The following is a 54,795-nucleotide window of genomic DNA, read 5'->3' as shown; positions in this document are numbered from 1 at the left end:
AGCATTGTTCATTATCACTGAGGTTTATGTTAAGCCTTATTCTAGCTGGATTAGTGAAGTGATCACTGATGAGCTACATGATTTTAATTCAGTATGAATGTCCAATATTCATAGTTTTTACACATGTTTTTACACAAATAATAATGACCACAAATCTCACCAAACCTGGAGCTCCTTCAGTAATTTACTTTTGTTTGAGTTGACCTCAGGGTAATAACAAAAACATGACTGAAACTACGGCCCAGTCGCAGTTTAATGTGCGATTTTCAGAGTCATTTGTGGAGAAAAATGTGGAGAAAAAGTGGAGAATACCCAGTGCACTCTTAAGTTTGGGATTAGTTTTACACTGAAAAGTGGGGTAATGCAATTGTACCTCATGGGGTGGCAAAAATATCATATTACAATACATTTTGACACACAGAATAATGCACTAGTAGAGCCACATATAAAAACTGCTTTTAAAAACTGTGAATACAATTCATTTTATTTCATTTCACATATTGTACTGCACTACATCCAATTAAACAGGACTAATTATGCTCTCTCTCTAACGACACATGCAGTTGTTCAGCGTTCACATACTGGCGATACCCATGATGTGCTCAGAAAAGCATATTGTTTATAACAGGAACAAAATTTATCATGATAATGACTGAATATTGTCATTTTCAACATTGCTGCATAAAATAAACATTTTTTCTAGCAACTTTTAGTGTTTGGACAGCAAACAGAAGGTAGAATAAGATTTGATTTGGGCCAAAGAGAATACAAGTAAATGCTTCTTCTAGTCCTTCCATACTTAAAGCTGAACTTTGTACATTTTTGTTTGACTGAGTCAGGAGAAATATGTCTTTTAACATACACACGTCTCACGGACACGCTGAAAAAGAAAATCTGGCTCAATGTTTAGGTCTCAAATGCAAAATCAACATTACGCTGATGAAGACTGATAACATCAGAAGATAATGCACTCACATCCTCAGAACACAGGTCCTTCACCAAGTTTTGTCTGAGTTCTCTTTGAACGATCTTTCAATGCACTCGCATACATCAGATTCATCCGTATGGGGAAGGGATCCGAAGTATGTTCTTCCGTACACTGTGTGCAATTACACATTTCCACCAGAGAGGTCTCCAAATCCCTAAAACTTATGTAACATAACTTTAAGAAAAAACTCAAAAACTCATTTTGCTTGGGATTAATATAATGTAGAATTATTTCGGTGTTTCATTTTATAGCAGGTAAAAGCTGCCAGAATGTTCACTGCAGTGAGAGCATGCAGTCCATAAAAATCAACCACATCGCAGATTCGGACACCTATAATTACATTTCCCATCTCAGCAGGTAAAACTAATCCCTGTCTGAATAGTAGTTTACATCCCACAATGCACCGCAATAGATGGGCCCTTAATGGACTATGCTGTGTGAGATGGAAAGGGGCTACTGTTCTGGAGAGATAAGCAAACCTGTGTAATGTTAGCGTATGAAATTCTCCTTGAATCATGAATTCTATAATGAATGACTATAATAGTAATTGTATGTAGTGCTCCTGATTAAGGGACTGTTTCAAACACAGCGCTGGTCATTAGAGCTAAAAATATATGTCCAAACCTGACGGGACACAACTGCTCATGTCAGGTTTGGCTCAAATGTGTGTTGGGCTTGAATCAGGTTTAAACTTCAGCTTAAAGTTCTCACAGCCCGCCTGCCACTTTAAGCAGATTTAACCTCCATTTTCCCCCATTTTGTTTTCTACTTACTTCATTTTTCACTCTTTTAACTACCTTAAATCATTTTAATGTCACGCTGGAGTCACAAACTCCACTCCAATCTCCTCAAGGCCCACACTCATGGGACATGACCAATGAATCGAGTTTAAGTATTAAAAAAGGTGAAGATTAACCCTTCACTACATCTGCATTGAGCAGCGTGAGATCAGCCGAGTACGAAAAGCAGAATTTAAGCATAATTTTGGATAACTGATTATTTTATTATTGCATATTATTATATATTGTTTTATATTTCATTTATCCATGATCTAATGACGGCTATTTCTGCCACTACACAGTAACTGGCGCTGTCTTATCAGGTTGTATCCTGCACTTTGGGTGATGATGAATCAGTTCGGGTCACTTTTGGACAGAATTTTGTTATACTCGGGTCAGTTTCAGGCACAGAACATGATTATGTGGTTTAGGTTAGGTCCGGAGAGAATTATGTTGGGTTTGGGTCAGGTTCAGACAGGCATGTTGAGTCAGGTTGGGCTCGGATGGAAAATTCAGGCCCAGTTTAAGCTCTACTGGTCATGGACAGAACCGTGTGATGTGTTATTGTTATTAAGGGTGGTGCTTGTAGCACAGTGGTTAATATTGCTGCTCAATAACTTGGGCAAGACTCCTAATGCTACATTCACCTACCTCTGAATGCTCTGGATAAGAGCCTCTGTGAAATGTAAATGGTGCCTGTTGTGTAACATTTAGGTGTACATCCAGAATAGGATGTTTCAATCCGCGCTACCTATCAGCCAGACAAACCCCAATTACACGACAAAACCTCCTCTGGTAAACCTCATCAAGCTCAACTACTGCTTTATTCGCACTGGAGCGCAAACTCTTCAGACTCCCACACTCTGTGGGCATGAAGATTACGATGGCACTGACTCACTGGTGCCTGATATGGACCATGCTGTTAGAGGAATGGATAAAAAGAACTCACAGCACTAACTCAATCTGCAGGGCCAAATCAAATAAGCACACTTTCCATATTTTCTACCTGTACAAAAGGGCAAAAACATCTTATATTGTTTTTTTCATTAGTTCACATTACTTGTTTATCACTGCCTTAAGCAAACTAAACGAAAAAGAATTTTACTTATTTATTTGCTTCTAAATGACATCCACTTATCAATATCTGTGGGGAAGAGCAACAAGGCAGTCTGCAATGCTGCTTAAGGCGGAACTTTCATAGAGGATGTGGAAGAGTAATGGCATTCGGACCCCCACACTTAAAACCCTCATTTTTATTTAATGCTGTATGGTCTACTCCCGTCAACAGGCTTTATTAAAAACCACAAAGCAGATGCCATGCGGCTCAAGCAAAATTGCGGCCACTTTTCGGTTTCCTTTCATGCATGCCTTCAGTCACACGCACACACACACACTGCTCGTCTGCATACAGCAAAGGTAGACGGTGAGCTAGCCAGTCTTACGCAGCCAGACAAAGCTAAATGCGACAACAGAACTAATCTTCTCTGACAAAACTGATGTTATTATATTAACTCGATAAACAGGCTACTTAGAAATCGTTTTATCATCCTGCATTATGTGCAGCTAAAGAAATGACTTGGCAGCTATCTGACGCATATCTCCCGGACTAAACTAACACCCCTCAGGGCTGGTTTTCCAGACATAGGTTAAGCCTACGTCTGGAAACCCAGCCTTCAATGTTTTTAATTCATATTTCTACAAATGGATAAGTACAGCCTATGATTAGGGCTGTTACCTCTACAGGAGTAGCAGCAGAGTTCATAGATACAACAATACATCCCAAAACCAGGTACAGTTACTAGAAAGGAGGAGAGATCTGTAATTGTTAATGTTTCACAAAAGCTGTGATCCATTTAAAAAGCCAAATACTAGTTTGACGTAACTGGGTGATAACTACTGTGCAGCCACGCCCTGATCAATTCAAACAGAGAGTACAGAAGGGTAAACTGCGACGTTGAATGTGTATGTACTGTGTATTTGTACAGTGCAGTGTGAGATGTATACACAGATACTGCTGCAAAGCTGAAGCATGTAAGCCACTGTGGCACACAGTCATGTATTATACTAGTAAAACCAAATGTTACTGGCATACTCGACTATGCCAGTCACATTGAATGACAGAGAATTATTGTAATGATATGTATGTATGTAAGTCATGAGTTACTTATGTATTCGTTCATTTATTCAAGACAATGAATTGTAATGAAATCTGTAATGTTCTAGATAATACTACACTTGTTTGAGCACAATGCAATTGCAGGGGTTAACTATGGAAATAGCCTGAAACAACAACAGTAACTGTCTCCTGTTTAACTTTAAACAGTTTAAACATGTATATCACACATTAGTACAAGTCAGCTGTATAATATTATCATTATTACTGTAGTTTTAAATCAATGTTTTATTTTGAAGTATGTCTTTTACATTTTGTGACATGGATGAATTGGATTTTGTATCAAATTTAGATGGATATATTGATACATTATAAGCCAGTTAACATAGTAGTTAGGTAAACTAGCACTATGTCTACTATACTATGCTTTATAGTGATGCTCTAGCTCTATGGCTGACAAACGATGCTAAACTAACCATAATCTCTCATTGTTGGTGCTTTTATTGCTGTCAATGCAATTCTTTAATTCACATTTGTGTAGGGGTGAACAATATGGCAAAAATATAACATCATATACACAATATGCATCATGACATTTGTTTTTTCTGAGGTCTGAGAAGCTGGAACAGAAAAAAACTATAGCGCCACATTTACAAAATACTGTCAAAAACTATGAGTGCAATTAGTTTTTTTTCAGTGTTTCACACCCTTCACTAAATCCAATTAAACATGACTAACAATGCTGTCCTTGTGATAAAATATGCAGATACTCAGCACGCTCAAAAAACCATATGGTGATATAAATCACCCCCAAGAAACAATACATATAATCTAATTTGGCATTTATGAGACTCAAATTTCTAAATTTCAAATGAAACACATTTGCCCACATTGGCAGTGCCATATAAAAGAAGAATAAATATCATCTTATTGCCCACCCCTACACTTGTGTGCGGCATTGTTCATTCACTTTATACTAACATGACTGCACTGGTTTTTAACTGCTTTCTACACTAATACTTACACAGATTCTGTCCTTTAATAAAACATATTCCTATACTGTTGAAGGTGTGATAAGAATGGGCCTGAGATATTAAGGCGCATGACATATGTCTGATATGTCTTCAGACATTTAACAGAATGAAAGAGATTAGACATCCAGAGAAACCAAAAGTAATCTCCTAGTTCTCCTTTGTGCTCTTCTATTTAAGGAGAATTTCTCTTCACACCTTTATCACAGCTCCTCAACCTGGAATTGCTACACCTACATATGCCAGTTTTCCAATTATGGAGGAAACTGGTTAGCTGGCCTTGCAACAGTGGGGATGCTGAGCTTCTGTCTGCCTTAGAAATCAACACTGCCACATATCACAGGTATACAATCCCTATTTGCTCAGAAAACCTGTAATAATTACCAAGACAATTATGCACAATCCATCTCCATCACAGTGCTGCTCATCAGCAGGCCTGCATCCTATCTTGCGTATATAAGGCGAGAGGAATCAGACGCCAGTGTGTCTAGCCAGGACTCTGAATGAGCTGCAATGATGCAGCCATGCAGCAAGGTCAGAACAGCAGCAGGAGTCAAGGATCAGCTCCCTCTACCTGTGTGGCTGCAAAGAGACCATGGTGATCTCATCTTCAGCGATCGATACAAACAAGATCAGCGACAGTGTGAAAAATAGCACAGCCATCTTGTGCGTCCTTTTTGCTCATAAATCCGAAACCAAGGAATTCCCTTTTCTAACCTTTGGGGAGAGATATTCTGCTGTATGGGCTGAAGAAAATACTCATTGTGCTCTTGTGCATCTATACACCCAGACAAAGAAATAGGAAATATCTACTTATAAATCCCTGAGATGGAAATGGACGGTCCTTTTGTGACTTTCACTCACAAGGGAGATCCAATTTATCCTGTAAGTAATTTTGGGATAATAAAGAGACATTACACATCTATTTGACGGCATGTTTACTGTGAGCCTAGCCATTTCTGCTTTATCGTTATCACCCTCCTTACACCAGCCCTAGCGTGCCACCAATCCGGGAACAAATGGCAGCTGTTGCCATGGAAACGTTGTTGGAGCTTGAACCGGAGACGAGAGCTTCTCTAAGGCAACCCGGTCTCTAGGCGACTACAGGTGCGCGTCTTTTACAAGTCCCCTCCATTTGTGCAGACATGGAGGCACTAGAGTTCGTACTCGGAGCCTTCAAGCCTGGTGGATGATGAATGAGAACAGGGCCAGTGATTTTGTAAAGTGAGCCAGCAGAAGAGGTGAGGAGGCATTAGGCACATTGCAAGATATACTATACTGCTGCAGGACGAGGAAATGCCTGACAGGCTCAGGCCAGCAGGAATTTATCACAATATAAACAGACACCTTTGGCACAGAAACCTACCAGGGCAGCTGAGAACAACTGCTGAATCAGAAACTCCCCGCCCCCCCACAAAAGTGCTGGGCCCACTCGCTGTATGTGGATGCTAGAATCTACTTATGCTGATTCAATAGTAAAGTACAAGTCTTTCATAAAATCGACAATAGAATGTATTTCCACCCTTAAAAAACGGGGTTCTTCAAGGGTTCATTAGTAAAGACAGTGGTCACATGCAGAACCGTGACATCTCACAGAACCATATGAAGGCATTAAATGGTTCTTCACATGCTTCAATGGTCATCTTCTCTATGATGGAAAACCTATTGTATATGGTTCTTTAAAGAACCTTTTAGAAAATGGTCCAATATAGCTTCAAAAAGGGGTTCTGCTATTGTTACAAGTCACAGAACCTTTTTTGGTACTACATAAAATCTTTTTGCTAAGATTGACATTAGAATGTAGTTCCACCCTTCAAAAAGGGTTCTTGAAGGGTTCTTTAGTAAAGACAATGGTTATATACCGATCTGTGACAACTCACAGAACCATTTAAATGCATAAATGGTTCTTCGCATGGTTACATGGTAATCTTCTCTATGATGGAAAGCTGTTATTTATGGTTTCTTTAAAAAGCCTTTTAAAACATCACTTAAAAATAGGTTCTGCTATTGTTATAAGTCATAGAACCAATTTTTGGTGCTATACAGAAACCTTTTTACATTCCACCCCTAAAGAAAACATGGTTATATGGTCATCTTATCTATGAAGGAAACCTGTTGTATATGGTTCTTCAAATAATCTTTTATATCAATTGTTCAACATCTCTTCAAAAAGGGGTTCTGTTATTGTTACAAGTCACAGAACCTTTATTGGTACTACATAAAATCTTTTTACTAAGATTGACATTAGAATGTAGTTCCACCCTTCAAAAAGGGTTCTTCAAGGGTTCTTTAGTATATATACAGTATAGTTATATACAGTTCTGTGACAACTCAAAGAAACATAAATGGTTCTTTGCATGGTTCAATTGAAAATCTGCTGTATATGGTTCTTTAAAGAACCTTTTAAAAAATGGTCAATGATAAAACTATACAGATCTCTTTTTTCTAAGAATATATAAAGATGTTTTTTTTTTCTAATTTGGCATTTATGAGACTCAAATTTCAAAATTTCAAACGAAATAAATGTGTCCACACTGGCAGACCCATATGAAAGAAGACTAACCATTGAATATGTCCTCCAAACAACAGAATCAAATTTCTGACACACCTCTGAAATTGCAGGCCATGATGAAAATGACATCTAGATCAATCAAGCAAAGTCGCCCAGACTGACTGATGTACCTTATCTGTTTGAATAAGTTTGGGACGTCCACCAGTGTCACCTTTCAGCTCATATTTCTGAATGCAAGATGTGTGGAGAGCTTTAAACATGCAATCAAGCCTCGTCCATGACTTACATACTGCAGCTTAGTGGAAAATGTATTAATAACGTTTAATATCACGTTAACTGGTACAGTGTAATGCAAGAGGCCAGACTGTCTATTTAACAAAGCAGCAATTACAGGCAGTTATGCTTCAGATTTTAGGCAACTGGCCAGTGTTATCGTGGGCTTTTTATGACCGTCATATCACAGCGTGGTGTTGGTCAGGGATGAATGGAGTCACATTTTATGCAGTAGTGCACCTGTAGCCTGGACGCAGAAGTCACAGGCGATGACTGAATGACAATGTGTCGATTAAAATTCCAGTCACACGTCCCCTACGCACTGGCTAGCTCGGTCTCTAAGGGTGGGCCGCAGGAGTCTACTAGGGTCTGCTCGTCTACAGGTGTCTTGCTCCACATCCTACCTTTCAGCGCGTCCTCACTGAGGCTGGAGGCGCCTCCTTTGTCCGCGGAGCTCGGGGTGGGCTCGTCTCCCTCGAACAGCTGGTTGACCTCTCCCTGGATGTCAGCCCCGCCGCGCTCGCCGTCGCTCTTGGAGAACGCGGTCACCGTAAATCTCTGGCTCATGGTGCCTCACAGGGCCACGCTGCTCTCCGCGCTGCTGCGTTGGCGACGGTGGAGGAATTTCACCGGCGATGCAGATGTTGAGCAGCCACCTACAGCGGTGCACGCGCTGCCAGTGGCTTACAACTTATCTAGATCTACGGGAAGATGCTCATTCGCCGGACTAAGAGGATACAAACGGTCTCCGAGTCCCTCCTGCACGTCTCCAGCTCTGAGACGCGCTCTTATTGTCCGCTGTATGAGCTCTTGAATGAGTTGCAAGCAGCTCATCAACCGGTGTCTGGGAGCAGCTGTGCGCATCCGGGTCCTAGCGCCTTCAGACGCACAAACGCGCTGACTATGGTGTGTGGAGTGCCAGTGGGAAAAATAATATATATATATATATATATATATGTATAGAGAGAGAGAGAGAGAGAGAGAGAGAGAGAGATAGATAGATAGATAGATGTAGATATATCATCAGGCATAACATTATGACCGCCTCCTTGTTTCTATGCTCATTGTCCATTTTATCAGCTCCACTTACTATATAGGTGCACTTTGTAGTTCTACAATTACAGACTGTAGTCCATCTGTTTCTCTGCATACTTTGTAAGCCCACTTTTACCCTCTTTTTTCAGTGGTCAGGACCCCCATGGACCCTCTCAGAGCAGGGACTATTTGGGTGGTGGATCATTCTCAGCACTGCAGTAACATTGACGTGGTGGTGCTGTGTTAGTGTGTGTTGTGCTGGTACAAGTGCATCAGACACAGCAGTGCTGCTGGAGTTTTTAAACACTGTGTCCACTCACTGTCCACTCTATTAGACATTCTACCCTGTCAGTCCACCTTTTAGATGTAAAGTCAGAGACGATAGCTCATCTGCTGCTGCACAGTTTGTGATGGTCATCCTCTAGTCCTTCATCAGTGGTCACAGGACGCTGTTAGCTGGATGTTTTTGGTTGGTGGACTATTCTCAGTCCAGCAGTGACACTGAGGTGTTTAAAACAAAAATAATGCGTATGGTAAGGTGTGGGAACGAGATCCTAATATGTGGCCACAACTTAGTAAGGCATGGGAATGAGATGATTAAGCCTTGACCACAGCTTAATAAGGCATGATCTCGTTCCCATGCCTTACTAAGTCATGGCCATGCATTAGGATCTCATTCCCACACTGTTAGAAGCAGGTGAAACAATGGCTGTGACTAAATAAATGCAGCCCCTGATTCCTGGATGGTAAGGAGGGTGGGCAGCATGTTAGTTGGAGCTAAACTCTGCAGTGAGATCTCTAGAAGGAGGGTTGGTGGCCACTTGTGCACAGTTGTGTATGTTCCCTGTCCCTGCTAATATCATTAGCTCATAGATTCCTGACCTCTTAGAGTCCCCCAGTCCTGCACATCCCTCCTCAAACACACCTGATACAACTGATCATCTCATTAACAAGCCCTTCTTAAGTTGAAGTGGGTGTGCTCATTAAGTGGCTGCAGGTTAACTTGCTAATCGACTTGTAATTTGACAAACATACAGAGTAATGTAGGCCTTATCCACACGTACAGGGGTTTTCCTCCATCATATTTTTTTTGAAATCCCGTCCACTCATATACTGTTATTAAAAAGTCTCTATCCACAAATAAACGCAAAAAACACACTGTCAGGCCTTAAATGAGCAGGCGAAGCAGCTCACTCAACAACTATAGCGATGGTCTTGAAAAACAAAAATTCTCTCACCATTCTTCTGCAACAACCAAATCATTTTCAAAGTTGTCCCACCAACAAGTGGTCTGACCGGGTCTGAAACCAGTGATATTGGCAGCGGAGTCTGTGTCATGGGAGTGCTGGATATCACAGCAACCTCTGTAGCACATTCTGCACCTTTGTTCTTCAGTATCGTGTAAGAGTTACTGTACATTGATATGTAAACATGTAACAAGTCTTGCTAGCAATATTAAACAAACACTGTTTTGTCCACTGTTGAACAAACTTGCCTCATGTAAACAAAGGTGATGATGATACACTAGGACGTGAAATAAAGGAGAAAATGGTGCACACTCTTGATGTTACAATCCAAAAACTCAGTTTTCCCTGTCTACACCACAACAATGAAAAAGTTTCACATTGGAAGGAGTTTTGCAAAAAGTTTTCAGTGACTGTTTGCATGTCGATGAAACGCCAAAATGCATAGAAAAGGCTACATTTAAAAATATACCAGTGTACATGTGGACATGACCTTAATTTTAGGGAAACTAGTGCTAACTACCCCATTTTCCTGAGTATTGTTCTTTATTGGAATTCTGTATGAGCATCGCTTTGTTATCAATGGCACAGTGTCCACAAATGATCTTCCATCCATTGGTCCTCTCCTACTCTGGCTTTGCCCACTGACACTGTGTATTTTATGAAGTTTTGCTTGTTTCTTCTGGAATTTCCGAGTTTCCTGTGTAGTTTAACGTTGATCTCCTGTTTTTGATTCTGTCTGGTTCTCTGGATTTTGATAGTGGATCTGCCTGCTGATCTGTGTTTTGACCCCTGCTGTTGTTGTCTGCTATGATGCTGACCGCTGGATTGGTTGGGTAAAAATACACTTCAGTTGCTGGCTTGTGCTGAGTGTAAAAGTATAATTACAGCTCATCACCAACAGCTTGTCCTCTTATGACAGATACAAGCAGGTGACAAATTAAAGGAAAAGTCTGATTAAATGAGTGGAGAGACAAACTGGTGTACTGCATCATACAATCAGTGAACATCCTGCAATGCTCTGTGGCTTGTATAGAAATGCTGAGCAGGCCCAGCTGACCTCGATACTAGATCAAGATGGCAAGAAGAAAATGTCTAAGTGACTTTTAAAGAGGGTTCATTACTGTGGTACAGATAGCAGGAGCTTCAGTCACAATGATCGCTTAACTGGCTAGTGATTGAACAGGAACAGTGACTAAAGTGACATCTGCGTTTAGATCCATGGGGAAGACGTCAGTAAATATAAATTAAGGTTGAAAGCACACATTCAGTGACATTTAAGCTTGTGTATTAGTGTGATATGTAAGGACACACATGAGAGGAACTAAGAGAGAATGTTAATGCAGGATGTGATTAGACTATACTAGCAAGAACGGTCTGTCCACAGCTACAGTTGTATGCAAAAGTTTGGTCACCCTGCCCAAATTGCATGTTTTGTTGATTTGAAGTGAAAAGAAGTAAACACAACATCTGCAATAGGTGCAGTAGGGCTAATGATTAATTGCCGTGTAAATAACTGGGATTTTTGGCTTAATTGTTTTTTGTTGTTTTCACGTGCATCTATTAAAGTGTCCAAAGTGAATTATTAGCCACCATGTGTAGTCGAGCAGAGACTATAATTTTTCTTGAGAGTGAAACTATAAGCAAATTCTCATAATGCTAGAGTGCACTTTAACAACATTAGAATTGCCCCAGTTCAGAACTGGTCAACTGCATTCTGAACATTCATTAACAACAACAAAGGAAAAAACATTAGAATTAGCAACATAGCTAACAAATAAACAAACATTGCTGGCATGGCCCTCTAAACATGTCAGAGCACCAAGTTAAAAGTCGGAACATTTTTGTTTTCATGAGTCCCATGACGTGTATCAATAAATGTATTTACTTTTATTTACATTTATTCGCCTTAACCCACAGCAGTCGATTCACTTTGTTGTTTGCAGCTTAATATTTTTGTAAAATTTAACATGGAAAATAACTGCAGTCAGCTTAATCAATGGGGATCATCTACAATAACTGCAATTAGGTGATTATGTAATAATTTTGACTGGCCTACTCTGCAGCAAACTATGTTAAAAATTACAATTTCTACAAATGTTAGTGCAGAGTTAGTTATGTATTTGATTCAATAATTTTGGCATGGAGAGTTCCAGATAAATTCTCTGACTCTTCAAACCTTGTGTTAACACTTAACAACCACTGGCTCCTCTAAGCAGCTCACTAAGGATCTATACATTTTGGTATTTGATGCTATTTGAAGCTATTTAATGATATTTGATGAAAGGGTATAAAAACATCAAAGCACTTCCAGCTAACAACTGTCTAAAATGTCACTAAGTAATGGCTGTTAAGAGGGACTGTGAAAGCCAAGGCAATCTGGATTAGAATCCACAGGAAAACTCTCAGATAGAACTTCTCGTATGATGCCAAAAAGGCAAATGACAGTAAAAGACCTGAAGGACTGTTTAGCTGACACAGGAGTGGTGGTGCACCATTTTGCTATATAGCATTGCATGCATAAACCAGATCTGCACTGAAGAGTCACCAGAAGGAAACCTCATCTGCAACCTCGTTACAAAAGTCTCTGAAATATGTAAGTAAAACAACATTTAGATAACCCAGAGGCATTTTTGGAAACCAGTGCTGTGAACTGATGAGGTAAAAATTGAATGCTTTGGCCACAATCAAAGATATATTTGGAGTGCTTTTTATGTTTCAGTGTTCGCCAGGTGCAACTGGCCAGCACTGATTAGCACTTAGGCTTCTGGGAGTTGGAGTTTTTGGAGCGGCGCCTAGCAGCTCTCCTGGCACAATGTCCAGGCCCCCTACTTGTCAGCAAATTCTGGAAGAGAATGTAACACAGTCAGTCAACAAACTGAAGCTGAAAAGAGGTTGACAATGATCTAAAACACACATCAAAATCCACCATGAACTACTTAAGGAATGCAAGATATAGCATCTGCATGTAGATCTTAAACATGCTGTCCATGCAAGCCAGCCCAAGAATATCACAAAACTACAAGTGTTTTGCAAGGAAGGAGTGGGTGAAAATTCCTAAAAAAAGAACAGAAAGACTTCTAGCTGGTTAACATAAACAGGCATAGGGCTGTGACAATAAACGCATTACCACAATATTGCTGTCATGTGATGCCTACTGCAGGAGTGAGCTCATTATTGTCATCGATGCAATTTATTTATTCATTGATTGATTAATTGCATGTTTTGCATTTCATTTTTTTATTGCTTTAGTAGCCTGATAATTAAGTAAGGGAAGGGGAGAGATAGAAGAGAGAGAGAAGAGACTGAAACAGTGGGGGCAGTTAACAGTGACCAAATGAGAGACAGGAGGCAAGGAAGACAGAAAGTGCACAGAGAGAAAATGCTGCTTGTCATCCATCCATCCACAACAGAGCCAGGCCATAAAACCAATGGCTCTGGTGCTCAAATTAATTAGAATAAGTTTCTTTACAGCTATTGTGCATCACGCAAATCCTGCTGCCTCTGGAGGTGCTACAAGCTCATGATACAGCACAATGGTGGAGGAGATGAAGACCATCACTGGTGTTAATATCCTCATGGGGATACACCACATTCCATCCCTTGCAGAATACCAGAGCATTAACTAAAAGGGGGACTTTTATTCTCTTGTGTATCATTTGTGTTGCGGTGGCAGCCTTTGCATTTCTGTGGTAGCCTGTATGGCAGTCGGAAATGGTGAGAGTGTGTGCTCTATATTTAAACTGTTAAATGAGAGGTAAAGTTAATCCTTTGAGGCTTCAGTTAAGGGACTCGGGAACTAAATGTTTGGGAGAGTTATTACGAATGTAAATATGTCTTTTCACGAGCTGGCGGCAAGCAAGGCTACCGAGTGTAATGCTGTTTAACTGGTTAGTCACTGTTGTGCATATACACACATACTCAGTGCAAATGCATGTTACTGAGTGATTCTTCTTGGAAACTTCACAGTTTAGATGTTTATCACAAAGCAAAATGCATTAAGCATTAAATGCATTAAATCTCTGCATAGCAGCAACCTTTATGTTAGTTACTGCAGTTTATTAAGAGTACATATAAACGTGGCATTGATATGCATGTACCTTTTCTTTGTGTTTGTTTCAGAAATTGCTTCCATTATGTGTAAAAGTACATATATGTAAATGTTCAGCAGCAACCACTTGAAATGTTACAGTCCATTCTACACAGTAAACAAGAATCCATCTGATGACTTTGTACTGTCTGACCGGAGTCCTGTAGCAGCCAGTATCAATCTACAACCAGCTCGGTTGGTAAAACAGAACTAAGGTACTTTAAACCAGCTCATATTGGCTACTTCAGAAAATGTCAGAATCAGTGTTTTATGTTCATAATGAGGCTCAAGAGGGCCTTCAAAGTGTGGTCACTTCCCTAAGTATCTGGAAGATTATATCATTGACCACAGCCATCACTGAAATGTCTTTTCCTCCCACCATATTGAGAGAGAGTCGGGGAAACAGAGAAGAGCAGCAGTCGCAGCAAATGGTTGTCAAGCGGGTATGACTCCCTGCCTTGGGGAACAAACAGCCTCTCACAGCCCGGTTGAGGGATTCTTTGAGAAAACTGATCGAATCCATCTCTAAGAGTCAGAGGGAAGAGACTGCTGAAATGGCTCAGCTCACCAGCAAACCTAACCAGAATGAGCAGCATCAACACCGTCACCAGGAGGTGATGGAACACATTATGTCATTTCTGATGGGAGAAGAGGAAAATGGGAACCAGCTAAGAATGAAAGGAGCAGTACATCTAATGGGTATGTCACCTAAAATGCCGCCCAGTACACTCCCAAGGTTCCCCTCTGCTCTAAACTCTTCTCATACTCCACAAGTGAAACAATCTCACATTATAGAGTCTCATGCAGAGGCGCTAGCCACTGACTGCATGTCTGTGAGAGGTCAGACTCCTATTACAGATGCAGATCAATCCAAATCTGTATTTGTGCCTACCAGCTATCTCCTCAGAAACTTCCAGATTACCTGCATCCCCCCCATCTCATCTGGTATGGTAAACCCCGGGTCAGACCACCAGCAAAACTACAGTAATTCAAAGCCTCTGATAATGCAGTATTGTGAGCTATCTTACTCCCACAGTGCTTCTGACCGAGCTCTGCAGCACCAAGCACAATAACTTTTAGTAGCACAAACTCCTATAAACCAACACTACTGCTCAGTGGACAGCACCAGCAGATTTGGGCATGTCTCAGCATCTGCTATACCGTGTGCCATAAACTAAAATCCCTGATTTCTCCACTGATAGCGAGACAGAATTTGCAAACTTGAAACTGGCTTTAGACAGCTTGCTTGAGCCTCACCCGGAATTATCAGAGAGGTATAAATATCATGTACTGCTAGAGCACCTCAAGCTATCTGAAGCTTAGATGATTGGTCAGTCCTGCCGTCACCATCCATACCCATACTCAGACGCTATGCAAGCCCTTCAGCTGCAGTATGGACAGCTGCATCAGCTAGCTTAAAGTGAAATAGCAGCAATGCTCAATCCCTACAATCTACAGGACTTCGTTGGCTACAAGTCAAGGCACAACAACAGCGTTTTTCAATTTGATAAGTACAACACCAAACAGGAGAGGCTTCTGAGCAGTGGGAAGGAGAAGACCCCACCTAAACCAAGGGGTCAAAGCGCTGCAGTATACCATGGCATTGAACCTTGAGTATAAAGCTGTGTTTACCTCCACCCATCCCATGAAGAAGAAACAACCCACTGTGCCTTTTCTCCTCTGTGATAGCAAGGAACACTATATTAGCTGCTGCAAGAGCACTGTCAGTGGGAGATCTGATTGAGTGGTTTTCAGAGGGAAAGTGCAGCTGGAAGTGCACTTATTCACATACACATGCAATCTGAAGAAACTCTGCAGTGTCTGTGGCCTGTGGCAGCATTCGTCTCCAGGTTCTTTACGGCCCGCTCAATTGATCATCAGCCACACATCTCTAAGTGACTAAAGTGACACTCACCATCCACCAACACAACAGTGTTAGAGTGGCTTCAGTCAGACTCATGCAGATTTAAGGTGTTTGTTTGATCTTGTGTATCAGAGATACAAGAATTGACACACTCAAATGCTTGGCGTTATGTGAATACCCACAACAACCCAGCTGGGTAAAGCCCCTTCAAGCACTGACGGAGGAATACACAGACAGCTGCTGCAGGCCAAATCGTCCAAGCTATCTGCGCCAGATCCCATTGACCAGCGAATCACTGATTTCCTGACAAACAAGAGACAGCAGTGGGAAGAGTCTGCCTACAGAAAGAAAGAAAGTCGAGCAGATGGTCTCCTGGTGCAGCAGCACCAACCTGCTGCTAAACACACAAAAAAACTGTGGAGATGGTGGTGAACAGAGAACGTTCTTCCTGAGACAGCTGAAGAAATTCATCCTGCCACAGAGCCTGAGTATCCAGTTCTACAAAGCGATCATGGAGTCCCTCCTCAAGTCACGTCATCCATAATCTGGTTTGGTTCTTCCACCTCACAAGAACAAGCCAAAGTCTAGCGCATAATCAGGACAGCGGAGAGAGTTATTGGATGTAGTTTGCCAATGCTTCAGGACATCTGCAACAGCAGGATGAATCGCGACGGCAAAATGACAGCTGACCCCTCTCATCCTACACATCACCTCTTCCAGCCACTCCCCTCTGGTAGAAGATTCAGGGCCATCAAAACCAGCACAACCAGACTAACAGCTTTTTCTCCAGATCTATAGCACTCATCAACCACAGTGGACACCTTTCAACTTGAACTAAACCAACAAACCTCCTCACTTTATTACAATTACTCCTCTGTATTATAATGCTACTTGCACAACTGTACAGATGTAACATTTTTACAAATTTCTATAATATTCAGTATATAATAGTTTTTATAGGATATTTTATAGTGTATGTCCATCCAGACTTGCATATACAGACATTTATATCTGCATGCATACAGATATCCACACATCTCTTTAACTCCTTTCACATAGCTTTTTTATGGCTTATTTTATTCACTGTATTTTATTTTATTTGTCCCTTATTACCAAATACTTGTTAATAGTCTGTGCTGACTGGTCTGTTTAGTATGTTACATGTCATACATGTGTGCACTCACCAAAGCAAATTCCTTGGATGTGCAACATGCATGGTGAAATAAAGTGATTCTGATTCTGAATTGATATTTAAAAATAACACTGTAGAAACCAAAAAAAAAAAACACTAAATGGAACCGCATTAGGGTCAAATAGGGTTAAATACAACCACACATTAAAGTGTTAAATTTTCAAGACATAGTGGTAGCTGGGTAGATAATATAGATAATTTTGACCTACAACCTGTTTGCTGAAAAAGAGAACTAAAAAGAGTTAAGTGATCTTTTCGGTTGGCAGCTGAGACGGCAGAACAATTGAACAAACGGGAATTATCCAAAAATGAAAAGAGTGAAATTGCTTTAGGGTGAAACAATTTAACATTCAAATGAATCTGGTAAGTGCTAAAGTATTGGAAAAGCAGAGTTGTACCTGGTATTGTTGCAGGCTTATGGCTCTATCTGTAACAGCACAGTAAGGTTGGTCATTCGGTTGGATATTCAACTTTCTCTTCTTGATTTTTCATTAAGTAAAGGTTCAATAGGTTCAAACCTACGTTTTCCCAGTCGGACTCAGGGTCAGACTGTTGGCAGAGCTGCTAGAGAGGACTTATCACAAGAAAGAGGACCAAGAGCGTAAAAAAGTAAGTTTGATCCTCAATACAGCCAAATTTCATTTGGATTTTTTAACTACTATTATTCAGTTATGGTGACTCTAATTTGTAAGTTGAGTAGTTATGAGTGAGGAATTTAACTGTGGCTTTGCAGTTTCCTCTCTATCAAATACATCCAGGGTGAAGGCTGGGCATGTGAAGATCCAGGGCTGAGCCCAGTTCATTGTAGATGTGTTTTGGGAGACTGTTCCCCCGATTTTTAAATTAACCTGTAAAACGTGCAGTTGCCACTTTAATTTAATGTTAGGATTTACACATCAACATAATGTGTGTTGATTCAGCAGTGTTGAGTGGCATGTCTTATAAAAGAGAGTGAAGATAAAAAAATTGCATCAAAAAACAGAGACGTTTCTATAATGACATTGTCAAGTCCTTTGCACATTTCATCTCTCTCCACATAAACCAGTTTTTTTTACATGTCTCCTCTCTAATGTCCTGCTTACAGATAAATTATTTATGTTTAGTTTTTGTACATTTTAAAACACAAAGTAGTCATTCATTAAAACTCTTCTTGCCTAAAACCAAGCAAAAAGCAATGTTTAAAAAAACAAAGAGCATGCTAAGACACAATGTCCCGTCTTGGTAAATTTGTGACCTCTTAAACATTGCTAGGAATCTGCAACAAAATATCAGGTAAACATTAGGTATGTAACATCGGACTAGTGTCAGGCTTGATATCAAATGAGTGATTTTTTTTAAGTACTCTGTAAAAAAAAACCAAAAAAAAAACAAAAACTTTGGGCTTAAAAAGTATATAACCTGGCTGCCTTAAAATTTTAATGTTATTGCACTTCAAATAGTAAGTTAACAGAATGTAAAAGATAATAAGTGTTCTGTTAACTTACTATGTTCAGGGAACCTGAAATTGTAGTTATAATGATTGTTTTTGCTTTGTTTTTCACTCTCTGTGCCATGCGTCTCTCTCTCTCTCTCTCTCTCTCTCTCTCTGTGTCCCAGTGCATATAGTGATTAGGAAATTCCAGCCCTCAGACCGTGAGGCTGTGACAGCTATATTTCGAGATGGACTCCAGGAGCACATCATCCCGTCCTTCACTCATGCCATTTCTCAGCCACTCCACATCACTGTGACCCTGTGCTTTTTCACTGTGGGCTATATACTAGGTGGAGGATCAGTTGTCCTGGCCCTGCTGGCTGGAGGTTTCTGGATAGGTCTGCTGTACTACTGCTGCTATGAGCTCTATGCAGGTTTTGTCAGATTAAAGCTGAACACAGACATGCGGGACATTGCAGGCTTCTACCTCAGCAGTCCAGATAACTACTTCTGGGTCGCTGAGGCTGAGATCAATGGGCAACCACTGATCATGGGTATAGTGGCTGTGGAGGGCAAAGAACTTCCAGACAGCCGGCAAAAGTATGGAGAACTTTTCCGAATGAATGTGTTGTCCACATCTCGCCGCACTGGCCTCGGCTCACGACTTTGTAAAACAGTCATAGACTTTTGTAAAGAGCGAGGGTTCGTGAAGATTGTGCTTGAGACTACTTCTACACAGACAGCAGCTGTGGCTTTCTACAGTAAGATGGGCTTCACGCTTGTGCGGACTGATCAGCAAGCTGAAGCTCCTTGGTGGGGCCTCCGGCTGGCCAGAAATACTATGCTTAGGACGGAGAAAATCCTACAGCCATGACCTTCTATTTAAGGTTAATAACACCGTATTTAAACCTCTGTGGTGTCAGCAATTATATATCACGTCTGAAGTATGATTTTTCTGGTTCTGGTTTCTAATCAAAACAAACAAACAAACAAACTGATGAAGCAAAATGTTTTGGTGTACAAAGTAATTAACACATGTTAGAGGAATATCCTATTATGTAAATGAACATATTAATGCATTTTAAGGAATTTTCAATCATGAAAAATGGGAATACTTTATACTTCATCCTTTCAAATTATGTTATGTATGTGTAGCATAAATGTTATGATGATACTATTATTGTAAGTTTTTACTTCATATTAATGAATCCCTAATCAGATATCTTCACTAGAGTTCAAGTAACATATTGCTGTACTATCAGCAGCTTTAGCAAATTTAGCAACTTTGAAATGGAATTTTCAGGTTTCATGTTCATTTAAAAATCTTTTTCTCCTTCAGGTTCCAGGCATGAAATTATTAATGTCAATTAATAAGTATATGCACAGATGTAATCAACGCAATTACATGTTACTTGTTGTTACTTGTTGTTACATGTTACATGTTGAGATGTTTTTGTTGGGAACTTCACAGTTTAGATGTTTATCACTGTGAGTATTCTGATTAAGTCTTTGCATAGCAGCAACATTTATGTTAGTTACTGTAGTTTATTAAGAGTATATATAAACATGGTATTGTTGTGCATGTACCTTTTCTTTGTTTCAGAAATTGCCATCATGTATATATGTGCACATATATGCATGTAAATGTACAGTGGCAACCACTAGAAATGTTACAGTCCATTCTACACAGTAAACAAGTTGAATCCATCTGATGACTTTGTACTCTCTGACTGGAGTCCTGTAGTGGCCAATACCAATCTATAACCAGCTCAGTTGATAAAACAGAACATAGGTCCTTCGAGCCAGATACTATTGGCTACTTCAGAAAATGTCACCAGAAGACCAATCAGCATTTCATGCTCATATTGAGGCTCAAGAGGGCCCTTCAAAGCGTGGTCACGTCCCTAAGTATTTTGAAGATTATATCCTTGACTGACTACAGCCACCACTGACCTGCCCTTTCCTCCCATCCTACCGAGAGAGAGTGAGGGGAGCAGAGAGGAGCAGTAGCTGCAGGGAATAGTAGTCAAGCAGGTATGACTCCCTGCCTTGGGGAACAAACAGCCTCTCACAGCCCAAACTACACAGACCAGTTGAGTATGGATTCTTTGAGAAAACTGATCGAATCCATCTCTAAGAGTCAGAGGGAAGAGACTGCTGAAATGGCTCAGCTCACCAGCAAACTGAGGCAACACATTATGTCATTTCTGATGGGAGAAGAGCAAAATGAGAACCAGTTAAGAATGAAAGGAGCAGTACATCTAATGGGTATGTCACTTAAAATGCCGCCCAGCACACTCCCAAGGTTCCCCTCTGCTCTAAACTCTTCTCATACTCCACAAGTGAAACAATCTCACAGCATAGAGTCTCATGCAGAGGCGCTAGCCATTGACTGCATGACAAGGTCAGACTCCCATTACAGATGCAGAGTAATCCCAATCTGCACTTGTGCCTACCAGCTATCTCCTCAGAAACCTCCAGATTACCTGCATTTATCCCCTCACCTGACATGGTAACCCCAGGGTCAGACCACCAGCAACTATAGTAAGTCAAAGCCTCTGGCCAATGCTTGCTCTCATAGTGCTTCTGGCCAAGCTCTGCAGTACCAAGCACAACACCTGTTGGTAGATCCAGCACTTATAAACCAGAACTCTTCAGTGCCACATTCTCAGCCGCCACCAGCCCCAACAGCATTTGGTCCCAACCATGCTCCCCTACATTATGCCTCTACTGCTAAGTGGATAGCACCACCAGATTTGGGCATGATTCAGCGTCCACTGTACAGTGTGCCGAAACCGAAAATCCCTGATTTCTCCACTGATAGTGAGACCGAATGCGTTAACTTGAAACTGGCTTTAGACAAATTGCTTGAGCCTCACCCGGAGCTGTCAGAGAGCTTTTAATATTAATATCATGTACTGCTAGAGCTCAGATGATCAGTCCTGCCGTCACCATCCATACCCACACTCAGCAGCTATGCAAGCCCTTCAGCTGCATTTTGGACAGTCGCATCAGATAGCTCAAAGCGAAATAGCAGCAATCCTTACCAGACCTAATGTGAAACCCAATGATGCATGCAGTTTCCAGAGCTCTGCATTGGGTGTATACCTTTTAGTTAGCATGCTGATTTCCCTAGAGGGCCCCCATGGTACAGAGCTCAACTGTTGCTCAAATGTAGATTGCCTCTTTAGCAAACAACCTAAGTACCTTTGAGATGGATTTATTGAGTTACTTCATCTTCAGAGGAAGCTTAATGCCCTAAGCCTCAACCCCTACAGTCTCCAGGACTTTGCTGGATGGCTATAAATCAAGACACAACAACAGCATCTTTCAAGTTGATTAGTACAGTGCTAACAGGAGAGGCTTCTGAGCAGTGGGAAGGAGAAGACCCCACCTAAACCAAGAGGTCAAAGCATTGCAGTATACCATGGCATTGAACCTGCAGAGCCTAAGGCTATGTTTACCTCCACCCAGCCCGAGAAGAAGAAACAGCCCACTGTGATAAGAAGGAACACATTAGCAGCTGCAGTAGATTTAAAGAACTGCCAGTAGGAGATCTGATTAAGTGGGTTACACAGGGAAAGCACTGCTGGAAGAGCACTTGTTCTCATAAACCTGAAACATGCAATCTTAAGAAACCCTGCAGTGTCTGTGGCAACATTTACCTCCAGATTCTTCAAGGCCTGTCCCAAGGCCGCTTGATTAACCATCGGCCAGACACCTCAAAGAGTCGGATTTGCCTAAGACCCTCTGTTGCATCAGTTAAGGTTTTAAAAGTAGTACTAGTCCTGCTACATACCAAATCCAAGATGACAGACACTTTTGCTGTTCTACATGATGGAGCACAGCGAACTATCTTGCCTGCCACTGTCCAGTAGGTATAGTTAGAAGGTGAGTGTGAGACACTAACCCTCTGTGCTGTATGGTCTAACATTACTAACCTCATTGGGTCTAAAGTCACCTTTCAGATCTCTCCCAAGGCTAGTAATATGTCAATAGTGCTATAGAGTGCAAAGGGCATTCAGTGCCTCAGGCCTGGACCTGATGGAACAGTGCTACCCAGTCCAGAGCCTTCAGAGATGGCACCTCCACTTAGGAGGAGTTTCACTGCAGTCCTTCCATAATGTACGTCCACTAGCGTTGATTGGCTCGGATCATGTTCACCTCATCACCGCTGAGGGAACAAAGGTGGAGCAAAGGTACCTTCTCTGTAAGCTTGATCCACCCAAGCTTAAAGGTTCCATCCACTCTATCATAGTGAACTTGACAAAGATCCAGGAGACTTAAGTGAGACCCTGAGAAGGTAGTCACCTATTTGGTGGAAATAAAAAAGCTTGTTCAAGCAGGACACGTCATTAAGCTACAGCCTGAAGAGGTACAGCAGGTGAAAGAGAGGTCGTATCTCCCCATCATTCAGTGTGTCCCAACAACAAACCAAGACTAGCATTCAACTGCTCCTTCAAGTCTCAAGGTATGTCTCTAAACAAACAACTCCTGCAGTAACACTGATGTGGTGGTGGTGTATTAGTGTGTGTTGTGCTGGTCTGAGTGGATCAGACACAGCAGTGCTGCTGGAATTTTTAAACACCTCAGTGACTGAGAATAGTCCACCAACCAAAAATATCCAGTCAACAGTGCCTGTGACCACTGATGAAGGACTAGAGGATGACCAGCACAAACTGTGCAGCAGCAGATGAGCTATCGTCTCTGACTTTACATCTACAAGGTGGACTGACAAGGTAGGAATGTCTAATAGAGTGGACAGTGAGTGGACACAGTGTTTAAAAACTCCAGCAGCACTGCTGTGCTACTATGCAAAAGTTTCAACACCCCTGTTCTAATGTTTTATTGATTTTCTAAGTGAAAATAAGTCAACACATCTTCTACAGGGAACACACAAAATACCATATTTTCTGCAAATTTTAGTGCACAATATTTAACATTGGACAAAAATAAAACATTAAGTATAAAATGCGCAATAACTTTTGCACAATAAGTTTTTTTTATTAATTTTTTTTATTTACATGTTAAATTCAGCAGCTGAACAATGATCGTACCGTAAAACAGTAACAGAATCCAAAATCCAGAAAAGAAGATTAAACCAGAAATACCAACAATACTAAGAGGGCTAGGCAAAAGACAAGGTTAAAAGCAAACAAAGCAATGGTCATACATGGAAAAGCGAACTAACTGATTGGAAGGCTCAGTAAGGCTCTGTGTGACAATAGCAATACTTGGCAAAGTGCCGGGAAGTAGTAAAAGTGGGACCAAAGGGAAGTGTGACATGGTGATGTGGGACCAGGGACGATTAGGGACAGGAAGGGGCATGAGTTTCCCTGCGGGTAATGTCTTAGGGGTCTTACATTGTGCCCAAACAGAACAGGATGAAATAAATCTATGAACATTGATCTTAAGCGTTTCCCACCAGTACAGAATTGTAACAAGCTGTTGCATGAGTGTCTTGCCTGGGTGTCCTGATGTGAGAGAAGAGTGAACCCATGAAATGAGGCAATCTCTGAACTGTTTGGGGACATAAATTTTATCTGGAGGGCAATGGAAAGGTATGTTGATGTTTCTAAGAGCTCATTTGATCTCATCTAATTCCCAACAGATGGAAGCGATTTGAACTGATGTGGGAAGGATGGGTTCAGGTTCACAAACAGACTCTTCTTTGTCATTCTGATGTATGCGGGATAGGGCATCGACTTTGGAATTACAGGTACCGGGACGAAATGTGATGTTAAACTGGAAACATGAGATAAAGGGTGACCAATGAGCTTGGTGAGGATTAAGACGTTTGGCTGACTGTAGATATTCCAAATTCTTGAGATCTGTGAGAACCAAAAATAGATGCTGAGCTCCCTTCTACCAGTGCCGCCATTTCTCTAATGCTAGTTTTACTGCGAGTAGTTCTCCATCTCCTATACTGTAGTTCCATTCTGCAGGTGAGAGCCTGTGTAAGAAAAAAGCTGTAGGATGAAGTTTAGGGGGATCTCCACTATGCTAGAATAGAACTGCACTGACTCCTGATCTCCTGATTCTGATGCATCTACCTCTACTACAAAAGGCAAAGGTGGGTCTGGGTATTTGAGAATGGGGGCAGTAGTGAAAGCCATTTTCAGTGTATTGCATGCCTCCTCTGCACTGGGACTCCAAACTAACTTAGTTGCTCCCTTCAGAAGAGCAGTAAGGGGAGCGGCGATGGAACTCGAGTTCCTAATGAACCTTCTATAAAAATTAGTGAAACCTAAAAATCTCTGAAGTTCTTTCACGGATGTAGGGACAGGCTAGTTAACCACAACCTCAACTTTGTGGTCATCCATAATAACCTCTGTAGGGCTAAGTACATAACCATCTATGTAGGCTATAACAAACTTCCCTATCATGTCCTGTAAAATGTTGTTTATGAAGGACTGAAAGACAGAGGAGCATTAGAGAGCCCGAATGGCATTACGAGGTACTCTTAGTGACCTCTAGAGGTCACAAAAGCGGTTTTCCATTCATTTCCTTCTCTGGTTCTGATCAGATTATAGGCACTACGTAAGTCTAGCTTAGTAAAGTGCTGGAGTCCTCTGAGCTGTTCAAGGGTGACACAGATGAGCGGAAGAGGGTATGCAAATTTCTTGATGATAAATGCTCTACAATATATACAAAGAAAACAATATATACAAAGAAAAACGAAGAAAAAACAGAGGCTGAAGGAGATGTGGAGGGACAGAAAAAGCCTTGAGCTAATGCTTCACTGACATACTCCTCCATGGCTTTCTCTTCTTCTAAAGTAAGGGGGTACACTCTGGATTTCAGAAGAGTAGCCCCCTCAGTAAGGTCTATAGCACAATCATAAGTGCTGTGTAGTGGCAACTTGGTAGCATTAACCTTGCTAACGTAAAAGTCTGGAATCTAAACAGGATTAACATTATCAGGGCTCTCTATTGAAGGTGAGTTTATGGTAAGTGGATCAGACACAGCAGTGCTGCTGGAATTTTTAAACACCTCAGTATCACTGCTGGACGGAGAATGGTCCACCAACCAAAAATATCCAGCCAACAGCGTCCTTTGGGCAGCGCCCTGTGACCGCTGATGAAGGACTAGAGGATGACCAACAAAAACTGTGCAGCAGCAGATGAGCTATCGTCTCTGACTTTACATCTACAAGGTGGACTGACAAGGTAGGAATGTCTAATAGAGTGGACAGTGAGTGGACACAGCGTTTAAAAACTCCAGCAGCACTGCTGTGTCTGATCCACTCATATCAGCACAACACACACTAACAAACCACCACCGCCACGTCACTGTTACTGCAGTGCTGAGAATGATCCACCACCCAAATAGTCCCTGCTCTGTGAGGGACCATGGGGTTCCTGACCACTGAAGAAAAGTGTAAAAGTGGGCTAACAAAGTATGCAGAGAAACAGATGGACTACAGTCTGTAATTGTAGAACTACAAAGTGCACCTATATAATAAGTGAAGCTGATAAAATGGACAATGAGCGTAGAAACACGGACATAATGTTATGCCTGATTGGTGTATGGTCATGGCCTTTTTTGTTCTGCATGAAATGTTAGAAAAAGGAAAGTAATAATTCCTTATATGTGCCTAATACATTATATAAGGTAATATCTCTTCACATTTACATTTACATTAAAAGTAAAAAAAAAAAAAAACATTAAGTATAAAACATGCGATTCCTTTTGCACAGTCAACATCATGTTTTGTTTTTTTATTTATGTTCTTTATTAATATGTTAAATTCAGTAGCTGAACAGTAAGCTTGCCGTAATATTTGCAGAAGTGTGCTCTCTGTATAGGATATGTACTTATTTTCAAGTCAAATCAAATTCAAATCAACAAAACATGTAACATGATCAGGGGCACCTACATTTTTGCATATGTCCCTAATTCACCTCCTCAAACTACAGACTTATTATTGAGATGTAAACCTTTAGACTAACTATTCAGTAACTACTAAATGTTACTACTAATATGTTATGCGGTTATGAGAGTGAAGAAATGAAGTATGAACGTACAGTCCTGGGCTTTTTTCTACATGAAATGTTTGAAAAAGGAAAGTAATAATTCCTTATATGTGCCTAATATATTATATTTAGTAACATCTCTTCATGTTACATTAAAAATTACTGACTGTTTGGTTTTGTAGTGACTTTATTAATGATTCCATGCATTTGAAATACATGTTGATCATCTGTGTGCTTCTCTCTCTCTCTCTCTCTCTCTCCCTCTCTCTCTCTCTCTGTGTCCCAGTGCATATAGTGATTAGGAAATTCCTGCCCTCAGACCGTGAGGCTGTGACAGCTATATTTCTATATCCCGTCCCTCACTCATGCCATTTCTCAGCCACTAAACATCACTGTGACCCTGTGCTTTTTCACTGTGGGCTATATACTAGGTGGAGGATCAGTTGTCCTGGCCCTGCTGGCTGGAGGTTTGTGGATAGGTCTGCTGTACTACTGCTGCTATGAGCTCTATGCAGGTTTTGTCCAACTAAAGCTGAACACAGACATGCGGGACATTGCAGGCTTCTACCTCAGCAGTCCAGATAACTGCTTCTGGGTCGCTGAGGCTGAGATCAACGGGCGGCCTCACATCATGGGTGTGGTGGCTGTGGAGGCCAAAGAACTTCCAGACAGCGGGCAAAAGTATGGAGAAAAAAGTAAGTACTTTTCCGAATGACCGTGTCTACCGCATCTCGCCGCACTGGCCTCGGCTCGCAGCTCACTCAAACGGTCATGGACTTCTATAAAGAGCGAGGGTTCTCGAAGATTGTGCTTGAGACTAGTTCTACACAGACAGGAGCTATTGCTCTCTACTATAAGAAGGGCTTCACGCTTGTGCAGACTCACGAGCAAGCTGAAGCTCCTTGGTGGGTCCTCCGGCTGATCAGAGTTTCAGTTGTGAGGATGGAGAAAATCCTACAGCCATGTGAAGGGATGTAGATTATCTCTCGTAATCAAATGTAAGATTTTTTATTTATATTTTTTACACCTAGGAAATTTAGCTCTTTGGCCTTTGTGTCTTTGTGAGGTTTGGGCTGTTCGCTGAGAAGGACACTGTGACGTGAGATAAGGAATTGTTATATCCATCTCCAATCTAAACTTAAATTAGTTAACAGTGCTCTACTTTTTCAGGTCCTGCTTACTCTTGAATAACTTAATTTACCTTGAATTTTTGGAGTAAACAATCAAATAAAACAACTCCATTATATTAAATGGAGTGTTTTGTACATTAGCAACTTAAATGACCAATGATCTGACCAATGACTATTGAGTTATAGCTAATCAAGCTAGCAATGCCATGGTCGCAGTAATTAATTGATTGATGCAGACGACCCTGAGTAGAAAAGTCTACATGTTTTTGATAATTATTTACCTACACATGCCAAAGAATTTTTCAGACCAAGTTCGATGGTATCTGCAAAGTTTCAGCTTGATCGGATGTACGAATGCTGAGAAATGGCCGTGTAGCATTAACTCCGCCCCCTAATGACATATGCGCACAAAAATCGAATGGCTACCTCAGAATCTTCTCTTAAATGTGTCTGTCAAGTTTGAAATTTTTTGGCTGAAGGGTTGTCAAATTACAGAATTTTAAATTAATTCTGAATTATTTTGAATTTATCCAGAAGGGTTCATTTGCATATGGCAGCCATGTTGTTTAGAGAAGTCAAAATATTTTTGATAATTATTGAGGTTCAGGCTCTTCTGAATTTTTTGACACCAAAAACATGAAGATCGGGCAAAAATTATAGGACTAGTTCGCAAAAGTAGGTTTTGCATATTATGCAAATTAGCTCAAAATCTAAGTGGGCGGGGCTAAATGGTCCAAATGGCAAAGTTGTTTGGTTGGACCCAAGGAACTAGGAAAAAAATATGGCTTGTCTGGCAAAAATCTGGTTTAGGAGTTATAGACCCAAACGTGTTGACCTGTGCTATAGCGCCCCCTTGTGGCCGACTGGGCTGATTCCTTGCGCCTGAGTAGCGGGAGGGACTACTACCTATTGACCAAGTTTCAAGTCTCTAGGATTTACGGTTTGGGTTGTGCGTTCTGTTTCAGGGAAGAAAAAGAATATGAAGAAAAATCTTGACAATTACAATAGGGTTCAATGCACTGCATGTTTGAACCCTAATTAACAGAAATCAAGTAAGAATGCTGGAAAGCTTCCTGGGCACAAGGCTGTTCAGTTGGGACCACTTATCTAGATTAACTGATCTTAGTTAGATTTTACAAGAGGAGTTGGAGCTCTTGCTGTCGTCATTAAGAGGGACACTGTCTTTGCTGACTGAATCTTACCTATGACGCCATGTTCAGTTCTGTTTCTGAGCCTGTACAAATCGGTGTTATAATAGATTTGAACTCTAACATTGAATCAGCAATAACTGCTTTCATCTCTTTTTGTCAGTTCTATAAATTATTCCTTTTTCATGTTCCCATAATCATGATGAACATTTTTCTTATTAAATTTTATTTGACAATTTTTAAATTCTTATTAAAATCTATTTTACTTTTTAAATTCAATGTGTGACCTTCACTTTTCAGTTTTTGGGGGTATATTGCAACACAGAAATTATGAATGGATGTTTTCAGGCATTTCAAAATCTTAATCTTAATTATGCTGTGGTAATTTACCCACACATGAAACAAATAAAGAGTGTTTTATTCAAATTTTAAAAGCATATCAGCAAACATAATTTATTTATTTATTTTTTTGTTTTAATTTTAGTTTTTCAAAACTTTTCTGAATGGTTGTGTCGTCTGCATCTCGCCGCACTGGCCTCGGCTCGTGACTTGGCCAAACGGTCATGGGCTTTTTAAACTGGAATCCAGGAGCACATCATCGCGTCCTTCACTTACGCCATTTCTCAACCGCTCCACATTCAAGCAACCATTTTGCACATTGTGGAGAGACTTGGAGAAGCCTGTTCGCTTTCGTAATTCCTGCACAGTTTACCTTCTCAAGCACACCTGATTTAACCCATTATTTAACTGACAGGTGTAGTCAGAGTGTTAGAGCGTAAAAAACAACAAACTGTGCTGGACTTCAGCCCTCAGTTTCCCACTGCTGCTCGTTACGTGTTGGAATATTAGCCTTAGCTACATGATGAGTTGACATTTTTAGTTACATCCAAAATTGTAATTTTGGAATATACATCTCTCTCTCTCTCTCTCTCTCTCTCTCTCTCTCTCTCTCCCTCATTCATATATACATATATGAATGAATTTCCCTCATTTTCTTTAAGCATTTTTATAGTCTTTTGGGCTTATCTTCTCCAAAGGTATTGGTAATTCTTTATTCTGTTGTCTTCTGTAATCTTCAAAGATCTGTTGTCTTCAAAGATCTCTCTAGACTGAGTTTATTACAGATGGACAGTTTCATTCTGGGGCCACCAGCTCTCCAAAAGTACAATAAGACACCAACAATTTAGCCAGAGAAAAAAGTTCAGCAATCAGAGTTTCACAGTCATAAACCTCCCTGCTGTAACAAACCATAAATGAAACCGTCTATATTTTACAGTACTTTTCTGTACTGTATTTTACAGAAGAGTTTGTGTTGGATCATTTATTCCAATTTATTCTGGTGGGAATTGTATAAACAAGATTGCTGAGTTTGGACTGTAGGTGGCGGTAGCGGATGAGAGCTCAGACGGCTTGAGCTGGAGGGGAAAAGAGAAGCGAGTGAAGCGGCAGATTCGCAGATTCTGAGCGCACTGGACTCATCAGAGCGGAGACTGATGAGAGTAAACGGATGAAGCGCTTTGGTCTAGTTTACAGTTACTGACTGAGACGGAGGGAGTTAGAGTTATAGGTGGTTCATCATTCAGACAGACAGAGGAAAACAGTCTAATGTAAAAGCTGCATTTTGGTTCTTTGGCACCTTTTGCACTTTGAGCTGCTATAAAAGCTGAAGGTTAAAGTTCCGCTGGTTTGTGTGTCGCGTGACTTGGCGGTACTCACACTTGCTCCGTCGGCAGAGCTGCTAGAGAAGACTGACCACGCTGACCACGAGGAAGAGAACCAAGCGTAAAAAAGTAAGTTTAATACTCAACACACTGGACTGTTGTCAGAGAGTTATCGTGGAGATCAGGCCCCATCACAGACCCCTCCAACCCTGAACATATAACACTGTGCAGACATGCATTCAACGTTCTGCATACAGCGGGATTCACTGTCTGATACAAGACTGACTCCCTCTACAAGAAATGTGCTAAAGACCTTCTTTTACAGGTTTAATGTCATTATAATGGTAAAAAATTTGAAAGGAAAATTCTTTTTTCTCTTTTTTTGTTGAAAAGAAAAAGAAATTAATGTAATTTTTTTTTTTATTAATGATGATAGGTTAATAATTTAATATTGAAAAATGACCTAATGTTCTAACAATTTTTTAGGGCCCATGTCAGTCACAGGTCTTTAGCATCGTCCTAACTTATTGTGGAAAGCAGGCCTTACGCTTCTTAGGCTTAATGTGACTTTATCAGATTCTCCAAATAACGTATTAATGTTCATAATGTTCACATCAGAAATGTACAGTACTATGCAAAAGTTTCAAGACCCCTGCTCTAATGTTTTATCAGTTTTCTAAGTGAAAAATAAGTCAACACATCTTCTACAGGGAACACACAAAATATGACATTTTCTGCAAATTTTATTGCACAATTTCTATTTTTTGTGGATATTAACATGGACAAAAATAAAACCTTAAGTATAAAACATGCGATTACTTTTGCACAGCCAACGTTATGTTTTGTTTTTTTTATTTATGTTTTTGTTAATATGTTAAATTCAGTAGTACTTATTTTCAAGTCAAATCAAATTCAAATCAGCAAAACATGTAACTTAATCGGGGCGCCCAAATCTTTGCATATGTCTGTATGCATATACACTGAGTCCCTAATTCAGCTCCTCAAACTACAGACTTATTATTGAGATGTAAACCTTTAGACTAACTATTCAGTAACTACTAAATGTTACTACTAATATGTTATGCGGTTATGAGAGTGAAGCAATGAAGTATGAACGTACAGTCCTGGGCTTTTTTCTACATGAAATGTTTGAAAAAGGAAAGTAATAATTCCTTATATGTGCCTAATATATATTATATGTAGTAACATCTCTTCATATTACATTAAAAATTACTGACTGTTTGGTTTTGTAGTGACTTTATTAATGATCCCATGCATTTGAAATACATGTTGATCATCTGTGTGCTTCTCTCTCTCTCTCTCTCTCTCTCTCTCTCTCTCTGTGTCCCAGTGCATATAGTGATTAGGAAATTCCAGCCCTCAGACCGTGAGGCTGTGACAGCTATATTTCGAGATGGAATCCAGGAGCACATCATCCCGTCCCTCACTCATGCCATTTCTCAGCCACTCCACATCACTGTGACCCTGTGCTTTTTCACTGTGGGCTATACACTAGGTGGAGGATCAGTTGTCCTGGCCCTGCTGGCTGGAGGTTTGTGGATAGGTCTGCTGTACTACTGCTGCTATGAGCTCTATGCAGGTTTTGTCAGATTAAAGCTGAACACAGACATGCGGGACATTGCAGGCTTCTACCTCAGCAGTCCAGATAACTACTTCTGGGTCGCTGAGGCTGAGGTCAACGGGCGGCCTCACATCATGGGTATGGTGGCTGTGGTGGCCAAAGAACTTCCAGACAGCGGGCAAAAGTATGGAGAACTTTTCCGAATGACCGTGTCGTCCACATCTCGCCGCACTGGCCTCGGCTCCCGACTCGTCCAAACGGTCATAGACTTTTGTAAAGAGCGAGGGTTCTCGAAGATTATGCTTGAGACTAGTTCTACACAGACAGCAGCTGTGGCTCTCTACAGTAAGATGGGCTTTACACTTGTGCAGACTCACGAGCAAGCTGAGGCTCCTTGGTGGGTCCTCCGGCTGGTCAGAGTTACAGTTCTGAGGATGGAGAAAATCCTACAGCCATGTGAAGGGATGTAGATTATCTCTCGACTCAAAGAATCCTTTGCATGATTAAAAGGTTCTTTGCATCATGAAAGGGTTCTTCAGATTGATGGAGAATGTGCTGAAGACAGATGTATAGAACCTTTTCGAAAAGGGTTCTGTGTAGCACCAAAAAGGGTTCTTCTATTGTTACACTGTCAAGCTTCTAACAATAGCAGAACACTTTTTGGTGCTATATAGGGTCCTTTTCAAAAAGGTGCTATATAGAACCATATTCAACCCATTCTCCATCAGTCTGAGGAACTTTCAATGATGCAAAGAACCTTTTAATCATTCAAAGGGCCCTTTGTTCATGGTTCTATAGAGAACCATTTCTTTACTAAACAACCCTTGAAGAACCATCTTTTCTAAATGTGTACTTTTTGAAGTCTTGCTTACTCTTGAGTTGATTAAGTTACCTTGAATTCCTTGTGTAATATATTGGCATCAATCAAAACAACTTCATTATATTATATTGAATTATATTATATTATATTAGTACATCAGCAACTAAATGGCTTAGATAAGACTAGAATCATCCTTTATCTGAAGCCTTTAGTAGCTTAATGCATATTTGCCAGTCTGTTAACATTCATGGCTACAAGCTGAACTGGTAAACCTGAACACAAAACACCATCATGGTGAGAATAGGAAAAACATGTTAAATGCACCCAAACCTCGAGAGTATGCTCTGACACAAAAATGACAGTTTGCAAAGATAATTAGATTTCTAAATAAAAAATAAAAGTTAATTAACAGGAACAAAGTAAGAATGCTGGGAAGCTTCTTGGACACAAGGTTCTTCAGTCTGTATTCAAATTAACTGATCTTAACTAGATTTGACTCAGTCATTAAAGCGTATACAAGAAACTGTAAGTGTTACTAGATTTGTATTAGTAAAAACAGGCTGTTCATGCATGACATCTCAAAACTAAATCTCAAATACAGTAACAGTTTCAGGCCTGTATATTAAAAGACACCATAGGATTGTTACTGGTGACTGTTAATGGCAGTGATGATGTCAATACTGGATGGTCTTATTTTGTGTCATTTTTGACTAAAACAAATAAACAAAACAGGTGACCTCCAACTTATTATTGCCTTAATGAACTTCATTGAGACTTCAACATTAAAAGGTTGGGCAAAATGAGTTACGCCAAACTCGTGTGAGGTTATGCGCATATGTGTGAACGTGTTAACCTGTTGAGATCATTTTCTCTGTTTTTATCTGTTCTTTTAATTGTTTCCTTTTTCATTTTCCTGTAATCCTGACAAACATTTTTCTTATTAAATGTTATGATCTATTTTAGTTTTTCAGTATCTGGTCTTCTCTTTTCAGTTTTGGGGGGTATGTTGCATCATAGAAATTATGATTATTGATATGAATATTGGTTATTCTGAATATTATTATGCTGTGGTAAATTACCCAGCACACAAAACAAAGGAAGAGTGTTGTATTACAATTTTAAAACCATATCAGCAAATATAATTTCGGTTTGAAGTTTCATTTCACCTCATTCACCTCACCTTTTCATTTCATTTTCACATCTTATTGAAAGAAATGAACTAGTGAACTAAAACATTTGGGTAATTAACATATGTGGTACAGACTGACTTATTAGATTACTTTGTTCTGACACAATGAGTCTCAATTACCAACCATTCTTAAGAACTTTCTTCTTAAAACCCGCTCACACAGTTTTCATGAAGATTCTGAAATTCACTGATGTTTTCTTATTTGGGTTTTGTTCTTAGGAAAGAACAGAGTCTACACACACTCAAGAGCACAAAGGTGAGAACAGTTCTGTGGTTTATGAACATGTCATGAATCTGTCATAGACATAGTCATAGGACCTTTCTTAAGAACAAATTTAAGAAAAGAACATATATTGGTTTTAGTGATTTGGTGGATTTGGTCATATTGTTGAATGAGGCCCATTGTTCTGTACATTAATGCATTTTCTGCCTCCAAACATGAAACGTGAGTGCTTTATACGTTGTCTTTTTAAATTATATTTACTAAGCAGTGCCAGGACACACTGACGAGTCCTCAAATAAGCTAGAGATCTGCAGGCCTCTTCTGCACTCGTTCACAAATCTGACGTTTAAAACTGCACAAAAAAACACCTCTATGAGTGAATCTTTTCAGTACATCCACCATCTATTAGTTACAAGTTTATAAGTTTGTTAGGCTCTGTTCTTCTCTTGTTTGGGATCCTTTTAATCTAAAATAATAAACCTATGTTCACTATGTTCTCACAAATGGTCGTTCAGTCTATATTAATGACTGGTTTGAAGTTAAAAAATATAAACTCGTTCACAAAAGATGAACAGGCCATTCATGCATGACATCTCAAAACTAAATCTCAACTGAAACAGTTAATGAAATAAAGGTTTGGGCCAAAGTATCTCCTAATTCCTAATCCCTGCACAAGATTAATCACCACCTACAGAGAGCTTTTAGCTGAGGTCAGTGCCAATGAAAAAAAATACCAAATGATCCCTGCAGTGTATTCTATTGTGGAAATACAGTAACAGTTTCAGGCCTGTATATTAAAGGACACAGTAGAATTGTTACTGGTGACTGTTGATGAAATGGCAGTTTACAAATGTATGTATGTTTCATGTTATTTCTGACTAAAACAAACAAACAATACAGATGACCTCATGCCCTCAACCTATGATCGTCACTGAGAGTTCAGCTTTGAAAGGTTGGAAAAAATGAGTTACGCCTAAAGGTGGAAATGCCTCTTAATTGCAAGCTTTTTTGTAAGGGTTTGTATAAATTTGTAATTACTTTTATTCAGTTGTTTACTGATTTATTTCACATATCAGATATCAGTATTTTTCACTACTTTATAGTCTTATCTAAAAGTGCACAACAGCTCAGGAGAGTGAGAAAAGGTGATCAACAGCTCCCCGTTCTCCTTTAAAACCTTACAAATTTAATTATATAATCATACATAATATAAATAATTTAATAATTTATCCCTATCTGACCCATTCATAGGACTTGTATCAGCCACTAGACTCTATATTAGAGAACTCAATTCATCAGTTAGTGAGAATAGTCCACCACCCAAAAGTATCCAGCCAACAATATCCCGTAGCCAGCAACTGATCACTAACGAAGGCCTGCAAAGTGGACTGTGGACAGTGAGTGGACACAGTGTTTCATAATACATTTTAATAATACTTGCTCAATGGTTTGATGTTTGACAGAAAAAAAACTGTGTGTGACCAGCAGCACTGCTGTGTCTGATCCACTTGTACCAACACAACACACATTAACACACCACCACCACATCAGTGTTACTGCAGTGCTGAGAATGATCCACTGCCCAAATAGGGTCCATGGGGGTCCTGACCGCTGAACAGGGTAAAAGGGGGCTAACAAAGTATGCAGAGAAACAGATGGACTACAGTCTGTAATTGTAGAACTACAAAGTGCACCTATATAGTAAGTGGAGCTGATAAAATGGACAATGAGCATAGAAACAAGGAGGTGGTCATAATGTTACGCCTGATCGGTGTAGATGCATGTGCATATAGATCTACAATTACAGACTGTAGACTGAACATGAATGAACGAGCTAAAGGAATGCTCACAAATTATGCAAAGAAACAAATCTGTAACTATACAACCACAAAGTGATACTGATAAGTGGAGCTGATAAAATGGACAATGAGTGTATATTGATGGTCATTAAATCTCCAAAGCTGCACCATTATTAGGGAGACACTAGGGGGAGATCTTACTCAATACAACCTAATTTTGTCACCTGAAAAGGCTTTGTTGTGAAAATAATGATGGACACACTTAACAATGATCTTGCACATTTTCTGTCAGTGGAAGATGCTGTAGGTGTTTCCTGCATTGGTAGAAAAAAAGGTGGTAAATAAAAGTTGCAATAAATCTTATGTTTGGGAAGTCAATTCAAGAAGTCTAGTAATATGTATACTTTGTGCAATTATGTGTGTTGCAAAAAGGCACTGCAGTGCGGTGGTCAGTCATTCTGCGTCCTGACCGGATGGCTACACTGCGATTCCATGATAGCCAGTACTGCAGTATGAACCCTCTGATAGATGGCCTCTCCCTCTGGAGTGTGAAACTTGAACAAGCCCTCTCCTGTGTCACACATTCTGCAGAAAGAATATGTCAGAAATGCCAAAAGGCTCGAATGTACAATACACCAACCAGCCAAGATAAAATAGTGCAAAACTTTGTGAATACTTGGCTTAATGACAGGACAGTTTTTAATAGATTTGTTTTTGATACCTACCTGCCAGCTTCAATGGTAAAGCAGGTGCGGTCTCGTCCATATCGTCGCAGTACCTTCAGAGGCCATGATGCAATTCTCTGCCTGGGGTCATGGGCATTGTACAAGTGAATGGCCTTGTGTGTGATTTGGAGTGTACACTCTCCATGGGCTGTGAAGCTGTCAGATGGCAGCGGGAATACATGGTACTGCACTGACATATGAAACAAAAGACAACATGCATGTATCCTGTTACCATCAATATGCAAATACTCTGTAGATTGCTACAAGACTGCTAAACCATTCCAGTCTACCTTACTAGCTTACCTACCTTACTACCTTACTAAATATTGTAAAAAACATGTTTTCCCCCTTACCCTGTCAATGTAATTTATTAGCCAAGACATGGTCAGTGTCCAATGTTTGCTCAAACAGCAAATATAGCCAATATATCATAATATTATCTATAAAAATGCACAAATATATGTTGCATAGCTAAAACTGTATCAGGCACTTTGACGCCTGAATTATGTCTGCACGTTTGCCCAGTTATATAGAAAACATTAAGTCACAAATAGGTATAATTTCTGGTGGCTGAGTGAAAAATGGGGCATATCAAAAATGCAGTTTGTTGAAGGGTCATTATACCAAAATAGTGCTATGCAGGGGTTCTCACAAGAAACTTGGACGACTCTAAGTGCTGCTCCACAACCTTGTCAGAACCTAGCCCCGTCCTCCAAAATAATATTCAGTTAATGCTAGGATCAATAACCCAACACTACCATCAGGAAAACACCTCTTTTAGAACTAAACAGAACTATACTTGCTCTGATGCCACAATAGAAAAATTAACATTTTTACATAAAAACATGTTTGACTTTGCATATTTTAAAAAACAAAACCATTTTTCAAATGATTAAGGTCAATATTATTTTATTATTAAAATTGTTGCATTTACAGATCATTTACAATCATAATCATTGATTTCCACATGTCCCTATGTCTGATTTTGCACCTCCTGATGAAAAATTCATAGAATTATTTTCAGTTTTTATGTAACAAATTATGCTCTTTTGCTATGAAAAAATAATTAAATATTAGTATTTGAAAATTTTGTAAAACAACATAATTTCTTTGCATTCCAACACCTTAAGTCAGCCCTGTTACTGTGAGCGTCTCTGTGAGGCTTGGTGTTGTCTAGAACGCAGCATATGTTGTGTCAAAATGTATTCTGTGTTAATGGTGCTGTCACAGATCTGCAGGTTACACACTAATGCCCCCCCCCCACCATACCCCCCAAGTGGCTTTTGAACTTTATGTTAGTAACAATCTGGATGGTCTTTTCTTCTTTGCCAGAGAATATGATGTCAATTATATCTATAAACAATCTGAGGTGGTTTTCAGCCTTGTCATTAATGCGCAGAGATTTCTCAGATTCCCTGAATCTTTTGATGATATTATGCATGATAGAAAGTGAAATACCTAAAATCCTTGCCATCCCTGGCTGAGGAACATGATTTTAAACCTGGTGGATTTTTTCTGATGCCTCGACCCATCCTTGCTCATAAAGGTCAAGGCTTTTTGTGGATGCGCCTTTTATACGCAATCATGATTGATTCACCTTTTAAGATGTTTTGTGAACATTTTACAAATAAAATAAATGAAAAATTACAAAGTTTCTGTCTAAACCTTTTTGAATGTCTTGCAAGCATCAATTTCAAATTGAGCATAGCTGAGAAGACATATCTCGTCTCTGTAGTTTTTTTTTTTTTCAAATACAGGTAGATTTATGAATCACTGCTTTCTGCTTTTATTTAAATTTTGCCTACTGACAACTTTTTTGGAATTTGGTTTGTATGCTAGGTATGTCAGAAATGTTTCTGTTTTCCTGTGTTTGGTTATTTTACAGTATCACAAAAGTATTAGAAAAGGCGATAGAAGACAAAACAATTAACCCGTCTTTATTTCAGCTGTCTCTGAAAATATGGATCAGTTAACTGCTGCAGAGAAGCAACAGCTTTGACCTGAATAGTTCATCAGTACCTGCTGAACCACCAGGATATCTAAGGCTAGTCGGGTGTCCTAGCATTTTTCCATAATGTGGCAGGTTAAGATTGATGCTAATACCTGACAGGTTTGATCCCCTGAGCTGACAGTACATGACTGAGGCCCGAAGGCACCTAACCCTCAACTGCTCCCCGGGCGCTGCAGATAGGTCTGCCCACCGCTTCAGGCAAGTGTGCTCGCTGCCCCCTAGTGCATGTCTTCACTAGTGTGTATGTGGTGTTCCACTGCATGGATGGGTTAGATTGTGGAGGTGAAATTTCCCTATTGTGGGACTAATAAAGACCACTTAATAATAATTATAAATAATAAAAGTATTATTTAGGTGTTGAGGCAGAATGTCATGATGGGGAACCCATTTCAGATAATGAGAGGAAAGTTAGGTGGTGATCTATGTTTACTTCATAAAAGCTTTTTTAGCTGAATTTCAGCGCTAAGTAGCATGTTGGTGCTCATATCCAGTGCTGTAACTAGACATGGGCCAACATGTAGCATGTAGTCTGTCTGTTTTAGGTTTGGGTTCATAAGGATCCAGAGCCCAGATCAGCTGCATAGTGAGTTCTAGCTTTGAATGTTTTACAGTGTAATTATTGTTAGTGTTATAGAGTTCTGAAGTGATGTGTACTGTTCTTATTTCAGACGATTTTTTTGCCTCGTTGCCTTTTCAAAACAAAATGACACACATACCATACTGTGATTTAGGTATGCTGTTGGGGAATAAGCATTTTTAACTACATTAGCCTCATAGCTTCTCTGCAAAGGAAGCAAATTTCATACACCAAACATGCTTTGACTGACTGAATAAAGCAAAGGTGTCCACTCTTATCTGCAAAGGGCAGGTGTGGCTGTTGCTTTTCATTCCAAACGAGCTGGAGCACGCCTGTTTTCACTTGCTTAATCAGTTGGTCTCAGTCTTAACAATTGATCAAGTATGCTGCAGCCACCTGCAGCCACACCTGCCTGTTGCAGATAAGATTGGACACCACTGCAATAAAAGAAAAAAAAAAGTGTTTTGATTTTTTGCCAAACTATCACTTAAACCAGGACCAAACTTTTAATGAGGTCCATTTTACAGGGAAGTGACCTACTGCACATAGTGAATATACTAACTGCAGAAAATTGACCGATTGGCAATTTCTCCTTAAGTTATCCTTTAGATATTTTTAAGCCCCTCCAATGAAAAACCATTCCCCTTTTTCTGGATGATCATTTATTTTATTTGTTTTTTTTTGTTTGTTTATTTTTTTTTTTACTTTATTTTGTGCAACCTTTCACATTAAAAAGCCAAATTGTGCTTTATTCACATTTTAGTTATGGAACTCCTATTTTGGCATTTTTTACATAATTTGAGAGTGGCAACTGGCCTTTATGTTGTCTTTATGATGGATGGACCAATAGAAATGGTCCAAAATATATAATTTCTATCTCCTGTAAAGTTACCATTTTGGAGATTTTGTTCAGAGAGGGACGATATGCATGAAAGCAAGCAGTAATACATTCAAGGAGACACACCACACTCTTCATTCCTTATATGACAGAGCAAGTCTGGTTCACCAAAATCAAGTTTCTTCTTCCTTTCTTGAATACAGTATATGTGTAGCACGTTGTACCATTCATCAGCTTCTGCCTCTGTGAAGAACAAATGCGTATGTTGCATTTATATGGATTCCAATTTAGGAGCTACAGAATCTCTTCTCAGGATTATAGATACCTTAGCAGTTCACTCACCTGACTTACAAGCAAAAGTCAGTGAGGACTCTTCCCTGAACTCAAGCATCACTGCATGCTTCTTCTGCTGTTTTGGAACTCTACTGACATTCTTTACGTTGGTCAGACTCATCACCTGAAGATGATATTCAACAAAACAGTCTTTAGTATCCACACATTCAGCAGAAACAGTATAGGATGTGCACTTAAAGGGAAATTTCACAGATTTTTCAAATGTCTGCACACTTTATAAGTTGTACTATAAATTAACTTATTCAGAGTAGTTTGATGTAGATTCATGCATTGTAGAGAAACACACTGACTTAATTGTCTTTACAGTGTGGTGATAGGAACCAGCTCACAATGTTTACACCTCCAAGACAGATGTTTTATTGACCATGTAAAATGTTAAGTGAACTTACATGTGCCTTCTGAGCTTTATGTGTAATGTTGATGGTAAAATAGTGGTACAAAAGTTTCCTTTAGAGACTGATTTGGCCTCACAGCATCCTGCATGTACCTCTCCATCATGAATGTAATATGTTTTAGGCCCCATGTGTCAACACAAGGCCTGCGGGCCAAGTCAGGCCTGTGACACAGTCCTTCAGGCCTGCAAATTTATTTTAATTTTCGATTCTTATTAGCTTGTTTTACCCTGAGATGCACTACAGACCCCAGTATGCATTGCAACATAGTATGTGTTCCAACCCCCTTCTCCCAACATCAATCTATGGGTCAGCGGTTACATCAAAAGAAAAGATGTCTGGTGACTAGTTCAAGCAAATAGGCAAAGAAGACTTCTTTTTTTTTAGTTTTAAAAAACTACCTAAAAAAAAAATTATTTAGATTTGTTTTGGATAAGTATTTAATGCCTATTTAATGCGTATTTTGAATGAACAATGGCCACTCGGGTCAAGACAAAATGTTAAGTAAAAATGAAATAAAAACACAGCTGGCCCACGGATTTGCTGAGATTTTTTAATATGACACTTTTAGTGCTTAAATTTGACACCCCAAAACCTTTTAGGCCAAAACCTTATCGCAAAGTTGTTGTAAAACAATGTCTCAAGCATCAGACAGCTTATGCATAGGTATTTCAACGTATAGCTTTTTGTGATTAGCTTTTTGACGTCAGATGCTTCAAATATTTGATTCCTATCACCACCTCTGTGAAGAACATTTTGACTTAGTAAGTTCTCTAGAATGGAGCATTTCACATCAGCCCACTCTTAATAACATTATCTACATCTTTACCATTTAACCATGCAGAAATGATGAAAATCATCCCCTGTTTGTGCATTCTTTTATATGATCATGATTAAATAACTTGCCTTTTGGGGGCTTTTAGTACTGGTGGATCGCTGGTTCGAGTATTTTTCCAGCATATCGGGACCCTCACTAGAAGCCCTCTTCATCACCAGCCAGCATTTCTGATAGATCTAGTAACAGGATTACAGTGTATTAGTCTCTTTTCTTCACATCCACATCCAGATTTATGATGTTAAGCTGATATATGATGAAATCTCCTTGCTGCATAACAGCTTTAGGAATATATTACAATTGGATGAATACATGCATTGTTTAATCGTTAACTTCATCAATACACTCTGCAAATATTACACAGACTAACACCTATTACACTTCATAAGTACTTGTCAAAAAGAATATCCATTGGTATTTCAGCCAAAGATGTGACGAAGAGACTCAGACTTACCCGAAAGTGCCGACTGCGAATCTTCACGCATCCTTGTTTGATTATGTCACTGAAACCTGATGACATCCTGAACTTTCTCTGTTCTCAAAGCAGAAGAGCTGTTGCGCTTTGGCAAGTTGTCCCTTGATTTCTCTACCTGTTTTTCATTTTACAGGACAAAGTGTTCCTGCTCCACTTAGTTGTGTGTTAAAGCTTGAACCTGGCTGGTTCGTAGGTACTCTAGGAGTGCTTTTAGGGAGGAGTGAGGGAGTGGATGACTAATATTGGGACAATAGCAGGATGTGTTCTGGGAAATTGGTCTCCTTCTAAAATGTTTACAGGACAAAGTAAAAAACAAATAACTATGATAATTTTTTTTCACTTAATTTTCAATCTGTGCTGCCAAATTTCAACCAGGTCTCAAAATCTGTGTATTTCTTGAAGGTGAAGCATCTTGCATCTTTGTTTTTAACCTTCAATTTCTAAGAATGTGATTAAACATTAGCTTTGTTAGCTTTATTAGCTTAATGATGTGCACATGTTATTTGTGCTGTTCTGTGCTGCACTGTGGGCTGTGTTTGGCTAGAAGTGACCTGCCTGCTTCCCGGGCGTGTCAGTTGGTGTTGAGCGACGGATCTCTGTTGCTGCCTGTTAAATAAAAGATGCTTATGCAACAGTATTAAACTGTATTAGCCTCATGAATGTATAACATGTTAAAAAGGCAACGAGGACAAAAGCTGGATTACTGTTTGCAAGTTTGTTTGTAGGGATTTTTTAAAGAAGGAAAAAGGAAATCTCACGCTCACACGACCTCTGGCATTAACACAGTCATATGCAAAAGTACAAGGCAGCCAATCAGAACAGAGCTCATTCACATATATCAGTATTAAACTTTGCAAGTAAATAGAAATTCTGTATAAAATTAGCAGAAAAATTGCATATCTAAGTGTATTCCCTGTAGAGGATGTGTTAACTTATTTTCACTTCTCCAAAATATGTAATTTGACCAGGGGTGTTCAAACTTCTGCATATGACTATACTTCAATGATGAAAAACCTCCCTAACAAGACTTTGGCAGTAATAATTATGAAGTGTAATCAGATTAGTGCACAACCATGGGTGAAATGTAACTGGATCCACTCCTCCTTCAAGATAGTACTGGCCCATCAGCTCACTGGAGGATGTATTTACACAGATATCATGTGTGGCTGATGTAACTCTCAGTAACTGCACTCCTAAAATAATATTAGAGGTGTCAAAGCACCGATACTCACTGCCTGATGTTGATGTTTACGCTGACTAAGGCTCAGTATCAGCTACTGGCTTCTTGAACATTTTTTCAAACATGAAATTAAATCATGAAATACTTTAAATAGTTGTTAAAAACAAGATTACTTTGTGAAAAATAACTTAAAATACCCTAAAATGTTTGAATAACCCCAGTGATTTTAATGGAGCAGGTTACCTTTAATTAATGACATTTTTAAATTTAAGTTCCTACAACAGCAAATGTGTAATTCTGAGGTCATTTGCCACAGAAATGTTGTTCCAAAATAAAGCTTTTCCCTATTTCCTAAAAACAAATTTTGTACCTGTATAATATTTCTCTATTTTATTTTTTTTTGCAAGTCTTTTTTATTTTCCCGAGAAAATGTCTCCATCTGCTGGATGTATGACCAGTACTTACTACAACACCTACATTCTAGTGGTGGATTCAAGTGATAGATTAATATATACAATAGTATGCAAAGTTTGGCCACCCCTGGGCAAATAAGGGAACACATTCTCTATAGAGAACACACGTCTGCACCTTTAGTTCACAATTACTGTTTATTTGCTGAATTTAACATATTACAAAACAAAACATGGAATGTGGCCTAGGCAAGAGTTATGGCACATTTTCTATTTTTAAATTTATTTTGATTAGTTTTCTTTAAAATATATTAAACTCGATCAAAAATAAATAAATTAATAAATTGTGCACTACAGTCTGCAGTAAAGTGCCATGTTTAGGTTTATTCCCTGTAGAGAATGTTTTCACTTATGTTCACTTAGAAAATCAACAAAACATGTCATTTGAATGGGGTGTTCAAACATTTGCAAACGACTGCAGATTAAACTAACCTAATGATCTATTTGTTGTTTAAGCTAATAAACCGTTTATGTTTTTAAATCTTAAGGCAGCATAAATTCAAATCAGGCAGCAAACACAGCAGGTGGCAGTTTGAGTTCTCGCTTTATTGCACTCCACTGTTGACTCATTGCAGATTGTTTTGATTTAGAATACACACATGTCTCTAAGGTGAATGACACTGGTAGCGGGCCAAAGCAAAGGGACGTTGAGAAACGAGGGTCAAAGTTACAGTAGCTGATGTTATATCACTTGGCAGTGTTTTCGTGTATTTTTCTGTCAAAGCATCAGGTTCATTAGTTGTGAAATTCCGGAACATGATGACATTGAATCTGTGTCAGTTCAGTATCAGCTGACCAGCCCTCCCGTGGGCACACATCTGAGCACACACACACACACACACACACACACTCACACTCACACACGCACATACACACACACACACACACACACACATCTGAACACACACGCTTATACATACACAAAAACTGTCCCTGACCTGTGGCTCGAGTTTGAAGGAAAACAGCTTATCAGCTTTTTAAACACTTTTTAAACACTTTTACTGTTCTATTCTAGTAAATAATTTGATTTTTTTCTGAAATTTTAGCTGTCTTATTGCTTACTATCTAAGTTGGTTCTTTTGCTTAATTTTAATGTCTTTCCATTCTATATTTTATTGATGTTTTATGCCTGTTTTCTATTTTTCTATTTTTTATAAGGTTGTCATTTCAACTTTTTCAATCCCTTGTAATTTGCTTGGCTACATTGTTCTATTCTAAGTCGAAATAAAGGTTGATTGAATGATTATAGAGCATAAACGAATTGAGAAAGCAAGGTTTGGGCCAACACATTTGGCCTATACATTTGCATTTCACATTTTTGTTCTGACAGAATACTTACATTTTACATTTGAAATGTGGTCAGAGTTCCAGTTTAGGTAATAATGACATTTAAAGTATAATTAAAAAACAATAACTTAATGATAACTAAGCCAATAATGATTTTATTACACTGATTGGTGAAAAACATCATATTTTTAAAAATTGCAAAAAATTGAAAAATGGTATGGCAAAAATCAAAAAATATTTTCAGCCACTAAGTACACATTATTCTATTTTCAGGAGATATAAGATAATCCACTTGCATGACGAAGGAGAAAGTCAAAGGAAAATGAGAAAGCAAAAGATTTTAAAACTAGAGTTAAAAAATATTAAAAGATACAAAAAAACTAGAACTCCTAACAACCATATGAGATCTGGTAGACCACCAAACTGTCCACATCAGATAAACAGCACTTAAACCTTTCACCTTTGAGAGACTTTAATTTAAATAAATGAAGGGTGGTCTCTGACTTTTGCACGTCACTGTACATAGAGAAAGCTAGATTATTTTCCAAAGTATACATTTGCATTTCTCAGTTTTACTCTGGTAGAATATTTGTAGTATGCATTCTGAAGTGGGGACACAGTTACAGTTTAAGTAGTAGTGACGTTTTAATTACAATGTTTTGTTTAATTGATAAACAATAACATAATAACATTTTTTTTTTTAATGATTTTCACTTAGAACATCTAGTCTGTTTTAATGGGATTAAATAATACAGTACTTTATCAACATCTGACTAAATTATCTCTGTAAAATGCTGTGTAACATAATCATACTACTGTTTTATGAAACTTGTTTTAATAACACATTTTTAAAGGTAACACAATATACTAACAGTAACTAAAAAGTAGCCAATAATAATTGCATTACTGAACAAAATCCAATTTGTCAATTGCTTTATATATACAACTTTGATCATTTGATCATTGATCATATTCTACGGTGCCCCCCATAAATATTACCCTCGGTAAACACAAGTTATGGTTATATAAATATATATATATATATATACATATATACTAACAGTAACTAAACTGATATCTTATAATCATTTACCTTTTCTTCTCAAATCAAGGATATATAATGATATAATATTTCCCTTTGCTGGGAAAGCTTTGCACAAGATATTGGAACATTGCTGTGAGAATTTCATTGCATTCAGTCACAATAGCATTAGTGAGGTCAGGTACTAATTAAATGATTAGTTCTGGACTCCACCTCACCACTCCTGCTTGTCCCAGAGGTATTGGATGGAGCTCCATCGCTCCAGATAACACAGTTCCACTGCTCCACAGTCCAGTGCTGGGGGGCTTTATACCCCACTAGCTGTGAATGAACCTGCAGGTATGTTTTATGTTTAAAGGTTAAAGAGGACAAAACTTTCTCCATCTATCACAGTTGGGCAATCACAGGAGTTTGCATTATGAGGTCACAAGATCTCTCTAACTAAACACCACCTCTGTACCTTTGTGTTTGGACGGCTGTCCAGAAAGTCTCTGCTGGTGCCAAACCACAAACATACAGCCAAGAGTTTGCCAAACATCTGTGGATCTTTGATTGCAACCGGGAGAAAGAGACACAAACAAAGCTTTCAGTGACAAACACCAGAGTTGCATTTGGTGTAAAATAAAGTGCAGAAATGGAGAAAAGAACTCATTTCCATGATGAAGTATGGTGGTGGATCTGTGATTTTATTGGACTAGTTTTCTTCCAAAGGCTTTGGCTATCTTGTTGAGATATATAACATCATGGTCTCCATCAAATACCAAGAGATTTTAGATTAAATCTGGCTGCCTCTGCCTGTAGACCTGTAAGACTAGGTTTTGTTTAGACCTTCCAGCAAGACAACATACAAAATCCATTTAAAAATGGTTCTCTGACCACAGAATCTGACTTTGCGGTGGCCATTTCAGTCATAAACCCCACTAAAAATCTGTGGTATGATAGGGAAGAGTCCATGGGTGAAAACTTGATTTTGAATGGAGGAATGGTCTCAGATCCGTAAGCTGTGACTGTGAAAAAATATTTCTGAAACATTGAAAAATGAATGAAGGTTCAAGGTGAGATCCCTTTATATATGTTCTCCCAGCTCAACAGTGTTAATGCATTTAAGAAAATTATTATTTTAAAAGTATGTTTAAGTCTCTAAAAAGATTAGATTTCTCTCTTATTTATGGTGTAAGATCAATCTAATAAACCAAAAAGCAGGCAGAACACTCTCAGAAATAAAGGTATGAAACTTGTCACTGGGGTGGGAGCCTCAGGGGTACATCTCAGTACCTTTAGTCAGGGAACATAACTGTACCATAATCCATTGAAATTATATTCTCTAAGTTGTACTGACTCCACACACCCCGTCTCGTCTCCAGGCTTTTATTTTATTGTTCTATTTTAAAACATCTGGTTATGAAAAGGTACAAATACGAACTTTTCACCTGGAAAAACTTATCTTAGGTTGACAATCAGACCTTAAAACCACTGTTTGATAGAACATTTACATTGTTTGTACCTTAATGAATAATGAAAAATGTATCTGCACAGAACCTTTATTTCTAACAGTATAATAATTTTTTATGTTGTTTGGCAAAGCCCTGAGATGGTCTAGTGTCTAGGGTGTTTCCTGCCTTCCACCCAATGAGTGCTGGGATAGACTCCAGTGCCCCCCGTGACCCAGGAGAATAAGCAGTCAGATAATGTGTGTGTGTGTGTGTGTGTGTGTTTAGGAAAAAATTTCTGACTCAATATCTGTTAAATATATTATTGCCTTAACAAATAGAACAGTTTAACTGCACTCTTCTGAATGCTTCAAATGTGCTCTTTGAATAATAAATCAGAAACATGACTGAGTTGCACTCTTTCTTTTCTTTTTATTATTGTTTTCATTTTGTACAGATATGTATACAGATAACAAACAAAACATTCATTTTTTATTATATATAAATAGTGTTAGTTTATGTAGTATATTATACATATGTACAACATTTCTGTCATTATTCTTTTATATTCTTTTTATAGTTCACACATTTTTACATACATTCCATAAGGCTAGAATACACGGACAGTCTATATCGATAGAAAAATGTTTTAAATTTTAGGCTAAAAATAAAACTTTTATATAATAGGTAGGTGTAGTAGTCATTATGAAAAAAAACAAAGTGATTTCTTTCTGTCAGCTTGGTCAGCGAAATACATAATTATAAATACATAGTGATCATTACAATGTTACAATATATGTGGAATATATATATACATCTATATCTATAGTAGTTATACCGTAAACTAAAGATTCATGGTCTGAGGTATTTCTAAAATAATCACATTCATACATTCGGACACAATAGCAGCAAAATGAAGCCCTCTTGATGCTTTGGGCCAAGGCTGTGGAGTTATCTGTTTCCATGTGAGGCTGGTGCACAAATCCTGAAAAGTAAAACATGAAAACAGATGAAAACACTGAATGAACTGTAAAAGGTTTTCTCTGTCCATTTTTACAGTGAAGATATTGAATATCATAGCTGTAAAGCACCGTTCTCACCTCATCGGCGGACGAAAGCCACAGGAAGTTCTCGACTGGGCACAAGCGTTCCCGAATGTACCGCATCCACCGGCTCTTGATCTGTTGCCACAATCTTGTAATCACGAATTAACTGTGATAAAGCACATAAACACCAAAAGGCAAATGTAAGCACCAAAGCAGATGGTCAGTTAAACTGTCTTTGCATTTTAATTCCAATCGAGATCTCCTTAGGGATATAGATGAATGCTAGAGTGTTGTCTTACCCAGCATAGAGCGAGCTGGATCTGCAGCTCAGCCAGGCGCCGGCCAATGCACATCCTCTTGCCGATGCCGAAGGGTACATAGGCGAATGGATTGATGGAGGATTTGTCCTGGACCCAACGTTCCGGCCTGAACTGCTTTCCATTGTCAAAGTATTCCTCATTAGAACCCAGTGCCTGGCTATTAATCATCAACACTGTCTGCAAATTAAACACAAAGGGAAATATGATGAACTGCAAACCTTAAAGCCTTTATCTATAGCTATTCACAAATACGTATATTGTGCAGAATTAATCTTTACATTACAAATTCAAAGCTGTTTAGAACATTTGCTGAAGATTTGTTTAAAGCAGTAAGTCATATCTTGCATATTGAGTACTTGTAACAATCAAACTCTGTCTATAGGGGGCAGTGTTTAAGGAACACTCACTCCTTTAGGCAAGGTGTAATCTCCCAGCACAGTGTCTTTGTCCAAAGTCCGGCTTGTGAAGGGCACGGAGGGTGAGACTCTGTATACATGAGAGAAGAAAAAACACCACTAAGTCTCCTGTGTGTGAGCGCATAAGCCGAGAAGTATGAGCCACATTATGCTATGGTGAGTTCATATTAGTCAAGGCATGATAATCCCACAAAAACACCGTAAACATTCCCAGGGCTGTGCTGCAGTATTATCCTTGCTTAATGTCTGAGAATATTTCTTTCTGTCTCATGACATGACTGTTTAAGCTTTAACATAGCATGATGAGTTTATGCTAGCAGCGTGAGTCTCGGGACCTAGCCTCTTGAAGCTGACCTAATCTACTAAGCTACACAGCTGAGAGAGTACCTCAGTGTCTGGGTATGAAACATACTATACTACTACTACTATTTCTACTGTGTAGCAAGTTTGCCTGCTTAATAAACTAGGATACGTTCAAATAATGCTGTTTAATTATTGCTATATTTATTGACATCAATAGATTGCAAATCCTCAGAAAGCTTCATATCTATTTTCCATGCCATTCAATTATTAATGCTTTTCATTCTGATTGGAAAATAGAGATTACCGGTGGAGAAATAACTCTTTTAGTGTTTGTTTGAGTCCATATTATACATCATACAGGCCTAAACTGCCCTCAGACAAACTCTAAAAGAGGTGACTCCACATTGATTTTCCTGTCAATTGATTCAGCCGAGGAGCCTTGTTTATCTCAACTCTACTGATGGGTCTCTTTCCTGACAATGCTGTTGACATCCTACCTCATGGACTCTTTTAGACAAGCCTTGAGATAGGGCATGTTCTTGATGTGCTCGGCACATGGTGTCTCTCCAGGGGGTACCACTTCTCTGATCTCTTTCAGCAGCTTGTCCTGAGCTTGGGGGTTCCGGGAGAGGTTGAAAATAGCCCACAGTGTGCTGTTAGCAGTCTGAATGGAGAAAGGAAGAGGGTTTGCTTTGTCATTCTGGACCACTGGTCACCAAAGGTTCACGACTCAACGGTTGTCGCATTTCATAAATGGCTAGACAGGGAGGCGACATTGTTCTTGGGGTGCTGTATGCTGCCGACTTAACTGCTTGAATGAGCTAATCTTTAAAGCAGTGGACCAGAGTTAGGTCACATAAGGTCTTTAGTTCATTGTTGTGGAGCTGCAAAACAAGCTAAGGGTGGGCACTTGGTCACGGTTGGCTCATGTTTTTGAATGTGTGGTCATACTTACTGTCTCTACACCCCCAACCTGGAGCTCGGTCGTTGCTGCGTAAAGCTCCTTCTTGGTGAGGGGGCTGTTATGGTAGATGTCGCAGAGGAAATCTTCAGATTGTCCATTTGAGTGCCGCTTCAGTTTCTTGTCGATGTAGAGTTTGGCTGAGAAAAGAGCAGAGAAGACGACTGTTTAACAAACTGGCCAGAAGAACTTGCTTCCAATGTGCACAGTTCTCACCTATTATCCAAGTCTGAGCATATTTACAGGGACTGTTTCTGTGTCAGTGTATCATTTAGCGTGCTAGTCTGCGTAACTGTGTAGCTCAGCACGTGTTGCTACTGTTTTTTGGTGGAAAAGTGTTGCATGAATGCATGACAGGTGCTTGCCAGTCAGCTGGCTAACCAGCAGCAGCAGCAAGAGAACAACTATGGGTACACAGCCTTGCATCAACATTCCTCCGCTACCCCTCCCCTTACTCTGTTCCCGCTACTAGCAAATATTTGGCCGCATTCTCTGTGCACTTAGGTCATCCAGTTTACTACAACTCTCTCCCTCCCTCTCCCCTTCCCTCCCTCCCTCCCCCCCCTCCCTCCCTCCCTCTGATAGAGAAGCAGAGCATGCACTGTGGAGGAGGAGGAGGTGGAGGAGGAGGAGGAGGAGGATGAAAAGGGTTGAAGGGGGGCAGTAGGTTCATCTCTCATCACCTGACTGGGAATGTGCTGGGAGCGATTTGTGGGTCACACGTCATCCGACGAAGGCACATTTTCTTACCTGTGCTAAAAATACGGTCCCACGCAGCCGTGTGTTCCTGCCACGTCCTTGTGTTCAGGCTCTTGTGCAGTTCCACCGGTGTCACCATCATCGTGCCAAACGTACTCATCATCTGTAGGGTTATAATATTGTGTATTAGGATCTCGTATAGAACTGATACAGTGGGCTTTACATTCACTCATGCAAGAACCAGTTTTGCACCAGCCATTTTTGAGATTTCACACATTTCGCTGCTGTCAGAATGAAACCTCGTATCTCCAGAAAGGTAACTTTACAGGAGAAGGAAAAACGTTCTTAATTTTTAATGGAAGACTATGGAGAAATATTTTTTTCCAAGTACTTTTGGACCATTTCTGTTGGTCTCTTAATCCTGACATTTTGACACGACATAAAGGGTGACTGCCTTTTTCTATTTATGCCAAAAAATGAAAAATGACAAAAATGGAGATGAAGTTTTAAGATTTTTTCAAATGTTTTGTTGTCATAGACAAGCAGTCTGTAAAAAGTTAGAAAACTCTGTTTGTGACTAAAGAACTATGTGTGATTTATTAACTTCAAGGAACTTTGAAGAGAACTTCATGATGTATACTCATGTTGAGATGGTTTTCTAGTAGAATTACATTCTTCAAACTTCAAATTATAATTCAAAACATATTCATGCAACAAACATTACTTTAAATCTGCAGGAAACCCTGGTGCTAACAGTGTCACCATCTCACACTTTCATCCCAGTAATCACTTGGTGTTACTACAGAACACCGTTTTTATGAATGACACGTCAGTGGCCGGAAGCTATTGCCTTATTTGGCGTGTTTTGGGCGTCACATATGCAAATACCTAATTAACATGGATTCACGCTCATTTACGAACATTGATCATGTTTACGGGGGCCATTTAGTACGGCTCGAGGGGCGTCGAGGCTCAGTACCTTGACAAAACAAGTACGAGAAAGTTTCCAAGCAGCTCTATGATGATAAAACTAAGCCTGGCGTTACGAGCCTTCACGTGGCGTCATGAAGGACTCACGAACGAACTGTGGCAGATGAACAGAAGAACGAAGGAAAGAAGGAGATTTATGCATTGAATGGACAGACTGGCTGTTCTGTTCGTACCGTTTTTATCGCAGTGATGAAGTCCATCGCCTCTTCATCGACGGTTTCTTGCAAAAGGCCAAATCGTTTGTCATAGAGCACAAAGCAGATGGCTGTAAGAGAGGAAAGGCGTTCAAATTTCGCCTAATACATAAAAATATTGACGACATATTTTTTTAAAAAGTGCTGGTAAATGAAACATCCACCCAAAAATCGAAGGGAAAGCAAACTTACTTTCAAATGACCACTTATTGAGCTCAAAATACAGGTCGTCGATCTTCCCGTTGGTATTAACCCTCCCGATTCTGTCAATGAAATCAGCCAAAACCTTCACAGAAACAAACAAAAACAGTGTTAGAGTGGTTTCTGAGCAGGGTTACAGCTAAAAGAGTAAGAGGCAGACTTTACCAACCTCGTTAATCTTCCCATCGAGTTTCACCACCTCGCTCGGTTTCATGAGTTTCTGCTGGAACGCGCTCCGCACGCGCTGCCAGTCCTTCCCCTCCCTGCAAAGCGAGTCACACACAAATCAGCACAAAGCGCCACAACAGAGGGTTTTTTTTTCAGTATGAAACGCGAATGAGGAATCTGGGCATAATTACAGGAGGAGGAGCCCGTAAGCCTCGTCTCGCAGGTCCCTGTAGGCTTTCCAGGGTTTGATCTCCAGCCTCTGAGGATAGCTGCCCTCCTTCCTGTAGAGCGCCTCCAGCAAGCAGGGCGCGCCGATGTGGACGGACTCAAAAGAGCCCAGCTTCATCCGGAAGATCTTACCGAACTTCTTATGGTAGTCAATCTGCAGGAAAACACAGGGGCAAAAGACAGTGATGAGAGAGCGCGCGTTCATTCTGTTTTTACGCACCAAAACATTCAGTGCGCAATTAACTCAGCGTGTAGAATATAACGGTTTTAATGGAACCATTGAACTAATATTTATAGAGGCGAATTCAGTCTTATAGTGATAAATTAACTCTTATTAACCTTATCAACTCTTATTAGCTTAACGAGTTCACTCCTAAAGTGTTAAATGAACTTTTTAAGCTGGAATTGTATTGACACTCTTGGTGCTACTGCAACACGAGATTTTACTGTGTATTATAATAACTAACTAGCTAACTAACTAACTAACTAACTAACTAACTAATAAATAAATAAATAAATAAATAAAAATAAGTATTATTATTGTTAATTAAATTGTTATTATTAAATTTGTATTATTATTATTAGTATTATTATTATTATTATTATTATTATTATTAGTAGTAGTAGTAGTAGCAGTATTAGTAGTAATAGTAGTAGTAGTAATACTAATTGTGATACAATACCAGTGCCTCGTGCTGTCTCTTCAAGCCTCCTCTGCGCAGGAGATCAACCAGGCTGCCCAGCAGTGGCCAGTTGGTGGGTCCTGGGATGGAGCTGAGGCTGTGGGGGCAGCCTCGAGCAGCAGCAGCAGCAGCAGAAGGAGCTGCAGCATCCTTGGCCTCGAGCACGCAGGCTGAAGACGTGGGTTTGCTGTGCTGCAGCCCTCCTGCGAGCTCCTGCTGCTTCAACAGGCCGGCGATGCGGGGTGCTGTGCGGATGTGTGCTCTCATGGTCAGCTGAGCGTCCACTCACTCTGCACGGTTTGTGTTTTTGGGTCGACATCCCGCGACAATATATATACGCGCGCCCGTGTTTATCACAGCCGCACGCGGGGGCCAATCAGGAACCGGGCTCACGGGATGTAGAGGTCGAGCCCACCACGCGCGTATAGATCCATTACGCGGTGCTAGAAGGATCGCATGACCCCGCGCGCACGGAGGAAGTGCCCTCGCTACCCCCACCAACCCTCATAACCCCTCCTCACCCCGCCCCCTTCAGAAAGCGACGCGCTCCGATTAGTACAAGCTAAACTCCTCACTGCGCAAACACTGCGGCCACGCTTCAGCGCTTTGGACAAATATTTGCCAAATACTCACTGCGCGCCCCGCGCCTGGTGATCACCTGTCTTTGTGTGTGAGTGTGTATGCGTGTGTGTAAGAGAGAGAGATAGAGAGAGAGTGTTTTTACATGGACAGTCTCACTGATGATAGATTAGATCACTGCGTTACAGAGGACGTTTAATTTTACGCGCGTTTCCCTTTCATTGAAGAAGCAGCTGTATCGTATGACTCACTAGTACGCAGGGCAGGTTTGCGCACTGGGGCTTGTTGCTAAACACAGCATTAAGCGTAAAAACACTGAACTCTGAGCGCT

General features: G+C 39.7%; 5 protein-coding genes across 6 annotated transcripts; 3 read left to right on the top strand and 2 right to left on the bottom strand.

Annotated features, from left to right (window-relative positions):
* Nucleotides 1–17,534: 17,534 nt before the first annotated feature.
* On the top strand, nt 17,535–19,628 carry LOC118807572 (probable N-acetyltransferase CML1). Its single transcript, XM_036569606.1, has 3 exons — nt 17,535–17,566; nt 17,654–17,730; nt 18,718–19,628. Coding segments are annotated over exons 2-3 (690 nt in total). The 5' UTR covers nt 17,535–17,566; nt 17,654–17,729; the 3' UTR covers nt 19,407–19,628.
* Nucleotides 19,629–20,568: 940 nt separating this feature from the next.
* On the top strand, nt 20,569–27,486 carry LOC118807639 (N-acetylaspartate synthetase-like). The gene is given in 5 exon segments (XM_036569675.1): nt 20,569–20,936; nt 21,114–21,355; nt 26,795–26,852; nt 26,854–27,203; nt 27,206–27,486. Coding segments are annotated over 5 exon segments (1,299 nt in total).
* A 2,730-nt stretch (nt 27,487–30,216) lies between these two features.
* Nucleotides 30,217–32,607, top strand: LOC118808507 (N-acetyltransferase family 8 member 3-like). Its single transcript, XM_036571236.1, has 2 exons — nt 30,217–30,576; nt 31,799–32,607. Coding segments are annotated over exons 1-2 (702 nt in total). The 5' UTR covers nt 30,217–30,575; the 3' UTR covers nt 32,500–32,607.
* Nucleotides 32,608–36,439: 3,832 nt separating this feature from the next.
* LOC118808506 (docking protein 5-like) lies at nt 36,440–42,547 on the bottom strand. Of its 2 annotated transcripts, none has more exons than XM_036571235.1 (6): nt 42,247–42,547; nt 41,864–41,971; nt 40,554–40,668; nt 40,380–40,454; nt 36,786–36,975; nt 36,440–36,645 (listed from the first exon to the last, which is right to left on the bottom strand). In XM_036571235.1, the coding sequence occupies exons 1-6, from the start codon at nt 42,310–42,312 to the stop codon at nt 36,510–36,512; spliced, it is 690 nt and encodes a 229-aa protein (XP_036427128.1). In that variant the 5' UTR covers nt 42,313–42,547; the 3' UTR covers nt 36,440–36,509. The 2 variants fall into 2 exon arrangements, with proteins under 2 accessions (XP_036427128.1, XP_036427127.1); XM_036571234.1 differs by having other exon boundaries at nt 36,443–36,645; nt 40,338–40,454; nt 42,247–42,543.
* A 5,537-nt stretch (nt 42,548–48,084) lies between these two features.
* On the bottom strand, nt 48,085–54,198 carry LOC118808505 (1,25-dihydroxyvitamin D(3) 24-hydroxylase, mitochondrial). Its single transcript, XM_036571233.1, has 12 exons — nt 53,886–54,198; nt 53,166–53,356; nt 52,976–53,069; nt 52,798–52,891; nt 52,585–52,676; nt 51,473–51,584; nt 50,717–50,862; nt 50,259–50,425; nt 49,450–49,528; nt 49,022–49,219; nt 48,777–48,888; nt 48,085–48,661 (listed from the first exon to the last, which is right to left on the bottom strand). The coding sequence occupies exons 1-11, from the start codon at nt 54,150–54,152 to the stop codon at nt 48,778–48,780; spliced, it is 1,551 nt and encodes a 516-aa protein (XP_036427126.1). The 5' UTR covers nt 54,153–54,198; the 3' UTR covers nt 48,085–48,661; nt 48,777.
* Between the last annotated feature and the right edge of the window lie 597 nt (nt 54,199–54,795).

The sequence above is a fragment of the Colossoma macropomum genome, unplaced genomic scaffold (genome assembly GCF_904425465.1).
Source record: "Colossoma macropomum unplaced genomic scaffold, Colossoma_macropomum, whole genome shotgun sequence".
Classification (NCBI taxonomy): domain Eukaryota; kingdom Metazoa; phylum Chordata; class Actinopteri; order Characiformes; family Serrasalmidae; genus Colossoma; species Colossoma macropomum.
The sequence above is the reverse complement of the archived record's forward strand: the minus strand, read 5'-3'. Positions and strand labels throughout refer to the sequence as shown.

What these genes read in the sequence shown, in the direction of transcription:
- LOC118808505 (XM_036571233.1), bottom strand. Translation starts at nt 54,152, where the DNA reads ATGAGAGCACACATCCGCACAGCACCCCGCATCGCCGGCCTGTTGAAG. An exon ending in GGACCGTATTTTTAGCACAG is followed by an intron (nt 50,863 to 51,472) that starts GTAAGAAAATGT and finishes CTCTTTTCTCAG; the next exon opens with CCAAACTCTACATCGACAAG. An exon ending in ATTACACCTTGCCTAAAGGA is followed by an intron (nt 49,220 to 49,449) that starts GTGAGTGTTCCT and finishes TTTAATTTGCAG; the next exon opens with ACAGTGTTGATGATTAATAG.
- LOC118808506 (XM_036571234.1), bottom strand. Translation starts at nt 42,312, where the DNA reads ATGTCATCAGGTTTCAGTGACATAATCAAACAAGGATGCGTGAAGATT. An exon ending in GTACTAAAAGCCCCCAAAAG is followed by an intron (nt 40,669 to 41,863) that starts GCAAGTTATTTA and finishes TATCATCTTCAG; the next exon opens with GTGATGAGTCTGACCAACGT. An exon ending in TTTACCATTGAAGCTGGCAG is followed by an intron (nt 36,646 to 36,785) that starts GTAGGTATCAAA and finishes TTCTTTCTGCAG; the next exon opens with AATGTGTGACACAGGAGAGG.